This window comes from Oncorhynchus gorbuscha, linkage group LG13 (genome assembly GCF_021184085.1).
Source record: "Oncorhynchus gorbuscha isolate QuinsamMale2020 ecotype Even-year linkage group LG13, OgorEven_v1.0, whole genome shotgun sequence".
NCBI lineage: Eukaryota > Metazoa > Chordata > Actinopteri > Salmoniformes > Salmonidae > Oncorhynchus > Oncorhynchus gorbuscha.
Genome location: NC_060185.1, coordinates 39,659,718 through 39,710,754, shown reverse-complemented (window position 1 = coordinate 39,710,754; position 51,037 = coordinate 39,659,718). Strand labels below are relative to the sequence as shown.

At 40.6% G+C, this 51,037-nt stretch overlaps 2 protein-coding genes and 2 long non-coding RNA genes across 5 annotated transcripts; 2 read left to right on the top strand and 2 right to left on the bottom strand.

The window, feature by feature from the left end:
- The first annotated feature begins 13,193 nt into the window (after positions 1-13,193).
- LOC123994028 (uncharacterized protein C11orf53 homolog) lies at positions 13,194-29,656 on the top strand. Its single transcript, XM_046296509.1, has 5 exons — positions 13,194-13,332; positions 16,112-16,212; positions 22,265-22,304; positions 27,364-27,659; positions 28,435-29,656. The coding sequence occupies exons 1-5, from the start codon at positions 13,323-13,325 to the stop codon at positions 28,831-28,833; spliced, it is 846 nt and encodes a 281-aa protein (XP_046152465.1). The 5' UTR covers positions 13,194-13,322; the 3' UTR covers positions 28,834-29,656.
- Positions 29,657-35,557: 5,901 nt separating this feature from the next.
- LOC123992855 lies at positions 35,558-39,339 on the bottom strand. The gene is made up of 2 exons (XR_006831320.1): positions 38,517-39,339; positions 35,558-37,382 (listed from the first exon to the last, which is right to left on the bottom strand). It is a non-coding gene; the product is annotated as an uncharacterized LOC123992855 (long non-coding RNA).
- LOC123992854 lies at positions 37,189-42,396 on the top strand. 2 transcript variants are annotated; one of them, XM_046294424.1, is made up of 5 exons: positions 37,189-37,333; positions 39,236-39,336; positions 40,386-40,437; positions 41,094-41,323; positions 41,503-42,396. In XM_046294424.1, the coding sequence occupies exons 1-5, from the start codon at positions 37,327-37,329 to the stop codon at positions 41,788-41,790; spliced, it is 678 nt and encodes a 225-aa protein (XP_046150380.1). In that variant the 5' UTR covers positions 37,189-37,326; the 3' UTR covers positions 41,791-42,396. The 2 variants fall into 2 exon arrangements, with proteins under 2 accessions (XP_046150380.1, XP_046150379.1); XM_046294423.1 differs by lacking the exon at positions 37,189-37,333 and adding an exon at positions 38,122-38,438.
- Positions 42,397-42,403: 7 nt separating this feature from the next.
- LOC123992856 lies at positions 42,404-46,479 on the bottom strand. The gene is made up of 2 exons (XR_006831321.1): positions 43,073-46,479; positions 42,404-42,694 (listed from the first exon to the last, which is right to left on the bottom strand). It is a non-coding gene; the product is annotated as an uncharacterized LOC123992856 (long non-coding RNA).
- Between the last annotated feature and the right edge of the window lie 4,558 nt (positions 46,480-51,037).

Genomic DNA, 51,037 nt, shown 5'->3' with positions numbered 1-51,037 from the left:
TTATTTGGGGAGTTTCTCCCATTCTGCTCTTTTGATCCTCTCAAGCTCTGTCAGGTTAGTTGGGGAGCGTCGCTGCACAGATATTTTCAGGTCTCTCCGGGGATGTTGGATCGGGTTCCAGTCCGGGCTCTGGCCGGGCCACTCAAGAACATTCAGAGATTTGTCCCGATTTGTTCCGATTTGTCCCGAAGCTCTTGTTTTTAATGGTCTAAGAGTCCTTTAAGTGCCTTTTGGGAAACTCCAAGTGGGCTGTCATGTGCCTTTTACTGAGGATTGGCTTCTGTCTGGCCACCCTACCATAAAGGCCTGATTGGTGGAGTGCTACAGAGATGGTTGTCTCCCATCTCCACAGAGGAAATCTTGAGCTCTGTCAGAATGACCATCAGGTTCTAGGTCACCTCACTGACCACGACCCTTCTCCCCTGATTGCTCAGTTTGGCCTGGCGGCGAGCTCCAGGAAGAGTATTGGTGCTCCAAACTTCTTCCATTTAAGAATGATGGAAGCCACTGTGTTCTTGGAGACCTTCAATGATGCCACATTTTTTTGGTACCCTTCCCCAGATCTGTGTCTTGACACAATCCTGCTTTGGACCTCTACAGACAATACCTTCATCCTCATGGCTTGGATTTTGCTCTGACATGCACGGTCAACTGTGGGACCTTATATAGACAGGTTTGTGCCTTTGCAAATCATCTCCAATCAATTAAGTTTACCACAGGTGGATCATCTCAAGGATGATCAATGGAAACAGGATGCACCTGAGCTCAAGTTCGAGTCTCATATCAAAGGGTCTGAATACTTATGTAAATAAGGTATTTCTGTTTTTTATTTTTAAAGAAATTTCCCAAAAATGTGATAAAAGCTTTTTCCACTTTATCATTATTGGGTATTGTGTATAGACTGAGAAGGATTTTCTTTTCTTCTTCATTTAAGAATAAGTCTGTGACGTAACAAAATGTGGAAAAAGCGAAGGGGTCTGAATACCTGAATGCACTGTATAATGTCATCAAACAAAAGCCAGATAGGCCTACATGGACTCCAGTTCTGAGGGATTCTTTTTCTTTTAACATTTCAGTTGGTCTTTAAAGCTATTGTATGGACAAAGAAGTATAGAGAAAAGGAAAACAGGATAATAACCTGATAGGAAATGCCCATGTCTGTGCTTTTTCCACCTCTTATTACTATGAAGAATCTATACAGTATCTGGAGGATATGTCTTGCCTGTTCAGAGCCCATCAAACGGTGGCCACTAGGTGGCTAGAATGGATTAATTCACCCATAGGTCTTTCACGCAATTATCCATCTTGAATCATCACAATTGTGAATGAATGCACGAAGAAGACTTCAAAGGGCCTTTGGTGGAATAATACCATCAAATTAATGGGAATCCAACCTGTCACATTAAATGTTCCTCCTACAGGGGGTTGATGGAGAACTGAAATAAACTTAGAACATCTTTACTGACATAAAAGATAACTAGGTTTTGTATTACAGTAAATCTAGTTGATTATAGTTACTTCTTACTAACGTATCATGTTTAAAGTTACACGCCTTTCCATAACCTACATCTCTAAGCTTGACTGACGTGGGCAACTCAAGCTATTACCTCAACTTGACCAAATAGGCTTTTACCCCCTCTGTGAACTGAAGGCAAGTTCATGCCTGATTTGATCATGATCATGACTTTGAGGGGGGATTCGGGCTAAGCGCATGTAGACACCCCACCCTAATCCACTAATTAGACCAGCCCTAGAGGAGCCTGGGTGCTATGGCCTTGAAGGACTAGGACCAGGGGTAGCTGGAGGGCCTGCTGGCTGCTGTGGGTGGCTGACATTCCCACAGTGTGGGCCAAGCTGGCTGGTGTTGGTGTTGGTGTGGTGGTTCCCACGTCTGTCACGTTGACAGCTTATGTGAAAAGGAGACTGGGGCCGCAAGGCTAACTATTGGATCCCTCTCTTTGTCAGGAATCAGGTGGGGGGTTCTGTCTTTTGGATACAGGGTTTTGGGGTAATGACCTAGAGACAATTCTTAAGAATAACATGGAAAACAGATGCAAAATAAATGTCTCTAGCTTTTCTTCCATGTAATGAACATGGTATTTTTCAGTGATAAACTTACTGTTTTAATTTATAACAACAACTACAAATGGTGTGTTTCAGTGGTAAGAAACGCCCCCAGCACATCTCTGATTCATGGGGGTGGGGTTAAATGCGAAAGACGCACTTCAGTTGAATGCATTCAGTTGTGCAACTGACAAGATAGTCCCTTTCCTTTCCCTTTCCCATATCACAATGATTGATTTACTTTTAGCTAGCAGGTTCATTGAGCAGCCTGAGTTTATGTCTATAGGGCCTGAGTGAATGAGTTCTGAGCTGAGGGAGATGGCCCCATAGCCCAGTTAATATAGGGAGCAGCGGGATGTGACCTCTGGTTACCCATAGTTCCTCTCTCTAATTACCAGTGCCGACAGCCTTCATTCACGGCTGCCACGTATAGAAGAACAGCCTCATCAAAGGCATCTTTGTCCCTGACTGACACCCTGTTCTCAGAAGAGATGATTGAAGGTTCCTATGCCGCCTCTCCTGGAACTCGTTGTGCCCCTGTGACACTATAGCCGCAGGTCATACAAAGACAGAGAGAGATCCCTGCTAAACAGGATTAATTTAAGTGGCCTGATTCTTATCTCTACAGAGGAATAAAGCAGAGATTGTTCATAAAGTCCTGAGGAGTTGTACTGGGTTCCCTTTCCTTCATTTGTTTCTGTGTCTTTTGCCAAGTGTTGGCTACTGAGTCTGTGTAGCGTTATCGCATACTGTTCAGAGGACACTAAGACTGAATTCAAATGGCTCCTACCCCGTTCTACATGGACTTCTTTAGTGTGTGTGTGTGTGTGGTCATGAGTGTGGTGCGTGTGTTTGGGGGGGGGGGGGGGGGGCTCTTTCCACCAACCACCGAGCCCTCACTTAAGCTGGAAGAATTGAATAGGGAAAGTGGACATGGAAGGAAATGTGTGCCCAATTTTCACATTTGTTCGAGACATCGGGAACAATCACCTTATTGTCTTGGAGGTGCTTGGTTTCCATGGTGCTCCGTCCTGCCAGAGTCTTAATAACCCAAGGAGAAGTGTCTACTGCCAAGGCAATCTTTTTTTCTCTTCTACAATTAAACAACCCAACCGTTTTGTCCTCCATTGAGAGATGAAAGCTACACTGTAAAAAATGATTTAGGTGGTTAGTAAATTAGACTTGAAAATATAATTATTTTGACGTAAAGAAAATGTGTTGTGATCTTTACTTAAGAATATAATTAGTACTCTACTTCACTTGTTCAACCAATACAAAAATAAATAAACATAAGATGAATGCATGATCTAAACAAGCATTTGTGTGTAAAAACAACGACAAGGAAGATTGAGGTTAACTTGCTCAGTTTTCATAATATTTTCTTTCAACTTAAGAATTTTAAGTTCTTCCAACAACTTGCCATGTGGCTCTGTTTTCAGAGGATTGTGGGTAATTGTGTTTGTTTTAACTTTGCAATATTTTTACTCAATGTTGTATACATGTTTGAAGAATGCCATGCACATTTGTTTATTAGAATCAAACAGTTTGTTACGCTATGAGTTGCAATGGATCATTATGAACGAATGTCAAAACTGTCGGGCAAATTGACATTCAATGATGACACCACCCATTCTCGACCGTTTGTAAGATCACGCCGCGCCACTCTTGACAGGGTCAAATACATCAAGCTACAATGCTTGCAGCTTTACCTCCAGTTAGTGCTAGTAGTGTGAGTAATGTGCTCAACAATTCCTTCTACAATTTATAAAATGTCAAGTGTAAAGCCAAAGACACAATCAATGATATTAATTAAACAGAAAGATTAAGTAGATCTAATATACAATAACATTTTGGGATGATTTTATCAAATGAAGTTGGATCTTAGCCATGTTTTCATACTGGACATAATATGTTAGTGTTTGTGAAACACTAAAAGTTAAGTACAGTATACTTAAATACATAATGTTGGAAATACTCAAAAATCTGATGCAAATAGTTGCCTAATTTTTGAAAAGTGGAACTAGAACAATATATTTCTTACAGTCAATGAGTGGCACTATACCTGGAATTGATAGCCTTTACCTACCAGTTGTATTCACAGAAGTCAATCCATTGGCATGTTGAGCCACTACATTCATCAGGTCGACCAACCAGATAATGATTGTTGTCATTTCATGTGTACCATTTTTTTCAAATTGTGCTATGTAAAACAAAACTGTCATTTCTGTACAGTAGTTTCCATTATTAAATGTATCAGTATGATTAATGGAATTAGTAAGCTTTGATTAAGAACTACATCATTATCTTGTCAAATGTCTTAGCAGCTATGTTGTGTATTAATATTACCTGTATTATTTGATACTTTCTTTGTACTGTATTTGTCTAAAAGTCATCTGCATGTATTTATGGCTTTCTACTGCAATGAAAATGAATTGGCCCAGGGTAACACAGCTACTCTACTCCAACGTTATGTTGCAATATACTTGAATTGTTGCTCATGCAGCACATCACATTGATAAACATCTAGACTTCCCTGTTCAGCATAATACATCATACGGACCTCCTCAAGAATCTAAAGTATTCACTCAAGTGTGACCGAGCAATATAACCCAGAATATAAAAAAACAAGTTATTTGACTGAGAGTCATTTGCGAAATACCAATCTTTACAAGGTGGAATTTATGAGAAGAATCCCTATCAGTACATGACCACAGACTACAATTCCAATACAGAGCTCCCCAGAATACATAATACTTAGCCTGCTGGAAAATTCCACTACATGATGCCAAAAGAATGTCCTGTGATAAGAGATGTCTTATTTTTGATGACAACTGAGAAAAAAAGAACTGCTTATAATTTAATTTGAAAGTCACGAACAATGACAAGCACAACCATTGAATATCAAAGTTTTCATTTGAAGATATAGGCCTATCATTAATTCACAATTACACACCTCTCTCCCGAGTTAACCCTAAACCTAACACATTATAAATGTTATGGGCAAACATTCCAAGGCACCTGCTTTGAGTTTGGCCTTGGAACATTAGCCAATGGAAACAAGCAAAAAGTCTGTCAGAGAAAGAGAGAGAGTCCGACATGTTCAGAGTCAGACTCAGCATCCATCCAATATGGCACCATATTCCTTATACTGTATATATACTGTTGACCAGAACTCAAGCTCTATATAGGGAATAGCGTGCCATTTGGGAGGCAGCTTCAGTCAGTTCCGAGTCTGACGATGAACTTGGGCCAAGGTATCTCCTCGTCCTCGCATCCAGGCCTTACGTAACAGTGGAGTTGGGGGAGTATGTCAAGCTTTTTGCCAGAGGAGCATCTCTCCCCCTCTATAAGCTGATGAGAGGAGAGAGCGGAATGTGGACAGGCTGTTCCCTGTTGACAAGAGGGGGAAACAGGGAAAACATTGAGGATCAGAGCCACGGCATGGCATAATGAATTATTCAACAGCATCATTAATGGAGCTGTCACTGAAGACTGAAGGGAACCAGGGGATGGAGAGGAAAGCATTCTCCTCTCTCTTTCTCTTTCTCTCTCCCTTTTTCTTTCTTTCTTTCTTTCTTTCTTTCTTTCTTTCTTTCTTTCTTTCTTTCTTTCTTTCTTTCTTTCTCTGTTTCCTGTCTCACTAGGGAACTCGTCGGAACCTTCAATAATCTCTTCTGAGAACAGGGTGTCAGTCAGGGACAAAGATTTTTCTCTTATCTGTTGAGTGTAAAAGACTCAAGATTGAATTTGTCAATACAGTTGCTGAGTAGACTTTTACTGCCCTCTGGTGTTTCCCCAAAAAACAATGACCAACTGTCATATCTGTACTGTATTATAAATAAACTTACTTGCATGTCACAATTTACAGCTGTCTATCACATCAATGCAGACCCAATCTATCTGATTTAAAGATTATATTGCTGAAATCAGAGGAGGCTGGTGGGGGGAGCTATAGGAGTATTGGCTCATTGTCATGGCTGGAATGGAATAGATTTTACAGTATCAAACAAATCAAACATTTGGAAACCACATGTTTGATTCTGTTCCATTTATTAAATTCCAGCCATTACAATGAGCCTGTCCTCCTATAGCTCATCACACCATCCTCCTCTGGCAGAAATCCACTTTGAGGAGCTGGACCTTTCCAGGTGTAATGTCCAAAGGTTTCCACTGGAGGTCAGATTAGACAATCTTCACACTTTAGTAGACACACCATACAACAATGTGACTCAAGAGACAAATGTTACACTTCTTTATTTGCGCACATAAGGTGAAAATATGATATGTATACAAATAATAAGAAGACCAATTAATAAAACAATATTGGTTGCTATTGGCTGCTTCAGATTTCCGGTGCTTCTTGAGCGTGTAAAAAAAAATGTGTACAGGAAGGAGAGGCTGGATTTGTGTTACTTTGGGTTTGCTTTAATACCCCAGAGCCCAGTAGAGTGTGAGTCAGCCAGTACTTATTCCTGGCAGGAATTCCACATCCCTTCCTGTTGCCTATTAGGTGTCGGGTGTTCAAGGAAGAGCTGTGCGCTAGGCCACCGGCTTATCTCTCTGGTAGCAATGAGTCACTGATAATGCCACACAACTGTCAACTAGCATAACATCATCCCAACACAGCAAGACCAGCTGAGATAACACAGTCTCACCATAGCCATGTGATGGTACATAGTATTATCTCGTTATAGACAGACTGGTTAACAAGACTGTACAATACCTACCTATCACCCAGAGTGGTTTTTCCTGCTAAGGTCACATGGTCTTAAAAGACGCCAGGACCGAGCCATAGCATATCATCACTTCACTGTAGTCCAACAGTGTAACAGACCCTCACACAGGTAACAGGTATCTAGGCTTACAGTAATTAAGTAATATGCTAATTGTGATGTAAAGCTTTAATGAAATACTTAATCTTCATTATTAGGACTTCTGAATCCATTCAGTGACAGAATGTCCACAATATGCTTTTTGACATCTCTATAAGAATATGTTCCAGTTTCCACCTACAGGGTGGAGGTGCCTCTATTCTGTGAATTATGGTAGCCATGTGATTGTGAAGTGTGAGCTAATTCATCCTTTTGAATTAATTTTTTGTCTTCCCTGACTGGTTGCAGCTATGACTATAGGCAAAGATTATATATTATATTGACAAGATAGCCAAGTCACTGCTCTAACAATGGAAATACATGTCCTCAACGATTGAAGACAGGCGGGATCAAGTGGGACCATTCTAGCCAATGAGAGGGCAGATGTGTGTATACGTGTGTGTGTGTGTGTGTGTGTGTGTGTGTGTGTGTGTGTGTGTGTGTGTGTGTGTGTGTGTGTGTGTGTGTGTGTGTGTGTGTGTGTGTGTGTGTGTGTGTGTGTGTGTGTGTGTGTGTGTGTGTGTGTGTGTGTGTGTGTGTGTGTGTGTGTGTGTGTGTGTGTGTGTGTGTGTGTGTGTGTGTGAACAACATGCACAACTAAGTCGTTTTTTTTCTCAAAGTTGCCAGAATGCCACGTGCATCCACACACACACACAGATCAGGGCGGATCTCACTCGCACAGATTTTGGGCAGAGTAATCCTCTCGCTTCGCCTCTTCCTCTCTGCTATAGGGAATGCACTTCCATCTATTTCCTTCCAGATGGTGGTACATGGTGGTTCATCTTCTAGCCAGACAGAGGTTAATACAGTGACAGAGCTGCTGATTTCCCACACCACACCTAGCAGTCAAACCAATGTTCATTCACAGTTGACAAATCCTTTAACCAGTCTCTATATTGTGCCAAAGTGTAAGTATAACTTTTTAGTTGTTGGCTGTGTGGATTTGGAGACAGCCAGCAAGGTAGTTAAATGCTAAGTTTTATTTTTCACAACCAAATCTCTTTTTTTCATGTAAACGTCATGTTATAGACAAGTGCAGACACCTTTTTTTGTGATTTCACTTATTTGGATTAACTTACTCCAAGCAGCGAATCACTTCCTCATCCTCATTGTGCAGTATGGGGGACCTGAAAAAAACAAAGGCTCCAAAAACAACCTACTGAGAGCTTTGCCGTTTCTAAAAAGATGTATTTTGGTGTCAGAGGAGGCTGGTGGGAAGCGTTATAGGAGTACATGCTCATTGTAATGGCTGAAAAGGAATACATGGAACAGAGTCAAACATGTGGTTTCCAAATGTTTGATACCGTAAAAATAATTCAATTCCAGCCATTTCAATGAGCCCGTCCTCCTATAGCTCCTCCCACCAGCCTCCTCTGACACCAAAATACATATTTTTCAAAACGGCAAAGCTCTCAGTATAGTGATGCAGGTCTTTAGATGTTGTAGGGCTACACATGAAATTGTGTAATTCTGAACTTCATCCACAACGTTATATTCCATTTTTGTGCAACTCAACTTGTTTCCCCTACGCAGCTATGCAGGCCTTGTGTCCATATAGTATAGCATAGCACCGCCTGGAGTTTGATAAACACCATTGGCACCTGGATTGGAACCGGTCCTGTTGTCAGATGAAAATACAGCTCTTTGGCCACACAAGTGGTGGGTTTGGTGTTGAAAAACAGAATAATATGCAGAAAAGTACTTTTCCTGTACTTTGATGTTATTAGCTTTTATTAAACCTGGGGGCCCTTGTTCAGGTCAACAGCATCATTGACTTTATCATGTACCAGGACATTTTAGCCAAAAACCTAGTTGCCTCTGCCAGGAGGCTGACACTTGGACGCAAGTGGATCTTCCAGCAAGAAAATAATGCCAAGCACTAATCAAAATCAACAAAGAAATGGTCAATTGACCACACAATCCAAATTTTGCAACGGTCATCTCAGTCCCCAGACTTGAACCCCATTGAAAACGTGTGTTTTGAATTGAATAGGGCAGTCCATACGCCGAGACCAAAGGATATCAAGGATCTGGAAAGATTCTGTATCGAGGAATGGTCTAAGATCCCTCCCAATGTGTTCTCCAATCTCATCAAACATTAGAAAAAAAGGCTGTCGTTATCCTTGTAAGGGGAGAGTGCTAGAGTATTGAAAACAGGGACGCAAATAATGTCTCTTTCTCTGAGCAATTGTATAAAATAATATAATTTACCATTTTTTGGGGTCGCATGCAATATAACTCATTATTTGTATCATTTTTATGATCAACTATATCGAGGGTGCCAATAATTATGGACCATGTGGAGGATATGCAACCTCCTGAATGTAGCGTGTTATACTGATCATGCAGCTTGTGCTGACATCTACAATGGCGCTGACAGAGATGGTCGCCTTGCTTCAGGTCCTTAGGAATCTATGCTGTTATTTGTTTATTTATTTATTATTTATTACATTGTTAGCCAATAAAATCTCAAGTGTTATTACATACAGCCCGGAAGAACTACTGGATATAAAAGCGACGTCACCTTACCAACATTACGACCAGGAAAACAACTTTCCCGAAGCGGATTCTTTGTTCGGACTTCCACCCTGGACAGAGGATCTTATCCCAGAGGCCGAACCAATACAACGCGGTCGCTGCAGGAGAGGCAGACGGAGCGGCCTACTGGTAAGGCTCAGAAGGCAGGCACACCATCCATCACTTCCAAGCATATTACTCGCCAAAGTCTAATCTCTCGACAATAAGGTGGACGAAATTAGGGCACGAGTTGCCTTCCAGAGAGACATCAGAGATTGTAACATTCTCTGTTTCACGGAAACATGGCTTGATCGGAATATGTTGTCAGAGTCAGTACAGCGACCCAGTTTCTTCACGCATCGCGCCGACAGAAACAAACATCTCTCTGGTAAGAAGAAAGGTGAGGGTGTATGCCTTATGATTAACGACTCATGGTGTAATCATAACAACATACAGGAACTCAAGTCCTATTGTTTACCTGACCTAAAATGTCTTACAATCAAATGCCGACTGCATTATCTACCAAGAGAATTCTCTTTGATTATAGTCACAGCCATATATACCCCCCCCCCAAGCAGACACCTCGACGACCCTGGAAGAACTTCACTAGACTCTATGTAAACTGGAAACCATACATCCTGAGGCTGCATTTATTGTAGAAGGGGATTTTAACAAAGCTAATCTGAGAACAAGGCTTCCTAAATTCTATCAGCATATTGAATGTGCGACACAAGCTGGTAGCATTCTGGACCATTGCTACTCTAACTGACTATTAAAACCTTCCATAACCAGAAACAGTGGTTTGATGGCAGCATTCCGCAAAACTGAAAGAGCAAACCACCGCTTTTAATCATGGCAAGTGTAACGAGTGTGCTGAGAGTCGGGAAGCAAGTTCAGGGAGTGAGTGTTTTAATAAATAAAAGAAACAACACAAAACACAAACAACGCACCGACATGAAAACAAAGTCAATAACACCCGAGGAAAGAACCACGGTGAGTGACAGATATAGGGAAGATAATCACAGAGGTGATTGAGTCCAGGTGAATGTCATGAGGCGCAGGTGCGCAAGATGATGGTGACAGGTGTGCGGGATAATCAGCAGCCTGATGACCTAGAGCCCGGAGAGGGAGTATATGTGACAGCAAGGCGACTGGAAACATGACCGAATATAAACAGCGTAGCTATTCCCTCTGCAAGGCAATCAAACAAGCAAAGCGTCAGGATAGGGACAAAGTAGAGTTGCAATTCAACAACTGAAACATGAGACGTATGTGACAGGGTCTACACTCAATCACAGATTACAAAAAGAAAACCAGCCCTGTCGCGGACATTGACGTCTTGCACCCAGACAACTTAAACAACTTCTTTGCTCGCTTTGAGGACAATACAGTGCCACTGACACGGCCCGCTACTAAAGCCTGTGGGCTCTCCTTCAACATGGCCAACGTGAGTAAAACATTTCAACATGTTAACCCTCGCAAGGCTGCCGGCCCAGACGGCATCTCTAGCCGCATCCTCAGAGCATGCGCAGACCAGCTGGCCGGTGTGTTTTTGGACAAATTCAATCAATCCCTATCCCAGTCTGCTGTGCCCACATGCTTTAAGATGTCCACCATTGTTCCGGTTTCCAAGAAAGCTAATGTAACTAAACTAAATGACTATCACCCCATAGCACTCACTTCTGTCATCATGAAGTGCTTTGAGAGACTAGTCAAGGATCTTATCACCTCCACCCTACCTGATACCCTAGACCCACTCCAATTTGCTTACCATCACAATAGGTCCAAAGACGACGCAATCACCATCACACTGCACACTGCCCTAACCCATCTGGACAAGAGGAATAGCTATGTAAGAATGCTGTTCATTGACTACAACTCAGCATTCAACACCATAGTACCCTCCAAACTCGTCATAAAGCTTGAGACCCTAGGTCTCAAACCGGCATATGTAACTGGGTCCTGGACTTTCTGACGGGCCGCCCCCAGGTGGTGAAGGTAGGAAACAACATATACACCCCGCTGATCCTCAACACTGGGGCCCCACAAGGGTGCGTTCTCACCCCTCTCCTGCACTCCTTGTTCACCCATGACTGCGTGGCCATGCACACCTCCAACTCAATCATGAAGTTTGCAGACGACACTACAATGGTAGGCTTGACTACCAACAATGACGAGACAGCCTACAGGGAGGAGGTGAGGACCCTTGGAGTGTGGTGTCAGGAAAATAACCTCTCACTCAACGTCAACAAAACAAAGGAGATAATCGTGGACTTCAGGAAACTGAAGAGGGTGCATCCCCCCATCCACATCATTGGGACAGTAGTGGAGAAGGTGGAAAGTTTTAAGTTCTTCGGCATACACATCACAGACAAACTGAAATGGTCCACCCATACAGACAGCATGGTGAAGAAGGCACAACAGCACCTCTTCAACCTCCGAAGGCTGAAAAAATGTGGCATGTCACCTAAACACTCACAAACTTTGTCTTTGTATCACCGTTTTGGTAAAGCAACTGCTCCGCCCACAACCGCAAGGCTCTGCAGAGGGTAGTGAGTTCTGCACATTGCGTCACCGGGGACAAACTACCTGCCTTCCAGGACACCTACAGCACCTGATGTCGCAGGAAGGCCAAAAAGGTCATCAAGGACAACAACCACCGAGCCACTGCCTGTTCACCGTGCTATCATCCAGAAGGCGAGGTCAGTACAGGTGTATCAAAGCTGGGACCAAAAGACTGAAAAAAAGCTTCTATCTCAAGACCATCGGACTGTTAAACAGCAATCACTAACATAAAGTGACTGCTGCCAACATACAGACTCAAATCTCTGGCCAATTTAATACATTTTATAAATGGATTTAATAAAGGTATCACTAGTCACTAAATAACACCATTTCAATAATGTCTACATATCCTACATTACTCATGTCATATATGTATATACTGTACTTGATACCATCTACTGCATCTTGCCTATGCCGCACAGCCATCGCTCATCCAGATATTTATATGTACATATTCTAATTACGTAGAATGTATGCACACATGACTGTAAGTCGCTTTGGATAAAAGCGTCTGCTAAATGGCATATATTATTATTATTATAATTAATCCCTTTACATTTGTGTGTATAAGGCAGTCGTTGTGAAATTGTTAGATTACTTGTTAGATATTACTGCACTGTCGGAACTAGAAGCACAAGCATTTCGCTACACTCATATGAATTAACATCTGCCAACTATGTGTATGTGAACAGTAAAACTTGATTTGACATTGTTTCTCCTCTGACTTTCTAGGTGATACCATCCTGCAAGTACAGACAAACCTGTAACACTTGACTTAAAGCTGACAGATATAATGTATTATTATGACACTTTATAAAGGCTCAAACATGCTCAGAACAAACTAGGCTACTAAAGCATTACACCTGTTGCCTTTACTTAGTGCGACTGAAACTGTTTCGATATATAATTTCAAGCTTTTACATTGATAGATTGAGGGGACATTTGACAGTGTAAAAAAATACTTGGAGCCCAAATGGGCCTAAAGACTTATGAAAACATGCTTCAATGTAACAAAATAGAATGCCTTCCGATGAGTCTCTTAGATGCTTGTGCTCTCCTCTAATCTGGACTGTAGATGCAAATAGTTTAGAAACGTCCTACTAATCATTTGCATGGAAAAAGGTCATTTGGAAAGCTCCGTACACTCTCCATCAGTGGAGTGTGTGAAGGATTCCATCAAAGTTTCCAGAGGTGGAAAAGGCTTGTCTTTAGTAGGATTTTGATCATAGGTACATCTACACTTTCACTGGAATAGAGGACCGACTTCCTCAGTCGTTGTAGTACCAGACCTGAAACCGCAGCATCATGGAAACCGGTAAGGCTAAATGCAACCATAACACTGATTCATAATCATTTATGAGATACTTCCATAGTATATGGTTTTGTCAAAACTATCATCATCCATAAAAAGTGAATGCCATTGTCCTTAAAGGGGTGATAATGACATACTTAACTAGCATTACAATCAGATTTATGCCATTGTCATTTTCGGAAATTACTAGTATCCTTCAATATTAAAAAGTTTATGAATTCAATTACCTGTAAAGTTAACATTGTGCTTTGTAGTATTGGATTGGTGTACTGGATTGTATGTTTCATACTAAAACTGAAAGTACAGTACTGTAGAGTATTGCATTGGGAAATATGGTAACAGTTTGTCATTTGAACATACATATGATTGTTCATTAATTATATCTAAAGATGTCAATACTTAGCTGCGACTAGTGCAGAGCATGAAGGACATGTTGATGCTGAATAGTATGCAGATATTGTTTTGGTATTGGGTGTCCGGTATCCAACCCTCTTTTCAATTCATAAATCATTAACTTGGATAACAAATATGGCAACACCTAGAAAACGATGTCATTATGATCTGATTCCAACATCATTTTCTGAATTTCAAAACTGTTTGGCCGTATGATGATCAACGTGGCTATAGTAAAATAGGAACGTATCTTACAACTCCATTCATAAAGCTTAGATCTTTTACATACTGTACTGTTTTTTTGCATGTGATTTCCTTTTGCATGTTAAAGTGCAAATATAGTCTATAGTATGCTCACTAGGAATATGTTCGGGGGGGGGGGGGGTTGCCTACAGATCAGGATGGAGACATATTTACTGTTGAGATTCATGGCGTATATAAGAATACATATTGATACTTTTGATACTTCTATCACTTGGCCTATTTCAACTACTTAAAATGTGTGGGGGGCTATCCAGTGTATGACAATACCGTCACTGTTAGACAGTGGTGCATGTTTGTACAAAATAACTTTTTTTGAACAGGAAATTTGCAATGACCAAACCCAAAGACAATTTCCATTCCATTTACACATGTATGCCAAAACGCAATTCAGCTATGCATAAAACTGTGAAAATACAAATGAATACATGTTTGAAGGAATGAATGTGGACTGGCACTAAGCAGGAGCAGCAGAGTATCTGTAAAATACATAACCAGCAATATATTGTACTTGTTATATTTGTATTTTACTTTCAGTAGGTACAATTTGAAAATACTTACTTCAAGCTAATTTCTAAAATACTTACAATATAAGTGAGCAAAAACAGAATACAATAAGCGCATAGTATGTTTAATGTAGGCCTCCTGAAAATAATAGTTTTTCATATACAGTTGAAGTCGGAAATTTACATACACATAGGTTGGAGTCATTAAAACTTGTTTTTCAACCACTCCACAAATGTCCTGTTAATCAACTATAGTTTTAGCAAGTCGGTTAGGAGATCTACTTTGTGCATGACACAAGTCATTCTTCCAACAATTGTTTACAGACAGATTATTTAACTTATAATTCACTGTATCACAAGGACCTTGTGAAGATGCTGGAGGAAACAGGTACAAAAGTATCTTTATCCACAGTAAAACGAGTCCTATATTGACATAACCTGAAAGGCCACTCAGCAAGGAAGAAGCCACTGCTCCAAAACCGCCAATAAAAAGCCAGACTACGGTTTGCAACTGCACATGGGGACAAAGATCGTACTTTTTGGAGAAATGACCTCTGGTCTGATGAAACAAAAATAGAACTGTTTGGCCATAATGACCATTGTTATGTTTGGAGGAAAAATGGGGAGGCCTGCAAGCCGAAGAACACCATCCCAACCGTGAAGCACAGGGGGTGGCAGCATCATATCGTGGGGGTGCTTTGCTGCAGGAGGGACTGGTGCACTTCACAAAATAGATAGCACCATGAGGAGGCAAAATTATGTGGATATATTGAAGCAACATCTCAAGACATCAGTCAGGAAATTAAAGCTTGGTCACAAATGAGTCTTCCAAATGGACAATGACCCCAAGCATACTTCCAGAGTTGTGGCAAAATGGCTTAAGGACAGCAAAGTCAAGGTGTTGGACTGGCCATCACAAAGCCCTGACCTCAATCTTATAGAACATTTGTGGGTAGAACTGAAAAAGCCCGTGTGGGTAAGGAGACCTACAAACCTGCCTCAGTTACACCAGCTCTGTCAAAAGGAATGGACCAAAATTCACCCAATTTATTGTGGGATGCTTGTGGAAGGCTACCCGAAATGTTTGACCCAAGTTAAACAATTTAAAGGCAATGCTACCAAATACTAATTTAGTTTATGTAAGCTACTGATCCACTGTGAATGTGATGAAAGAAACAAAAGCTGAAATAAATAATTTATTCTGACATTTCACATTCTTAAAATAAAGTGGTGATCCAAACTGACCTAAAACAGGGAATTGTTACTTGGATTAAATGTCAGGAATTGTGAAAAACTGAGTTTAAATGTATTTGCTAAGGTGTATGTAAACTTCCAACTTCAACTGTACTTCAAGAGGTTCATAGAATTTGTTCTAGCAATGCACTTGAAGCATACAAAATGTTAAACCTTTGTATCAATATAACTACCATTGTAGGCTATCCTTGTGTTAGGAGTGTATGGAGATCTTTTTAATGATCTCATAATTTTTAATAATCCCCGCAGAGTAATGAGTGTAGATTAATGTATTAAATTGTATTACTTCACACTCGAAATAATGAGTAAATTATATCTCTCTGTGTGTGTGTATGTGTGCAAAACATTTCTCTCTTTTTCTCCTCCAGAGTATTCTAAAAGGGCCTATCAAGGGGTTAGGGTCAAGCACACAGTGAAGGATTTACTGGCAGAGAAACGACAAAGACAAACAAATGGACCAAGATATAGTGTGAGTACTCAAAGTAAATCTTGTATGACTCGCTTTTGCATGATTGTTTTTATGTTGTATTATTTATTTATTTATTTTCATGACCATAATGCCGACCTATAAGTCCCTCGGTATTGTGCCTTTATTTTTCCACTTCTCAGCCATGAGTGAAAGATAAGCCTATGAGTAAATAACAGAACATAGGGTTAAGAGAGAAAAACAAAGCCAAGCAGATGCATGAGAACCCCACCATGAGCAGGACAACAATAATACACAATGGCTAATGGTCATGACCTCTAGAAGTTGTGAGGAGGATAGCTAACACAAACCCTTTTTTGGTCTGCCAGGTTGGTCTATGCAAAGTCAGATTCTCGCACACCTGCCAACCGATAATGTTCTCCATGCAGGCCACAGACAAGCCAGTCATTGTTTCCTCAGACATAGCACAATCGGCCTATGAGACATCTGCTTGAGCAAACAGGATAAGCTTTTCATCTCCCAAGCTACCTGTCAATGCCCTTCACAGGACTCCATTTGTTTTCTGTTAGCATTGGCATGTCCACTTGCTAGACACTAACTACACTCTTAACGGAGAGAACCTGATGAGGCACAAACAAACTGTGAGGTAGATACCATTAGTTTCAACATCGTAAACCATAAGACATGCTTTCACACTCTGTGACCAACCTCTCATGCCTGGACTGTATGGTACTTTTGAAACATCAATATCTATGTAGAAATAACAAACTGTTAAATTCATGTTGAATCTCCACAGACTACAATTTGTTTTGAATATCAAGAAACAACCTTTGTGACAGAACAAAACTAAATGTGATGTTGAATCGGAAGATTGGGTTATAAGTGATATTTCATTTGTGCCCAAAAAACACTGGTAAATTCATAATAATGTTATGCAAAAATGTCAGAGATTTGCCAAATGACTTCTCTTAGAGGTCAATGGGTGCACAGAAAACAGCAGCAAAGATCACAACACCAGGAAGTACTGCTCTTATTGCTTAATAATGATTTGAGTCACTATTTTCCTAAACAAAACTAGATTGATGTTGTCAACGCCAACACCGAAAACTCTGCTTGAAAGCGAAAATGTAATAGACTTGGGTTCTGTCATACTTAATTAACAGTATTAAGGGAATACTATTAACTCAGAGTTACAGATATCATCTTGTGGATGGATTGGTAAGACCCCAGTTTTACCAAGCCATCAACAGTTTTTCACGCTAAATTAGATTGGATTATATTATACTCAATATCCATACTGTGTGTTTGTTTTATTCTAGTATATTCTCTCTCTTCCTTTGTAAACATGGGAGGTGTGTACCCAGGTTCATGGGTTGAACAATACAGACACATACAGATAACAGGGTGATGGGCCACACTATCTAAAGGTTGCATAGACTTTCTCTGATGCTCTCTCTCTCTCTCTCTCTCTCTCTCATTCTAGTTTGCAGTCTTTTATCCTAGGGAGAAAGGCCATTGATAGACGTTGGCAAACTTTAGCCACAAAGTGATTAAATTCAAGTCGCAACATGGACCCATAGAAATCAAAGGGAAATATATTTGACAACAGTCATGCTGCCTCAATGACAGGACATAGACCCTCTTACATAATCTCAAGTAATAATGAATGTTAAAGAGATATAACCATATATACACTGCTCTATTCATTTGTGCATTATGAGACTTGTGACACAAGTAAAGACCTCTGACTTTCAGCATCAAGGAATGCTGAGAGAGAAATGGCATTAGCCAGCTCTTCCTTACTCAATTACAGTAGCCAATACTATATGCAGAACTGACTGAGGTTCGGACCTTATTAGGGCCAGCTGGCCATTCAGTGTATTTTCACTGTTGTGTTATTGTGGAGGAAAGAGTACTTTTCAAGGGTCTGTTTTTGTTTTATTTGTAAACACTTGGGTATCCACACATACTTCATATAATGAATCAGAGTAAATAGTCATGTAGAACTAAAATATGTGCACACTAGTATGCTCCCAAATGCTCGGTCTTATATGGACAACATTTTGACTGGTAACGGGTTTTCCTTTAGGACAGCCTTTTCACCAAATACGTCTGCATATAAAAACTTCAAGAATGACAACATCATGTTCAGCATCCTTGTCGGGACCATCAACTTTTCTTTAGCAACTGTCATACAACACATTGCAGCCCAACATTCTTCACAGATCAGCTCTTCATGAAGACCTGTGGCTGGTGATGTTGGTTGGTAGTTGTGGTTCCGTTTCAAGGCATTAGTGACACCCCAACTGTATTTTTTGGTGCATCAGCAGTTTTCCTCTTATGTGGTGTCCTGCAGCAAAATCTCGCTTAGAGCCCCCAAAATGCTGTTGTTAGGTAGTTGTTAGCCTCCCCATGCAGGATTATTGTGTCTCTCCATCAGGTGCTTTGCTGTGAACTGGACAACCATGACGCTTTAACAACACGATTTCCATACACTACCTTCAGAGAAGCACTGAGGCATAGCCCTGGTCCACATAGGGAAGTCTTGGTATGGGCAAATTGCATTCAAATCCAAACCTCAAAATTTGCTTGCCTTCCAGCCAACACAGCTTAAATGCAAACAAAAGAGAGCTTGTCCTCCTTTTTAACCCTCGCTGTGTGTGTGTGTGTGTGTGTGTGTGTGTGTGTGTGTGTGTGTGTGTGTGTGTGTGTGTGTGTGTGTGTGTGTGTGTGTGTGTGTGTGTGTGTGTGTGTGTGTGTGTGTGTGTGTGTGTGTGTGTGTGTGTGTGTGTGTGTGTGTGTGTGTGTGTGTGTGTGTGTGTGTGTGTGTGTGTGTGTGTGTGTGTGTGTGTGTGTGTGTGTGTGCCTCTCTCCTTTTTTATCCCTGTAAGTGTACAGTATATCTCCCTTTCTAACCCACATACAAACATTTTTACTATACATTCTAATAAGCTTGCTATAAATGTCATGCAAAAAGTGTCTTCAATAACCATAGACAGAATGAAGACTTGTCCTTCTATATTTTACTTCAGACTCCACGGCACCCAAGAGGATAATAAAGCCATTAAGAAGTGTATTAAACCCCATAATGAATCATTTAACTGACTTCTGCATTATAAGCTCTTCGTAATGCTATCATAAACGTGACACAATGCCTGCTATAAAAGTGCATGGTGGTTAATGTTTTTCAGTCTGTAATGATAATGATCATGACTTGATCTGTTTTTTTTATTTCACAGAATGTCACTGTATACATTCTTACTGTCCATGTTATGTGTTCACATCAAACATGAAAAAGGCCAGCACTCACTTGGGTCACACTTTTTTTAGATAGTCCATCTGTAGCTGCTCTACACATTGTAATACTATCAACACACTATATACTGATAAGCAACTGTGTGCTAAGGTTGCAGTTAGGTTTAGGTGTAAGGTTTAGAATAAGGCTAAGGGTTAAGGTTAGAGTTAGGGTAAGGGTTACGGTTAGGGTTAGGTTAAGGGTAAGGTTTAAAATTAGGGTAAGGGTCAGGGTAAGGGTTAGGGTTAGAGTTAGGTTAAGGGTAAGGGTAAGGGTAAGGGTTAAGGTTAGGGTTAGAGTTAGAGTAAGGTTTAGAATAAGGGTAAGGGTTAGTGTTTGGGGTAAGGGTAAGGGTTAAGGTTAGGCTTAGGTTTAGGGTTAGGGTGAGGTTTAGAATAAGGGTAAGGTTTAGAATAAGGTTAAGGGTTAATGTTAGGGTAAGGTTTAGAATAATGGTAAGGGTTAAGGTTAGGGTTAGAGTTAGGGTAAGGTTTAGAATAAGGGTAAAGTTTAAGGTTAGGGTTAGGCTAAGGTTTAGATAAGGGTAAGGGTTAAGGTTAGGGTTAAGGTTAGGGTTAGGATTAGGGTTAGGGTTAGGGTAAGGGTTCAAATATGGGTAAGGGTTAAGGTTAGGGTTAGGTTTAGGGTTAGGGTTAGGATAAGGGTTAGGTTTAGTAGATTTAAAAAAAATGTTACTGATAGTCTGTACACTCTTAGAAAAAAGGGTTCCGAAAGTTTTTTTTTTGCAGAGGGATAGGGTACTACCAAGAACAATTTTCATCTGAAGATTCCTTTTTGGAAGACAAGGGGTTCTTTATAAGGCAAAGGGTTGTACCTAGAACCTTTTTCATGCTAATAACCATTTAAAAAACAATGTTATTTGATGATTCTTTAGAAGGAAATAATTATTTTTTTCCACATAGAACCATTCTGAATTATTTTTTCATTCTTTAAAATAGTGACTGAGCTCAATGTAAGTCGCTTTGGATAAAAGCGTCTGCTAAATGGCATATATTATTATTATTATATATTAATGTTTAAACTTGAACATCATTGTGATGTATTGGAGGAATGGGCCAAAATACCAGCAACAGTGTGTGAAAACCTTGTGAAGACTTACAGAAAATGTTTGACCTCTGTCATTGCCAACAAAGGGTATATAACAAAGTATTGAGATAAACTTTTGTTATTGACCAAATACTTATTTTCCACCATAATTTGCAAATAAATTCATTAAAAATCCTACAATGTGATTTTCTGGATTTTTTTTTTCATTTTGTCTGTCATATTTGAAGTGTACCTATGATGAAAATGACAGGCCTCTCTCATCTTTTTAAGTGGGAGAACTTGCACAATTGGTGGCTGACTAAATATACTTTTTTGCCCCACTGTATCTAGGGTACTGCAGATCCTCCAGAACCCTTTACACGGCTATCATTCTATAAGGAAATAAGTGATGAAGTGCAACACGAGAGATCAGCGTTGCAGGCTCATTCATGTCTATCAGAGCAGAGAGGGAGAGAGATCATAGAAAGTCAATCTCGTTCCAGTTCTGTGAGAGACACAGTCATGCGTTGGTCTCAAACATAGGTTACAATGTTGCGTAAACCATAAACCCTGGCCAGCCCAACCAGTAGGATAACTAACAAAGAATCAACTCAAGGTAGCTTTTATTCAAATGTTTACATTGCCAAAAGTGCCATGAGAGGTGCTGGATCTGGTCAAATAGGTCCCAGAACAAAACAGTCTAAAAATTAGAGGTGCCGGATCCTGTTCCGGCAGGATCCAGCACAAATTAAGCACGGATTTGACTGGGTTACAGTTCATATAAGGAAATCAGTAGATTGAAATAAATAAATTAGGCCTTAATCTATGGATTTCACATGACTGGGAATACAGATATCAATCTGTTGGTCACAGATACCCTTAAGAAAAAGTAGGGGCATGGATAATTAAAACAATCACTATCTGGTGTGACCACCATTTGCCTCATGCAGCGTGATACATCTCCTTTGAGTTGATCAGGCTGTTGACTGTGGCCTGTGGAATGTTGTCCCACTCCTCTTCAATGGCTGTGTGAAGTTGCTGGATATTGGCGGGAACACGCTTTCGTACATGTCTATCCAGAGCATCCCAAACATGTTCAATGGGTGACATGTCTTGTGAGTATGCAGGACATGGAATAACTGCGACATTTTCAGCTTCCAGGAATTGTGTACGGATCCTTGCGACCTGGGGCTGTGCATTATCATTCTGAAACATGAGGTGATGGTGGCGGATGAATGGCACGACAATGATCTCGTCATGGTATCTCTGTGTATTCTAATTGCCATCGATACAATTCAATTCTATTCGTTGTCCATAGCTTATGCCTGCCAATACCATAACCCCATGGGACATAATTCCAAATTCTCTAAAATGACGTTGGAGGCAGCTTATGGTAGAGAAATTAACATAATATCTTCTGGCAACAGCTTTGGTGGACATTCCTGTAGTCAGCATACCCATACATAGTCTATGAGGACAAACCAAAGAACCCTATATAGTTCTACTTAGCACATTTTTTTCATAAGTGTAGGTAGTCTGTAGTGCATCTACAGATGAACTATCCATATAAATTGTTACCCTCACTTGGATGTGCGTAGCATTTCTTGAAGCTTTGTTTGAATTTTCTTCATATATCGGCTTGTGCCTTCCTCAGCGCGTGTGTGGTGGCATGTTATGTGTTACCAGAATCACACCTGTTTTTATAATGCCATGGATCCAGGCTTTAATGTTTGTCTGTTCTTTCATTTATAGGGAGGAACATCCAGTCAATCGTCATTTGTCCAAATGCCAGGTGAGAAAAATATCTGGGTAAATGATGTAATTATTGATGAGTCCCACTGACCTATCAACTCTGCCAATAGTGTTTGAGGTAAGGGAAGGACAGTATTATAGACAAAAACTTTCAAATGTCACATTCAGTAGCAAAGTTCTGAAAAAGTAGAATAAAACTCAAGGCACAAGATTTTCAAATAGCCACCAGAGCTTTGAATGTGTACTCCACACGTATACTGTATGCTTTGTTCTGACAGCTACTGCCCACTGGAAACGTTTTCCTGCAGGTATAAGGCTTTATTACTTATTAGTTCTAAGCATTTATGAGCCTTCATAAGATTTATAATATGTTATGTCTCTCAATGTAGGACATGTTTTACTGGCTCAAAAATGTTGTTATTTAGTCAGGATTTTATGAGATTATAAAATCACAATATAAGGGCGTCATATATATATTTAGGATAAATCTTACAATGTTTAAAAACACCATAAAGCATTGTACCTGGGCGGCGGGTCGCCTAGATGGGCCGGAGGTTTGCCTAGATGGGCCGGAGGGTCGCCTAGATGGGGCGGCGGGTCGCCTAGATGTGCCGGAGGTTTGCCTAGATGGGCCGGAGGGTCGCGTAGATGGGGCGGCGGGTCGCCTAAATGGGCCGGAGGTTTGCCTAGATGGGCCGGAGGGTCGCCTAGTTGGGGCGGCGGGTCGCCTAGATGGGGCGGCGGGTCGCCTAGATGGGCCGGAGGTTTGCCTAGATGGGCCGGAGGGTCGCCTAGATGTGGCGGCGGGTCGCCTAGATGGGGTGGCGGGTCGACCTAGATGGGGCGGCGGGTCACCTAGATGGGCCGGAGGTTTGCCTAGATGGGACCTGCTAGATATGACAGCAGGTCGCCTAGCAGTTAGAGCGTTGGGACAATAACTGAAAGGTTGCTTGTTCTAATCCCCGCCTTGGCAAGGTGTAAAAAATCTGATGTTCTGCCCTTGAGCAAGGCAGTTAACCCCCACAAGTGTTCCCCTGGGGCTGAACATTAAGTCAGCCCCCAGCACCTCTCTGATACTGAGGGGTTGGGCTAAATGCAGAAGACACATTTCCATTGAATGCATTCAGTTGAGCAACTGAGTAGGTATCCTTCTACCTGCAGGCTGTAAGTAAAGTGTACAAACCATTCATATACACTACTGGTCAAAATATTTAGAATACCTACTCATTCAAGGGTTTTTCTTTATTTTCACTATAATAGTGAAGAAATCAAAACTATGAAATACCACATATGGAATCATGTAGTAACCAAAAAAGTGTTAAACTATATTTTATATTTGAGATTCTTCAAATAGCCACCCTTTGCATTGATGACAGCTTTGCACACTGTTGGCATTCTCTCAACTAGCTTCATGAGGTAGTCACCTGGAATGCATTTCAATTAACAGGTGTGCCATGTTACATTTACATTTACATTTAAGTCATTTAGCAGACGCTCTTATCCAGAGCGACTTACAAATTGGTGCATTCACCTTATGACATCCAGTGGGACAGTCACTTAACAATAGAGCATCTAAAACTTAGGGGGGGTGGGGTGAGAGGGATTACTTAACCTATCCTAGGTATTCCTTAAAGAGGTGGGGTTTCAGGTGTCTCCGGAAGGTGGTGATTGACTCCGCTGTCCTGGCGTCGTGAGGGAGTTTGTTCCACCATTGGGGGGCCAGGGCAGCGAACAGTTTTGACTGGGCTGAGCGGGAGCTGTACTTCCTCAGTGGTAGGGAGGCGAGCAGGCCAGAGGTGGATGAACGCAGTGCCCTTGTTTGGGTGTAGGGCCTGATCAGAGCCTGGAGGTACTGAGGTGCCGTTCCCCTCACAGCTCCGTAGGCAAGCACCATGGTCTTGTAGCGGATGCGAGCTTCAACTGGAAGCCAGTGGAGAGAACGGAGGAGCGGGGTGACGTGAGAGAACTTGGGAAGGTTGAACACCAGACGGGCTGCGGCGTTCTGGATGAGTTGAAGGGGTTTAATGGCACAGGCAGGGAGCCCAGCCAACAGCGAGTTGCAGTAATCCAGACGGGAGATGACAAGTGCCTGGATTAGGACCTGTGCCGCTTCCTGTGTGAGGCAGGGTCGTACTCTGCGGATGTTGTAGAGCATGAACCTACAGGAACGGGCCACCGCCTTGATGTTAGTTGAGAACGACAGGGTGTTGTCCAGGATCACGCCAAGGTTCTTGGCGCTCTGGGAGGAGGACACAATGGAGTTGTCAACCGTGATGGCGAGATCATGGAACGGGCAGTCCTTCCCCGGGAGGAAGAGCAGCTCCGTCTTGCCGAGGTTCAGCTTGAGGTGGTGATCCGTCATCCACACTGATATGTCTGCCAGACATGCAGAGATGCGATTCGCCACCTGGTCATCAGAAGGGGGAAAGGAGAAGATTAATTGTGTGTCGTCTGCATAGCAATGATAAGAGAGACCATGTGAGGTTATGACAGAGCCAAGTGACTTGGTGTATAGCGAGAATAGGAGAGGGCCAAGAACAGAGCCCTGGGGGACACCAGTGGTGAGAGCGTGTGGTGAGGAGACAGATTCTCGCCACGCCACCTGGTAGGAGCGACCTGTCAGGTAGGACGCAATCCAAGCGTGGGCCGCGCCGGAGATGCCCAACTCGGAGAGGGTGGAGAGGAGGATCTGATGGTTCACAGTATCGAAGGCAGCCGATAGATCTAGAAGGATGAGAGCAGAGGAGAGAGAGTTAGCTTTAGCAGTGCGGAGCGCCTCCGTGATACAGAGGAGAGCAGTCTCAGTTGAATGACTAGTCTTGAAACCTGACTGATTTGGATCAAGAAGGTCATTCAGAGAGAGATAGCGGGAGAGCTGGCCAAGGACGGCACGTTCAAGAGTTTTGGAGAGAAAAGAAAGAAGGGATACTGGTCTGTAATTGTTGACATCGGAGGGATCGAGTGTAGGTTTTTTCAGAAGGGGTGCAACTCTCGCTCTCTTGAAGACGGAAGGGACGTAGCCAACGGTCAGGGATAAGTTGATGAGCGAGGTGAGGTAAGGGAGAAGGTCTCCGGAAATGGTCTGGAGAAGAGAGGAGGGGATAGGGTCAAGCGGGCAGGTTGTTGGGCGGCCGGCCGTCACAAGACGCGAGATTTCATCTGGAGAGAGAGGGGAGAAAGAGGTCAGAGCACAGGGTAGGGCAGTGTGAGCAGAACCAGCGGTGTCGTTTGACTTAGCAAACGAGGATCGGATGTCGTCGACCTTCTTTTCAAAATGGTTGACGAAGTCATCTGCAGAGAGGGAGGAGGGGGGGAGGGGGCGGAGGATTCAGGAGGGAGGAGAAGGTGGCAAAGAGCTTCCTAGGGTTAGAGGCAGATGCTTGGAATTTAGCGTGGTAGAAAGTGGCTTTAGCAGCAGAGACAGAGGAGGAAAATGTAGAGAGGAGGGAGTGAAAGGATGTCAGGTCCGCAGGGAGGCGAGTTTTCCTCCATTTCCGCTCGGCTGCCCGGAGCCCTGTTCTGTGAGCTCGCAATGAGTCATCGAGCCACGGAGCGGGAGGGGAGGACCGAGCCGGCCTGGAGGATAGGGGACATAGAGAGTCAAGGGATGCAGAGAGGGAGGAGAGGAGGGTTGAGGAGGCAGAATCAGGAGATAGGTGGGAGAAGGTTTGAGCGGAGGGAAGAGATGATAGGATGGAAGAGGAGAGAGTAGTTAATTTGTGGAATTTATTTCCTTCTTAATGCGTTTGAGTCAATCAGTTGTGTTGTGACAAGGTAGTGGGGTATACAGAAGATAGCCCTATTTGGTAAAAGACCAAGTCCATATTATGGCAAGGACAGATCAAATAAGCAAAGAGAAACAACAGTCCATTATTACTTTAAGAGATGAAGGTCAGTCAATAGGGAATATTTTAAGAACTTTGAAAGTTTCTTCAAGTGCAGTCGCAAAAACCAACAAGTGCTATGATGAAACTGGCTCTCATGAGGACCACCACAGGAATGGAAGACCCAGAGTTACCTCTGCTGCAGAGGATAAGTTCATTAGAATTACCAACCTCAGAAATTTCAGCCCAAATAAGTAACAGACACATCTCAACATCAACTGTTCAGTGGAGACTTTGTGAATCAGGCCTTCATGGTTGAATTGCTGCAGAGAACCCATTACCAAAGGACATCAATAATAAGAAGAGACTTGCTTGGGCCAAGAAACACAAGCAATGGGCATTAGACCAGTGGAAATTTGTCCTTTGGTCTGGAGTCCAAATTTGAGATTTTTGGTTCCAGCTGCCGTGTCTTTGTGAGACGCAGTGTGGTTGAACAGATGATCTCTGCATGTGTATTTCCCACCGCAAAGCATGGAAAAGGAGGTGTGACGGTGTGGGGGTGCTTTGCTGGTGACACTGTCTGTGATTTATTTAGAATTCAAGACACACTTAACCAGCATGGCTACCACAGCATTCTGCAGCGATACGCCATCCCATCTGGTTTGCACTTAGTGGGACTATCATCTGTTTTTCATCAGGACAATGACCCAACACACCTCCAGGCTGCGTAAGGGTCATTTGATGGAGTGCTGCATCAGATGACCTGGCCTCCACAATCCCCCGACCTCAACCAAATTGAGATAGTTTGGTATGAGTCGAACCGCAGAATTAAGGAAAAGCAGCCAACAGGTGCTCAGCATATGTGGAAACTCCTTCAAGACTATTGGTAAAGCATTCCAGTTGAAGCTGGTTGAGAGAATGCCAAGAGTGTGCAAAGTTGTCATCAAGGGAAAGTGTGGCTATTTGAAGAATGTGTGCTATTTCATAGTTTTTATGTCTTCACTATTGTTCTACAATGTAAGAATTAGTCAAAATAAAGAAAAACCCTTGAATGAGTAGGTCTTCTAAAAAATGTCACCGGTAGTGTATATATATTTTTACATTTAGAATACACTTTTATCCAAAGCAACTTACAGTAGTGTGTGCATACATTTTGGGTGGCCCCAGCCCAAATCACACCCCACGATCCTGAAGTTGCAAGCTCCATGCTCTACCAACCGAGCCACACAGGACCACTTGTTACTAATGTTTTCTACCTGGTTCCCTTTACAACAGGGTCTCATATGATCCCTGGCTACTACAGCATGAGGCGACCCTTCATCTCTGACTCGGACTTCTCCCCTAAGCAGTTTTCAGCCGATGTCTACTCCTCATCCCTTGGGAGCAAGCCTCTGGGTTGTGATTCATCAGCCATGTCGGGATACTCCTCCTTCATAGACAGCTACTACCAGGAAACGTTCGGAGACTACCGCAGTGCAGCCTTCTCCACCGGAGGGAGCTCCATCTTCCCCAGCTCCGCCCTGTCCAGTCTGCTACCACCTTTATCCGGAGAGTCCCCTCACTTCCTCCTGGTAAGGCACTCTGTCAGTGGTTAGTGCTGGTAACAGAATGGGACTGTTTAGATATGGCTTCACATTATGGGCCTTTTTCTTAAATATGGTTTCAATTCTAGTCCTGGACTAAGAAGTGAGTTCAAGGCTAGACTAAATGCAGGAAACAGGCCCTATGTGTATTTGTGTTTTATGTGATGTGAGATGGTGCAAAGTATGTTAATAGCGCTGGAGGCTGGAGTGCGTAGGGTACATCCAAATGAGCACATATTTCACACAAGCAAGAAGGAAAAAAATAATCAAATTCCACAAGTAAAAGTGTTTTCCTATGTTACTGATTGCGGTTCGAACCCAGATCTGTGAGCTACACAAGGCTTTGTTAGCCCACTGAGATAAAGCCTAGACATCAGCTCAGGGAGCCAACACGTCTTCAGCAAGGTTAATTTTATTTGATATTTAACTAGGCCAGTCAGTTAAGAAGAAATTCGTATTTACAATGACAACCTACACCGGCCAAACCCAGACGACGCTGGGCCAATTGTGAACCACCTATGGGACTCCCAATCATGGCTGGTTGTGATACAGGGTGTCTGTAGTAATGCCTCTAGCACTGAGATGCAGTGCCTTAGACCACTGTGCAACTCGGGAGCCAATCATCACACTCCCGTGGTTCCAACCCAACTCCTTTACACATACATTTTAGGATATTCCGCAATCTGCAAAACCAACAAAAATACAAATTTTTCCATCATCTCTAACACATCTCTATCCTTCCCTCTGTCTGTTTCTCCTGCAGAGAGATTCATGGGAGCAGTCAGTGGCAGACCCAGTGACCCAGGGAGAGGGCTTGTGTGCAGACAGCCTGAACTCTGTTCCAGTCTCCCTGCCCAGCCCCGACCCTCCCGGGAGCCCGTCACAGTACCGCTGCTCCACCCGCAGCTCCTCCATGGCCTCGACACAGCCCTATGCCCTTCACCCTCTGGAAGAAGTACACTATCACACTTCTTACCCTGCTGCCTCCACTTTCACATGTCCTTCCTATATGACTGTCTCCAACGACCTAGCCTCCAAGATGGCCCCTCTCGCTAATGAGGACTCTGACAGTACCCTCGCCACACATAGTGACACGCACACGTGGGTGAAAGAAGATGTCGGAAGCTCTTGGTCACCATATGAGATTCGGAGGACTTATTGAGTCAATTTGGAAACGACCTGTCCTTCACAGAAAACCAAAATAATGCTGATGCAAGCGATTCAGCTCCTTTTGATCCAAATATATGACTTTGTAGACTTTTCTTATCACTTTATAGAAGTACAAAGTGAAACTTGTACTTATTTGACCCTCCTAAGTCCCCTGGTGACATACAGTAATAGCCGGGTGCACACTGGTTGCATCAACGTTATTTACACGGCATTTCAATGAAATTACCTTGAGCCAACATGGAATAGACATTGAATTGACATTTATGATTCAGTGGTTAGACCTAGAATGACTTTGCCTGTGTTCAAATGTTTAAAATAGATGTGCTTCTATATAGTATATTAGAAAAACATCATTTTTATTTATATACTGCCATGGCGACAATTACGATGAACATGTGACAACGATCTTTATTTTTGCTAAAGGTTGTTTTACTTTAACGTTCTTCTTTACTTAATATCATCTTGTTGTCTGAATTAATAACAAAATCAGAGTTTGTCAAACTGTATCTGCTTCATGTTAGCCTTTACTCAATGTCGCTTTGGTAATGAATATGTGCGTTTTTTCAAATCTTTCGTATCTTTTAGGATTTTGTTGCAAAACATTCATTAGTAGTAATAGGCAGAGGTGACAACTAAATGAAAAGACCGAGGTAAAGACAGTTTCAAGTTCGATATTCGACGGATATTCGCGCTTTCAAACCACTTGAGCCACAGACTCCAAATACGTGTCATGATGTTGGACAAATTGCGCACAACATTGCACAGGTCTTATTTTCACGGTCTAGACATTAATTTGCTTTCCAAAGCTAATAAACATGTGGAAATGTGAGCAGCGTCTTGTATTCCTAGTTGAATTAGTTAGGGAGCATGAACAAAATACAAACTTTTTTACATTTACATTCATACTTATTTCAAAAGGTTCAGAAGTCCACTGACTCTTGGTCATGCACACCCTTTGTTTGTCAATTTCCATCTCACAAGATTTTACATGAATTTTAAAAAATGTAAATTTCCAGGTCATGTGACTAGTGTTCAAACAAGAATGTCCACTGACTACTCTTCTATATTGCACACCCTTTAGGTTGTCCATATTTATCTCACATGGTTTTCCATGAATTTTTCAAAATGTAGAATTTCAATAGCTCCTTGGTCATGTGACCTAATGACTTCAAACAAGGTTCCGAATGTCCACTGACTACTCTTCTATATTGCACACCCTTTAGTTTGTCCATTTTCATCTCACATGGTTTTCCATTCATTTTTCAAAATTTTGAATTTCAATAGCTCCTTGGTCATGTGACCTAGTGACTTCAAACAAGGATGTCCACTCAGTAGGCCTACACATTGCACACTCTGATGTTTGTCTACTTTCATCTCATGCTATTAGACTTAAATCTGTAAGCTTTGCAGGCCTTCATTTTACATGGGTGTTTAAAAAATACTTTTAAGTCAACGTTATGTTCCATCCTCGCAATAACTATCTTTCACATGGACACTGAAAAGACCCACAAATGGCTGTATGCGGTATGGATCAAGGACAGGAGAGGTGTTCATACAGAGGTGCTTAAAGGAAGGCGCACAGGTAGGCCTCATGAAAAACAGTGTTTCATATGCTCTTTTTAATCACAGTAATAGACAGTGATTTGTCAGTCACAGTGAGTTGATAACGTGAAAGAATCCTTTTTATAGCATCACTTTCATATACTGTACATTAAGACAAATCCTTCTGCGTTGAGTATTAGAACGCTGTTTACATAACCTGATAATGACTTGATATTTGAGTGCATTCACAACAAGCCACCTGCAGACAACTTACAAAATGCATTATTGCATTTGAGGGTTTGTTTTTCTGATTAAAATAGTTGTTTGATGCATGGCCTACTATTTCTAACTGGGAAAATAAATTCTTACGTCTTTTGTGAGTAAAATCCTTTTTCCAAAATTGACTTAGGTACATTTTTGTGAAGAGGTATGAAGGTTGTGATATGGGTAATTTAATAGAAAAATCATTTAAGGACTCAATACATTTCTATTTTGCTTCCCCAGTTTCTGCATGAACCATCAGGCCAAGTGCTTTTGGTTGACCCTGCTGGACAGAAAGAGAAGGAGGAATCGGAGACACGCTGCATTCAAATTCAGATCTTAGTTATTCCATTGTACTGGATCTAATACATATTAGCATTTTACATACATTCATAAGTGTAATACTTTTTTATGACATACTGTGAAAAACTCTCTTGGCTGCTGGCTCTGTCACTTTCAGACATGCGCAGAGCAGACTTTAACCACAGGGGTTCTCTGTAAAGAGAGATTAATCCAAAAGGCACAGACACCACTTGACTTTCAATTGGCACCATTGACCTGTATGTATTCTCTCCTGATTGGCTCTGTGGTGCTCTGTGGTGCTCTGTGGTGCACAGTCTGGCAGTCTGACTACAGTGCCAGAGGTATGAGGAGAGACATCCTCCTGTATTTATGGAAACAAATATTTCTTAACACTTTGGATCCTATTCTTGGACAATTAGAAGACATAATGTATCAATGCAAAATAAAATGTATTACTAATTACTGTCCATGAGTAACCTCAACCTGGTGGATCTGTGGGTGTTTGGGCCAACAAAGTGCCAACTCAATTCTACCACTGACTAGTCTCTCATGCCCCTATGAACGGGGACACAGGGCAATAGTTTTTTTTATCTAAACCAGACCTTTTTTTACTGGAGTACACTAACTCCTAATTGGTGCTCTTTTCTTGACACATAGTAGCAGTTTCCAGATAACAAAAATCTACAAAAAGTAGATTGTTGCAAGGGTGTATTACAACCTGTGCTGGCCCCATTGTCATATCCATTCTGGATTCTTCGTGGTAAAATCATAGCTGAAAAATGCCTTTATGTATGTGTATACATTTTCCCCCCAAGACAGAACTGCCAAAGGGGGTGGAGTTGCAATCTACTGCAGAGACAGCCTGCAGAGTTCTGTCATGCTATCCAGGTACTGCATTAGCATCGAATAGCCCCCGCGATATGCAACTTTTCAGGGAAGTTAGGAACCAAGTTAGGAACCACAGGCAGTTAGGAAAGCTAAGGCTAGCTTTTTCAAACAAAAATGTACATCCAGTAGCACAAACTCCAAAAAGTTCTGGGACACTGTAAAGTCCATGGAGAATAAGAGCACCTCCTCCCAGCTGCCCACTGCACTGAGGCTAGGAAACACTGTCACCATCGATAAATCTACGATTATCGAGAATTTTAACAAGCATTTTTCTAAGGCTGGGCTTGGTTTCCACCTGGCTACCCCTACCCCAGTCAACAGCTCTGCACCCCCCACAGCAACTTGCCCAAACCTCCCACATTTCTCCTTCACCCAAATCCAGATAGCTGATGTTCTGAAAGAGCTGCAAAATCTGGACCCATACAAATCAGCTGGGCTAGACAATCTGTACCCTCTCTTTCAAAAATTATCTGCTGAATTGTTGCAACCTCTATTACTAGCCTGTTCAACCTCTCTTTCGTATCGTCTGAGATCCCCAGAGATTGGAAAGCTGCCGCTGTCATCCCCCTCTTCAAAGGAGGAGACACTCTAGACCCAAACTGTTACAGACCTATATCTATCCTACCCTGCCTTTCTAAGGTCTTGAAAGCCAAGTTAACAAACAGATCACCGTCCTTTTTGAATCCCACCGTACCTTCTCCACTATGCAATCTGGTTTCCAAGCTGGTCATGCATGCACCTCAGCCACGCTCAAGGTCTTAAACGATATTATAATAGCAATCGACAAAAGACAACACTGTGCAGCCGTATCCATCAACCTGGCCAAGGTTTTCGACTCTGTCAATCACATCATTCTTATCAGCAGACTGAACAGCCTTGATGTCAGCTGGTCCTTTTGTAGCAGGGCTGAAATGCAGTGGAAATGTTTTTGGGGGATTCAGTTCATTTTCATGGCAAAAAGGGACTTTGCAATTAATTGCAATTCATCTGATCACTCATCATAACATTCTGGAGTATATGCAAATTGCCATCATACAAACTGAGGCAGCAGACTTTGTGAAAATGAATATTTGTGTCATTCTCAAAACTTTTGCCACGACTGTACATTTATTCACTCTGTAATAGGGTTGGATCCTATATGCTACTTTTATTGTCCTGTAAATGGTTCAGTGCCTATAATTTAGGCTGTGTGTAGAATGAGGCATAAAGGAAATTACCTCTACTAATAAATTACTACTAGATTATAGTGATAAGGAAAACAGCATACAAATTTGGCTTGTGTATTAATTTGCCTATAACTAATCATAATCCCATTATTTTTACATAAAAAAGAGAATACTTCAAAATGAGAAGATCCTGCCATGGAAAAGACAACTGGGTGGACATAAAGTGTAGAGGGGAAATAACTCCCACCATGCAGCAGGACACCTTCAGCTGTGGGGTCTTTATAATGCAGGTTTGATAGCTATATTTTCAATAATGAATGGTTAGCTGCTATGTGACAATTAGGTAAAAGAAACTCTATTTTATTTTTTTGGTGTAGATGGCCAAGGAAGTTGCACAGAACTTCCCCAACATTCCCTCCCAAATTGATATGGAACCTTCGAAAACACATGGAGCAACTGAGAAAAGAAATGACTGAGTATATACTAAACATGTCTGGTAATGACATTTAATTCAAAGTAAATGTAAATGATTTATTCTTATGTAGTAGTGTGGGACAGCCATATGTTCAGTTCATGCCTATGACTTCAGAGTTCAACAAAGACAACAACTGCTTCATGTGTGCGACTGATGAAGAACCTGGATGTGGCCCAAAGACTGACTGGGTTAGTAACTTTATTTAACATGTTTATAATCTTTTGACAACAGTGACGGCATGTAAGACAACTTATGATATAACACAATGGATGGCTAATTCGTCATTCATCAAACGGCATTGATATTTGATATTATTTATAACGTGTTACACTTTGTTTTGTTTTAGATTGAATGTTTTACATGCCAACTGAGGTTCCATGTGCTGTAACTAGGAATGAAGACAAAAGAGCTCAACAGAGTAAAGAACACAAACTGGAAGTGCAGTCTTTGTTGTTGAAAATGTATGCTATACCCCATCCACACTGAAGAGGCTCTGACATGTACATCAACCAGGGATAAAGAAAAAGTTAACACGTGAAATGTTTCATACTTAATTGAAGTTAAGTTTCTGTTGACATGTTGGAAAAGATGAAAGGTCTACAATTTGTTTAATTTGTCAATGTTATATTTTTATTCATTGATTTACTGGCCACCATTACTGTGGTTACATGTTCAGTATATGTATTGACCAGCCTACCTCACCAGCTCACTCTCCATCCCTGCTTTGGACAATTAATAGCATGACTCTCGTACTTTGCCCTTTTCCTTTATGGTTGATATTAACGAAAATAGATATCATCTGTCTCTCTCCTATTGTGTACCACTGTTAAACACTGTGAGAAAAAAAACAGGGAAAACTTCTGTAGCTCAGTTGGTAGAGCATGGCGCTTGTAACGCCAGGGTAGTGGGTTCAATCCCCGGGACCACCCATACGTAGAATGTATGCACACATGACTGTAAGTCGCTTTGGATAAAAGCGTCTGCTAAATGGCATATATAAGTACTTAGAACTACCAATTAATATAGATAAATATTAAAGAAAAGGGTAAACACAACATTGAACTGAACCCCCTAATTGTCAAACTAATAATAATGTACAACAATATAGAAGATACATGACTAGAGGTTATGCAATATGGGTGTATATCCACTGTATGCTTCTTAGGTGTGTAATTGACATGACCAAGGAGCTATTGCAAATTTGAAACTATGAAAAATGTATGTTACATGGCGTGATTTTACAGTACACAAACAAGAGTGTGCAAATATAGAAGGGCAGTCTGCGGACATTAGGTCACATGACCAAGGAGCTATTGAAATTCTACATTTGGAAAACTTTGTGTAAAACCATGTCAGATAAAAATGGACAAACTAAAGGGTGTGCAATATAGAAGGGCAGTCAGTGGACATGCTGAACCTTGTTTGAAGTCACCAGGTCACATGACCAAGGAGCTATTGACATTCTAAATGTTGAAAAATTCATGTAAAACCATGTGAGATAAAAATGGACACACTAAAGAGTGTGCAATGTGCATCTATGCCATCTGGTTAGCTCCAACCAGTTTTGAAAGTGTTTGGAGTAATGGTTAAAGAGTTATCCAATTTGTAAGTCGCTCTGGATAATAGCGTCTGCTAAATGACTTAAATGTAAATGTTATTGAAATGTAGAAAATGTAATTTGTCACTATGTTGATGGTCCCTAACTGCTGTTGATTGATGTAAGGAAAACTACAGGAGAATATCCGTCGAATATCCAACCTAAAACTGTCTTTACCTCGGTATGAAAGTCTTGAATATAATGAAAGACAATCAGAGATGACCATGCACAGAATACTTCAAGAAGTGAATGGGAATCTCCACCTGAATATTTTACTTTCAAAGACATTTACATTTACATTTAAGTCATTTAGCAGACGCTCTTATCCAGAGCGACTTACAAATTAAAGACAATGCAGTGATCTGAATTGGTCAATGGGTGCAAGTGATTTACCATACTCCGTTTCCCTGATTAATCAATGCTTCCTATGTTTGGCGTTTCATTTATTTATAAATTTCAAGAAATAAAAAACATAGATAAGGTATAGGGCAGTAGAATTCTTTATTATAAATCCATTATAATAAAAGACACTGCAATAAATGCATGAAAATGAAACATATTTTTTTGCTAAAATGACACATGAAAAAAACATGCCTTTTCCGTTTCTTGAGTTATCCTTTGTTCTGTTATCACGACATCGAATTAAGACTTAGGGAGAACCTACTAACGTATATCCTACACTAGATGGCGCGGTTCTTTCGTGTTACCTCGTCTCTTACGATGGCGCAATTCATGGGGGGGATTGCAACGGCAGCAATAAATTCATTTAAAAAAAGCCAAACGTTAGATATTCTATGAGAGCACTAGCATAATATTCTTGGTAGTTAGGATAATGGACCTAGGTCCTACTTTATGGAAGGTCAGAAGTTTGTCAATACAACTACCCAGTGGAGATGATGGGATTTAGGCCTACATAAAAGGGATCATTGTATAAGCCCCTACCAGTACAAATCAGGAAAGGTCATATATTGTATTGGGCAGATAGTGTGTGCATTTTCTCAATATATGAGTGAGGATAATGATAGATCGATACCCCAAAACTGAAATCTAAGCTATTTGAATTAAAACTAGGTTCGAGTTCATTGTTTGATGTGTTTGTAAATTGTTATTCAAATGTATGGTAGGCTCACAATGGAAGAACATTTATAGGAAATGGTTTTCTCTAAAGCAATGTGCTGTTTTCTCATATCATATGTATTAAGTTGTAAACTCTTATAAATGTAAACTGGTATGGACAGTAACCCTATTCAAATAAGTCTATCAATTGAAATGACTTTGTCCACATCTAAGTAGTTCTAGCCTACACAAGTAGACTAATCGGGGAGTCTTGTCATTGAATTGAAAATATATCAGACGTTTGTAAACCGAATTTTTGCATTGTAATACATTTGTAGATAGTATTCTCGATTCGTATATAGGAGACCTGGGATGTCAAATCAGGTTTGACATGTGAATGGCTGAAACGTTCAGTCTTTATATTATATCATTCATGTAACTACACTAAATAATGCTAAAACAAATATAATACAATTGGTAAGACGTGGGTGATGTGAGTTCCAGTGATGGGGAGCATGCAATTGGTGAGGGAGCAATGGAGTCAGTGATGGCAGAAATGGCTGCTACCATATGCCACGCCCACAACCTAGACATGTCATAGTTTATTGTTTAAATAAGAGTAAAAATGTATGGTCATAACGTGTTGATGTGCTCATCCATCCTGAAATACATATGATCTGCGATGTTTAATTGTTGGTCATGTTTACATAGAACATCTAACCGTTACTTTCCTGTAGTGCCTCATTATGAAGAGGGACTGATGGGCAGATTGGCAAAAGATGGATAAAATGTTCAAAATGTCAATTTCTTTTTGGTTTGGGTATAAACTATTATTAAATTATATTAAATGAAATGTTATTTTAAGTGCATATGTATTGATTTATACTGAAAAATCTGTATTTTTGAGTAGCCTTTGAATATTCAAATTGAAAGTAACGCGCAATCAAATCATTGTCAAATCATTGAGTTCTAGGGGTTTTAAAAAGTAGGCATGGAGAGAAAATTTCACAAACTAATATATCCCTAGCTATATTAGGGTATTATTGTATGCTCTGAGACAGTTTTAAGACTTGTGTGTTGAGAATTTATGTGACTTTTATGAATATTTCGATATAGCCCATATAACTCAGCCAGAAAAGGACATTGTGGAATCTCATAACTGCTCTTCTTCCAGGAGTACTTCTTAATTTTTACAACATGTCTGGTAAGTTTAGCATTCTTTTTTCATCGGATCATGGTTCTTTACGTTCCTCCTGAAAGAAAGAAAGAAATATAAATGTTAGAACAAAACGATTGGAAATAATTGACATTGCACAACATGCTGTTTCACTTATATGGGAACTGCGAGGTTCTGATAAAAACCTTAGAGATAAAGTATGTAACTCGTGTTTTAACTAAAGAATAATGTAAACTAATTTTCAACAATGGCCTCATGTGGATTAATGCCTATTACCTGCGTGATGTATGCTATTTTCTATGGCAATTTAATTGAACAACGTTTTTAAAATAGTATTTAGCTTATTTCTTAAACATCACTACTTTTGGCCATTTCGTCCACGTTAGGGCGTAAGGTTAACTTAACTCAAACGCGGTTTATTTGCATTATTCTTGTCGATTCAACTGTAATTGTAGTCATTCTAATCACACTTTAATATGTAAATGTACAAATGGTCATTTTAAGCAGTAATCAGTGGGATGTGTCTTTTGGGTAGCTTTACTATTTGCCACATTTAAGACAAATCATGATCTGACATTTCAGAATATGAATATTTAAAAGGATGGGTTTGACAGCCAAGCACACCTCTTTAGATTCTGCCGGCAGCTGCTATTATCGAATCACCTTTACCGCCAACTTTCCACTCCTGAGACAGTCTCTGACTGCCTTAATGAGTTCTACCATTGTGTGGCGTCGTTTCTGTAATGACTTTAGTCATTGAAGAAGAACGTTATACCCCCTTATAGTTAGAAGTGAAGCCAAGACATACAATCGAAGGCGTACATTTATGAGTACCGTTCATTTTAGCATAAAAATCTAAACGCTAGGCTACTGCACTAAAACATTGAACATGTGTTTAGAGTGGGTATAGGCAACGGCTCTAACCTATCTGCCTAGTTCCCGATAATTTACAGTAGGCTATGTTTTGATAGCGTAAATGAGTATTCAATTTCATTTCAAATACAGTCCTGCTTCAATGGATGCATTTTTACAGAAAACGAAATGGTTTTACTGCATAATTGGCAGGTGTGGGGGTTCGATAGGCTAACCGGAATGATCATCAAAACCAAAACAACCTTTATTTTATCGTCGGGTAGGCTAAAGCTCATATTGTTATCCCATGGCCTACCAATGATATGTTGGCTAAGTGCGGAGCGTAAAAGTAACTTACTTTTATAATCGGACGAATTTCTCAAGCGAAGTCTTCCATTTTCACCTTATTTTCACCGGATTTGTGGAGTCCTTTGGGTCTTTGTTATTGACTCTTACCAGACTGTTGTTTGCCCGCTTTTCTGTAGCCTAACTTTACTTCTCTACTTTCACGGAATATGCCGCTATCAGCCCCCTTTCATGGATCGCAACGCTTAACCTGTGTTTTAGGCCTATGTATAGAATAAAAAGAAACATATTAGCTAAATAAAATCGAAACGTTACGTTTACAATATCATTTTTGCACAGCTTTCCTTTGTGCTTGAAATGAGTGTGAAGGCAAGCCCACTGTATTGACTGTGAAATTCGAAACCCTGTCTCTGTCGTGCGAGGTTCTCGCAGAGGCAGGCTACAGAGGATATAGACCTATGTAGGACAATATTAGGACACTTTCGCATGGGCAACTTTGATACATTAAACTTGGCAACATTTGAGCGTTTGTTCATACTATATTGCATTATTCGTTTGAAATTCACAAATCATTCTAGATGTAATACATTGCGTTAAACACCCTGATCAAAACAATCTTATAGTAATATTGAAATGTGTTTTTAATAATATTCCAATGTTTTAAATTATTAAGTATGCAGCAGGCAGTGAAAGTGCTCAGGAGTGGTAGGGTTAGGACCATTCAAGTTTGTTTACAGTAAACATCGACACCATGTTTTTCTCTTTTGACAGATAAGCCAAAGGTGTACCAGGGTGTGCGGGTGAAGACAACCGTTAAACAGTTGCTGCAACAGAAAAGAGCTCTCCAGACATCAACTAAAACGGTTATAATGGTAATTCCCCCCCACACACACACACACACACACACACACACACACACACACACACACACACACACACACACACACACACACACACACACACACACACACACACACACACACACACACACACACACACACACACACACACACACACACACACACACACACACACACACACACACACACACACACACAGTCTCAGTATAATTGGAGGTGTTGCTCTCTCCATGAAATCCCCATTGCAATAACTTCCTCAATTGCCGCAACAGCCACCAACCTTACCCCGAACACGAAGTTGCATGTCTCATTAATGATTGACCACCAGGTCTACTCTCTAGTAGCCTATCAATGATCGTTTAGCACTAACAGGGGGATATTTTTCATGTAGGGACAGTTCCAGTTGTTTTATGTGATATTTTACAGCAAATTTAGATTATGGCAAAGATGGCAAAGATGACGCTAATTATTGGAGCCACTCCCTTAATTGATCACACATACTGTAGGCGAGTAGTTATTGGATCTATTTCTCTCCCTCTCTCTCTCTATCGCTCCCTCTCAATGTTAAATTTAGGGGCTTTATTGGCATGGGAAACATATGTTTACATCGCCAAAGCAAGCGAAATAGATCTCTCTCTCGCTCTCGCTCTCGCTCTCGCTCTCGCTCTCTCTCTCTCTCTCTCTCTCTCTCTCTCTCTCTCTCTCTCTCTCTCTCTCTCTCTCTCACACACACACACACACACACACACACACACACACACACACACACACACACACACACACACACACACACACACACACACACACACACACACACACACACACACACACACACACACACACACACACACACACACACACACAACCCTGCGAAATGAAGAATAAAAAATAAAAAATAAACAAATGCCATTATTGTGCTATACAGTGGGTGGTAGGCTACTTGATATTTGAAGGTAACAAGTAGCTTTCAAGGGGATGAAAAATAATCGAATCGAACTGTTGCAAATGAATGGGGACTTATGTTTTTTCTCTCTTTCTTACTTATTTTCCTAAATGAATAGAAATCCCAGAGCTTGGTGAGTCAGGATGTGTGCGTCTCCTCCTCCTTGTCAGGTAAGTTCAAATATGTCCAAATGAATCAACATTTCGATACAGCGTTCCATTGTCTGACATTATCTTGATCCCAAAATCGTTGTACGACAAAAGCATCACCATGGATGGTCCAGAATCAATGTTCTATAGTAAAAATGGTTTTATCTTGACTGTATCCAAACCTGCTAACGAACATAAATGTAGCCTACAGTAAAGTACAGTAAATGCCATTTGAAATGTCCAGTGGGGGCGTTGCAGTAAATCATAATCAAATAAACGAGCTTTGATCCAAAAGACAGAAGGCAATGCATTATGCATCGTACATGCAAATAGCAGAATAGCTGTAAAATCACAAAAGCCTGTTATAAAATATATTCGGAGTCTGAATTGCGCATCAGATTCGGTCAGGTAAAATATCTAGATTGACACTTACATGGAGAATCAACGACCACAGCAGAATAGTTGGAATATATATCTTTGTATACAGTTGACACTGACCAACATTCCTAAAGTGCAGTGTACTGGGACCTTTTTATAAACTTGCATTCAAATGTGTTTTTTAGCTGTTGGCTGGTGGTGCTGTGACATCACTTCTGGAGTCTTCACTTATTTACATGTCTCCCTGCATGTGTTTATGTATGCATCCTCTTACTGATCCTTCTCGTTCATTCCTATAGGCCATTGCTTTGATTATTTCCCTGAAGAGATGAATTCCAACTGCATCTTTCAGCCGCGGGCCATTCCAGAGAGCAACGTCCAGATGGACAGCTTCGATAATCAACAATTGATAAGCATGATGATCTCCAACGAGACCTACAGCAGTGGTATTCTGCATCCCGCTACCTCAACAAAACTTTGGCGCCAGGAAAATCACTCCCCGAATATGGGCTATTACGGCCATGGCATGGTATGCTTTATTCAAATTCAGTTGCGCAATCTCCTCTCTTTGCAATTACGCACGGTCATATGAAATATTTGACAACGCTCAGGCTGTTTGTTCATTCAGAGATTTGACTTGGAGTAGGACATGGTTTCGTTATACTGTACTAGAATAGTAATGCACATCTCCTCTGGCTTGTTTTTCAGGCTCCCAGCTCACCGTCAGGTTCCCTGAATATGCCAAGTCCGGTCGATTACAATAGTTATTCGCCACAGGAGTCTTACTCTTCGTCGTGTTACAACTCTCCGACGAGGCTGGACTTGAGTTATGGGTTTGTTCCAGACCACTACCACTACCAGAACTGCAACCTCCAGGAGAGCGTCTCCACTCCAGAATACGCACCGTATGGCACATCAGACTATGTATACGCCTCGCCTGCGGAGGACAGCTACTTCAGGCGTGATTTGTCCAATTCAGAGCTGTGCTACCTTTGAAAATGTATTCGGTCTTTGTTGTCTGTGTAAATACAGTATCATTTGCAGTCAAAACAATGTCTGTAACTCGAAGTCAAACGTTGACACTTGTGGCATTTGTTTTGAGATGTAGGCCTGCTTTGCATTTCAGAGTGTTTGCGGTCGAAGTTTCCTCCGAGTTTCTGTTGTTGATATGATTGGAATAATGGTTTTAGAATTCCCGAGTTTGGATAAATGTTGGATATGTGTGGGCTTAGTGCTATCTTCTTAGTTATTGACTTGGATATTTAAGCAATAAGGCACGGGGGGGGGGGGGGGGTTATGGTCAACATACCACGGCCAAGGGCTGCTCTATCCTAGATGCAATGATGTCATCCAGTATATTTTTTCAGCATATATTTTCTTATGGATGCATTCATTTAGTAAATTCTTTGAAAAGCCTACCCAAACGAAATTAGCAGCATCATCCCCTTCAACTCACTATTTAGTTTCCCTGTGCAGATGCACACCGAAGCTTAGTTAGAAACATTAACTTTAATAGACCAATCATGTTCAAGTTATTTAATCATATTTACTGCTAAAACACAAATAAAAATGTCTAAGTAACCAAGACAAAATGACAATAGACAGACGATAATGATCTAGAATTTGTTTTATAGTGCTTGTCATTACAAAAAATAAAATCTCAAAACCCACTGACAAACGAAGAAACACAAAACAATAAGGTTAACATTGACCGCTCTGGATGTGGAAAAATTATCTTCCATTAAGGCAGTTGCAAGTGCACGTCGCATCAGGTCACATCCAACTCAAGAGACTCCTGTCTCCACTCTACCCTCCATGCACACCATCCTCTGCCTCGGGATCCAAGTCTCCTCCGAGGCCGAGATAAAGTGGGGTTGAGCAGGGATAGAAGTAGGCCTGCCTGTCCAAAATGATCATATTGTTACATCTCACCAAAAATACGCACCAATAAAAGATAACTACCTGGATAAGGATTTCATGTTTTTATGACACACAACAGCTCAAAGGGGGTTTGATAATCGTGCACGAGTTGTGTGTAATAGAAAGCATAATCCAGTGCCTGCCAAATGCGCGCGCAAATCAGAATGTATTCATGTACATTTGTTACAGCTGCTTATAACTATGACTATTTTTACCCCAGTAGTTTACTGTCACTCTCCTGTCTTCTGTTCTAAACATTATGTTCGATAGCAGCAGGTATGATTATTGTAGCATAAACCCACATCCAAAAGTATAACCTTCTCATGTATGCAGGCTACAAGCATAGTGCAGCACATACCTGCTGTGATCCTTGACCTCTTATGACAGTCCAACTCATTAACCAAGTTTTCTGGGATAGTGATCTTGTGAAGGGTTCTGGGGTAAGATGCTTCTTTTTGGATTTCTAAATCCTCAGTAGAGCACATTTTTCTCTTTTTATACAATCTGAGCTGAAGCATGTGTCTGGGTCTGCTCTCATTCATCATAATGGAATTAATAATGAGGATGCTGGAAGAGAGGAAGCCAAGGGCTGCAGGTAGCGCTAGTGTTTGTCGTGTCATCAGGAGATCCTCAGAAGAACCTATGAGGTATTAGACTGAAGGCAAAGAAGGGGATGCAATTGCATGCATGGCACACAAGGAGAGTACAATAGTTGAAAGAGGGGCCTTCAAGTAATTGTCTTTTCTCTTGACCTCTAGTTGATGTTGAACATACCAAATTAAATAAATCTTTAGGGCCTACATTATGAGCTCCTATTAAATGTTGGGCCCAGATTTCATCACTGCTTGCATCTGCAGACCTGGGTTAAAATAGTATTTGTTTATTTTTTCAGATAAGTTAGATGTGCCTGATTAAGCCTGCTTGGCACAATTGAACCAATGGAATAGTCCCAAAATTACAAATGTGCCGCCCATCTCACACTCCAGGCAGGCTCAATCAAATACTCAAAGTACAGTATATGAAAAAAACACATACTATTTGAACCCTGGGCCCCATTTGATATTTAAAACTCTTACTGGCAGCTCATAGGTTCTTGGGTTTCTATTCCAGCCAATTGGAAAAGTTAGCTGTGGTGCTCAATGGCCTAAATTAGTTGTCTTATAACTTGATTGACAAATGTGACAAGGTGGTTTGGTACTGTTTTGGGTTCTACCATTGGTGGGAGTGGAGGCAAGGCAGGGTTTTGGGTAAAAACAAAGGATATTAATTGTATGAAAAGGTATCTAAACAAGAAAACTGTGTAGCTTTTCAAAAACAAAGCAGGCATTGTACCTAATATAGAACCTTAACCTCATCGCCTATCACATTCAGCTCATCTAATTGTCTCAAGCCCTGAAGTGAGTGTTCCCCCTTCATAACCCTTCATAAGGCCTATGAATGCTTCACAAATCATTCATAAACAACTGAAAGTGGTCCCACTAACATAAAAGGGATAGTTCAGTCAAATTACACATTTACTTATTGAATTCCTTACCTTAATCATACTTAGAAATTTGTCTGTCTTGTCTCTCAGTCTTTTCTATTTAGTTAGGTCTCGATGGGCTGGAGGAACACCATGCATTAGAATGACATTGGGGATATTGAGCTCTTGGGGATAAGGAACTACCCACCATTTTATATAATCAGTTATGCTGTGTTATGCACCTGATTAACATTTATTTTTTATTATTTTGCAACCTTGCCTCCTTCTTTACAGCTCTCTTTCTACACATCTTTCATTCTGAGCATAATATTTACTTGCAACATAAAGACACAACGAAAAGGACAAGGAAACAATTACCAAGTACCACACCATTTGTTCCATACAATTTCTCAACTTAAATGTAAAAAATAATATTTAAAAAATAAAGGGTTTTATGCTGTCCAGATGAACTGACAGTCAGCACTCACTCAGTGCTGAAAAGGAATGTGTCAAAGACAAATGAATGCTAGGGTGTGTCCAGGGTTCCAAAGTCCCCTACTCTCATGCCAAGTGCCTGTTTAACAATCCTCTGTGGAAATCCCCTGTTTCACCTTGTCAAATCAAATCAAATCAAATGGTATTGGTCACATACACATATTCAGCAGATGTTATCGCAGGTGTAGTGAAATGCTTGTCCACCCTAGATCAATTTGCACTTTCACCTGCTAAGACTCACGAGCCACCCGCAATATGACAGAACACTGCTATTGAGCCTTTGTTTTTTATGTAATTTATCTATTAACCATGCCAAACGTACGGTATGGTTAGGCTGTTGTTTAACACTGTTGGCTAAAGAGATGATTTACTCTCTGGAAGTGCTGTTTCTACATAGAGTCTGTGTCATCATAGCCGAAACTTCATTCAAAATGTATGTGTTACAAATCATCCTAAACTACATTTATTGAGCTACACATACACCTTCGGAGGATTTGAGCGTGACATTTAAAACATAACTTAACTGTGACAGTATACCCCGGAGCTGATCATTTGACAGTAATTGCCCTTGCAGTAGCTGTGATTTCAAACAGCTGCAATAATTGATTAGTGAATGTGGGAAAATAAGTTGCAAACTCTTGTGTCTTAACAAAGTGATCGGTGAGTAGGATGTGATTGTGATGAATGAGTAATATTCCTCCTGGGGCACCATTGAAGGATTGAAAAGAAAGTGAACAACAGCTCACTGTTTGCTACGTTCGATCGTTATTAGTGAATCTCATTCCAACATGAGTGCACCGAATATGAAACCCTGAAGTACCACTTACATATCAAACAGCAATATTACTTCATAGAAAATAACTTGTGGTATTTGAGGATCAAACATACTCCAGTATGTGTACATATGTGCATATTTGAAAGTCACAGGCACTGATTCATACTCATTCACAGCGTTTTCTTATTTGTCTTTGGGTTGGAATGTTTGCTGACTTGGCACAATGTCACTTCAAAGGATTGTGTTGGTGTTTCCTATCAAGTCCTTACTTGTGTGTAAGGAAGGCGGGCCCGATAAAAGTATTTCACAAGGTTTGATATCGGCACAAGATGTAAAGCACGCTCCTTCTGTTCGAACCATAAGGCCTTTTAATACTGACCAACCAGAGGAACACATTAATTTATTGCTGTGATAACACCATCACGACTGGGGTAGGTGGCATGTAGCTTTGCGGTTAAGAGTCCTGGAGCCGACTAGGTGAAAAATCTGTTGATGGACCCTTGAGCAAGGCACTTAACCCCAATTGCTCTGGATAAGAGTGTCTTCTGCTAAGTGATTAAAATGTAAAATGGGTAAGGAGAGATCCATTCCTGACAAAAAGAGAAACAGTGTGTCTACAGATTTTATTTTAATATGTAGATTTCTTTTCTATTTTCTAATTACATGTACCACATTTATAGACTGTTTTTTTATTTCCAGTGTTTGCCAAAGCAACATTATTATGAATTTTATATTAGCAGTTCAGTTCAGAAAAAAATGGTTAACTACCTCTAAAAAAAAACGAGGGTCAGTCTATCTGCACATAATAAAATATGTGATTCAATACACATGGTGTGTTGATTCTCAGCTCGTGGGTCTTTTTCCACATTTATCTGCTGGCCCAGTTGGTCAGCAAACTGGCTCAATCTAGTTGTGATCATCTGCATGCGGGATTGTTAGGAAAAGAGCATGCAGAGCAATGTCCTCTGAAAATTCAAGATCCTCAAGCACTAAGAAGGGAGTCCACTGGATGTGGCCCTCGAGGTCGGTCTTTTACAATGTTCCTAATGAATCAGTCAGTAGCAACCATGAAAAGAATGGGTGAGAGAATGCATCCTTGGGGTACGCCACAGATGATGGAGAACCAGTCTTTTAAGGTTGTTAACAAGGATGGTAAATTTAACTTCCCTCTAGAGGCAGCTAACAAGTCATTTGTTAGTGGGGGATGCCATGAGAGGACTTTCCAAATTCTGTTTCTGAGCACACTGTCGAAAGCATTTCTGAAGAAGATCAAGTTGAGGTATAAAGCGGCTTTCCATTCCAGGCATTGTTGTATGATGTCGCGTATAGTGAATGTGTGGTCCATGCAGCCACTCCCTTTTTTGTGTGAAAAAAAACCAAGCCAGAGAGGAGTGTGACTATTCCTAAATGAACTCCCATATGTTTTCAAACAGATCTATCTGTGCATTTCGATGCAATTTCAAGGGTTGTTCTTGACCATCTCAGCATTGATAGTGTCAATGCCTTGCCTTTTGACCAGTCCTTAGGGATTGACAAGTCATCATTGTAATTAAGAATGTATTCTTAATTGATTTACGGCTATAAATAAAGGTGAAAGAAATACAATACATATAAAAAAGGGATGATTAACCCTAGATACATTCCTAGATGTTTTCAAACAGTTCTGTTCCGAACAGTGTTTGTTCCTTTTGGGAAATGTGTGGATTAGCAAGGCCATACATGTTTGTCCCAACAAATTGGCCTGACTAGCACGCCTGTGCTCTACCTTTCAGAAATTGTGCCCTCTAGCACCAGGAAGCCAGAGCAGGGAGGGAAGAGAGGTGCTGCACCATACACACCACAATGACACCTGCAATTCTAATTCTGTGTCGAGAGCTCCCCTACACGTTGGGGCTGCACACTTCAAACTCTTTTACTATTGTTATTGCATTGTGTAAAAAAAATCTATATTTTCCTACACTCTCTTGTTTTTGTTCCAGACCTTCTACCCAGTTCTATTTAGTCCTTATAGACCTTTTAAGCTTCAGGCCAATAACATGCTTGGTCTTGGGAAGAGAGTATCTGACCTTCAGAAAAAAAGGTGTCATAGTGCCACAAATCTTCACTACTTTGTCCAATAATTTTTATTTGGCTTGTCCCTTCTCCTCGAAACAGGCTGATTTATTGTTGAGACATTTTTATTTTGGGCTGGTCCAAATGTCCTAATGTAATGTATCATTTACTCCTGGGTTTTAGGGAATGCGGTGTGGTACTTTTTTTGGTCCTGTTTTGTTGGTCTTGGGTTTTTCTCATCTTAAGTCTGATCTTTACAATGACGAGATGTTTGTCGCTGTATGTGTCCCCCTGTATTCTCATGGTTTCAGTAGAGGTCTTTTCCATTTGCCATTAGACCTAATTACCCGCATTACATATAAGTCCCAGTCTAAATGTGTCCTGACATTTTACTCTTTGAAGACGAGGGAAGATTGAGGGCAACTTTTTCATTCCCAGTGTTGCAAGAGGGCAAGTCTGAGCATGAACTCTGCTCATAGCTATTGTATTTCCAATACACTGTGTTGATGTAGCATTTATTTCACACAGAATTTCTCCCAGTAGATGAAAACTCAGATTTGTCTGAACCTGTCTGAAAGCATCTCAAAGCAAAGGTTGATTGCTTGGGCATTTGTACCTCATGAATATACAGTCAGGTCCGTCATTACTGGCACCCTTGATAAAGCTGAGCAAAAAATGATGCATAAAATATATAATACACGTTCTTAGCTATATTGTATGCAAAACAAATAGGGAAATGTTATTATTTTATACTAATACAATTGCTGAGAGAAAGAGATTTTGTTTAAAAAGTAATTTTAAAAAACTCAAAAAGATACAGGTCAAAATGATTGGCTCCCGTGTTTTCAATACTCTAGCACCCTCCCCTTATGAGGTTAATGACACTAAAACCTTTTTCTAAAATGTGTACTTCTGACTTAATGAAATGTTCGTATTGATGCTTGAAGAATATAACTTCTAAATGCCTTCTGAGCTTAGTTAAACCGTCATACCATATCAGAACCCCAAATATAAGCTTGTTTCAATCCAATGTTGGTCAACAAAGTAAATGTGAACAAACACTATACAGCCTCAAAATATGGTTAAAACTATAATTTTTATGTAATGGATGGTCAGTCCTTACATCCATAGCTCTGTCTACGAATTTGAGAGTGGTTACATTTCCCCAGCCCTATCCTTCAGCTTTTTACCAAAACTCGGGTGAGGAGGACGCTTTGTTATTGTCTCAACTGCTGATTGTCGCTTTAACAAGGGTCCCAGGACCAGTGGAAGCAAAATATCTCCATAACATCAAAGATCCACCAGCATATTTTACCATAGGTATGAGGTACCTTTCTGCATATGCTTCCATTTTTCAACTCCAAACCCATCACTGGTGTGTTTGAAAAAAGGCTATATTTTCATGGCATCTGACCATAGTGCTGGTTTAAGTTTGATAAACAGAATTGGCACTTGGATTGGAATCGGTGCTATGATCAGATGACATGAAAAAAGAGCTATCACCACGCACACCAATGGTGTGTTTGGCGTTGAAAAACAGAAGCATATGAAGAAAAGTACCCAAGGGGGAGGGTGCTAGAGTATTGGAAACAGGGGTGCCAATCATTTTCACAATTTTTTTGTATTATTTGTTAAACCATTCTCGTTCTCTGAGCAATTGTATAAATATAAAATAATAACAAACATATATATAATATGACCTCTTCAATCCAGGTCAAAGAAGTTGTAAATCAACAGACTTGTTGATGCAATTAACTATTTTTGTTAGGCCCAAATAAATTGCAGAATGCATCAATCACTTAAATGATGCACAACGCACCCTGCAAAGTGTATGCTTTACACCTGTATAAAATGGTCATTTATTACTCCACAACTATAAACTCATTCATTTCAAGCATATGAAATCCAATGCATAGAATTACGTTGCTACACCGGAGACTTTGCATTATAGAATTATTACTTCCAAGATCACTTGGGGAGAAAGAATTACTCCTGAAAAAGATAGCTTTCCTGCAGTCAATGACCAAAAGCTCCTTCTGGCCTCATAGGTGGAATGTTATTAATATGTGTTGTAATTTATAATGAATAAAGATTATTTCCAAATATCCAGTGTTTCTATGTCAAACATTTAAAAAATATATATTTCAGTCTTCTGTGCTGTATATAAAATGTAATATTGGAATGCAAACTCAAAATGTAATATATTTCAACTCTATATCTGACATGGTACAGGTGTTTTATTTAAAAAAAAATTAAGTTCATATGTAAGGTTCTGTATTTATTTTCTTAGCCAGCCTTGTGTTCTGTTTCGTTGTGTTCTTGAACGTAGCCCTGTTTCTTTGTGTTCTTGAACGTAGCCCTGTCTTTCATCTTTGTTCATTGATTTCACCTGTATTAGTTACTCACCTGGTCTCATTTAGTTCAGTTCATTCTGTTTGTGCCTTTGTGAGGTATTGTTCATTTAGACTCTACTAAGTCTTTTCCTAGCTCATTTGTGAAAACCAGTTATAGCCTTCAGTCCTAGTTTTGATTCACCTGCCTGTTTGCCTACTTGTGTATGACCATTGAGTGCCTGTGACCACGATTCCTGCCTTCTGTGAAGGTAAAATAAACACCTGCAGCGATCAGCGTGTGAATCTAGACCTTTTTCTCTCTGAGTATTCATTACACCATAACCATGTGTGTGAGGTGTATACTTTTGTTTCAAAGTAGATTTGTTTAAGACTACCAAGAATCACTCGGTGTGACCCTGATTTAGCCAACTGCAGTAAAAGGTTATTAAACAAGGTTTTACAGCAAGTTGAATGTTATAGTAAAACCACAAAATGTGACTCTGTAGGCTGGCTATGTATGATGGCAAACCAGCCTATAGAAGCATTTGGCATGTGCTGGAATACAAACACTAACTGAAGGAGAAGATTAATTTACCTGATATCAGGCCAATAGCAATCTCACCCATGGCACCTCACCCATGGCACCTCACCCATGGCACCTCACCCATGGCACCTCACCCATGGCACCTTGGCAGAGATTGGATTTGGGTTCCCCCCCCCCCATCTCTCAAAGCTATGAGATAAGACAAATACCTGTTTATGCATACAGTACCATTTACCAGAACCACAATTATATGGTCTAGTGTCTGAGGTCATAAAAAATACAATTATTGCCAGCAGTGCTTAATTTACAGAAACATTATTTATTTTTTGAAAGTGAATCACCATTGAGACCAATATATATTTTATAAGTGAACCCTGCAAATACACACGTTATAAAATATGTCAAATAAAATACAAAATATTATAAATATTTGTTTATTATTTTTGAAAGTGATCATATATACAGTATATTTTAGAAGTGGACTCTGCAAATACATGAGTTATTAAATATGCAAAATAAAATATAAAATATTACAAATATTCAAGAAAAACAATCACATTCCTCAGCAAGGAGGTACCTAAACAACATTTTGAACTGCCCTAGAGGCACCAGAACCTGCAGTTGTAGGGAACTCTGGTTGTTCAATATATGGGGTGAAAATA

Bases quoted from the DNA above. Each gene is read 5' to 3' on its own strand.
- LOC123994028 (XM_046296509.1), top strand. The intron at 16,213-22,264 runs GTGAGTACTCAA...TTTCATTTATAG, and splicing joins CAAATGGACCAAGATATAGT to GGAGGAACATCCAGTCAATC. The intron at 27,660-28,434 runs GTAAGGCACTCT...TTTCTCCTGCAG, and splicing joins AGTCCCCTCACTTCCTCCTG to AGAGATTCATGGGAGCAGTC.
- LOC123992854 (XM_046294423.1), top strand. From the start codon at position 38,348: ATGGTTTTACTGCATAATTGGCAGGTGTGGGGGTTCGATAGGCTAACC. The intron at 38,439-39,235 runs GTAGGCTAAAGC...CTCTTTTGACAG, and splicing joins AACCTTTATTTTATCGTCGG to ATAAGCCAAAGGTGTACCAG. The intron at 40,438-41,093 runs GTAAGTTCAAAT...TCATTCCTATAG, and splicing joins CGTCTCCTCCTCCTTGTCAG to GCCATTGCTTTGATTATTTC.